Below are 72,089 nucleotides of genomic sequence, written 5' to 3'. Positions count from 1 at the left end.
CGGCCAGCGGTGTGTTTTGGGAGAATTTTTTGGGAACGGCAAACAGGGCACCTAGCCGGTTGGCTGGGCCTGGCCTAGGTCGGGTCCCGTGTGCCGAACCGCAACGATGAACTGGCAGTTTTTCCACGTTTCATCTTTACCCCCGCCGTGGCAGAAGGTGGGCAGAGGGACCGCGCTCTCTAAGAAGCTGTTGCTGCTGCGGCTGCTGCTAGGTTGATGCTCGTTTAGGCGGCATGATGGGAAGCAAAGATCCATCCTACCGTAAGGTTTGCGAGAAGAAGGCGCTGCCGCACCGTTCGCATTTCTATCCTAATTACGGGGCTTACGGAGTCGGAGCTTACGAGTCGTGACTACTCTTTTGCCCCGGTCCGGCGCTGGCGCTCGTTTCTTTTTCTTTCCCCCGTATGAAAGTTTTACCCCTCGCGCACCCTTCTTTTGGGTGTTTGTTTCGGGGCGGAGGGCAGCGATGGGTTGGAATTACTGTCGGCATACGGTGGCGGGGCAGTCTGTTTAAGTGCTGCTCCAGATCGCATCGTTTGGAGCATCTCCCTTGGGTTTGCTGCCTCCCCGCCAATAGTCGATCGCAATCGCACACTATCGATCGTTTGATCGGGATCCATTTGCTGGCGGTCGTGCACTTTGGGACCCACTTAAGCGCAGCCGCCACCAGCACCACACCGCCGGGCTACCGGGACTAGTCCCGGGCGGCCGACCATTCCCGGTGGCGGAACCATCCAACCCGGCTATCCATTAAACCCATATCGCGGTGCGGCACTCGGGACGGGGCCGGTTACTTTGGCCGGCCCGAAACTGGTAGCACCCGTTCTTCAACAATCGATCTATCGATATTTCATGCCGCGAAATGAAGCGCGATCAACGAAGCGATTTGCCTCTTAGTGCGGCGCCAACTGCTGTTGGATTAAGTATTTCCTCGCCCGCTGCTCAAATTGGTGATGAGCTGCAGTTGATAAGGCTCAAATGTTTCGCTTTGCCGCGCGGTAAAATGACTTACTTAATTTGGCTTATGCTGTTATGCTTTGTAAAGAGCACACTCTTATACACTAGTAAAGCGTACGTTGGGCATAACCTATCTCGAATAGCCAAAAACAGGTGGTCTCCAAAATAATCGTTAGCTAATAATATTCAAATTCGCAAATACGTGGACTATGCAATATTGAACGATGGAATTCGAAGCTTTCTAATTCAATATATTAACTTTGTTTTTGTTTATATTAATTATTCGCTCGTAGTTCTGAAATGGATTGCAAACTCATAGGATAAGTTATGTCGACTCTATAACTTTAAAGTATAAACTGTTATAATAGTATAGTATATCTCGAGGACTAATACTACTTTTTCTTCTTCGCGGTGTGATAACCTAATAGCTCATGCCATAGTTTTCACTTGTAATAAAAGGGTTTATAAGATGAAGGAATTGATGATAAATAAGAAGTCAGATGCCCGGCGCGTATACATGGCGTCCTGCTTCTGTATGACGTCTGCTGTCTACAGTACAGGTAGTCCGCGAGATACACTGCAATAAAAGATCCGCGAAATCCGGAAATCCGCGTTTTTCAGATATCAACCTGTCTCGAATTTGACAAATCGATTTTGATAGCATTTTCCAACTTTTTTATTATTTATTTGAATTTTGTGTCATACACCCAGGGATGGTGTAATTGGTAGCGGTGCTGATCTTCACACGACAGGCCCGGCCCAATCCCCCGTACGCAGAACGGGATTATCCAACTGCGGGAAAAATCAAGTCTAAATAAGCCAGAAATGGATATTATGCAGATAAAGAAGAAGAAGAAACTTAGACAGTTGACCAATTTTATAAAGTTACGTATATAACGTGTATCTCGGATCCTTTAAAGGGTTCCTTCATCAGTACATAGCCAAGGATGTCTAACGTCTAATCTATGATGTCCATGTCCAGGACAACATTGACTGTTATAAAACCCAAAGACCTATAAAAGACCTAGCTTTTTCTTCTTCTTTATCTTCACGACAACCACAAGAGATCTAGGGCCTGCCATTCGAGGCTTCCAGTGACTTCATTTACCCATAGCTGGATAGTCAGTCTTGCATACGGGGGATTGGTTCGGATGGGTTTTTGATCCGGTCCGTTCGTGTGCAGAACGCCTGATACCAGTTCTGTCGTGTGAAAAACATGGTGACGTGACGAGACACGACATGAACATGGTACCCACATACACCGAGCTCCTATCTGCGGACTAACTGTAGACCGAATTTAGACAATATTTCGTTAACACAAAGAAATAGAGTTTTACATCAATTAATTGTAAGCATTTTGAGTAACATTTTGAAAAAAACAAAAAATACAATCTTTTCCCGAGTCACGCGACAATCGAGTTACGCGAATTCGAGATACGCGAATCTCAAAATTTTGACATTTTGTGTAACTTTGTTTGTGGAACATTTTTTTTATTTGTCAAATTTCAAATTTTCCCAAAAATACGTCATATTTTAATATTAAAAACATTAATTTAGGTAAAAATTTACTCTAATTGTCGAAATAATCGTAAAAATATATATTGACAATGTGCTTCATAACGTGAAAAGAAGAAAACGATCACTGAACACTACATATAAACGATATTTTAAAGAGAATTCAAGTTACGCGAAAATTCGAATTTCTCCGGCACGCTCTTGATGTAACTTGGGAAATGATTGTACGATAACAATTACAAAATAATATGTGAAAGATAGGAATATAAATTTAATTTCCTTATTTTTCATAATATAAACCCGTCTGCAAAGCTTTTTTTAAACTAATTTTGCTTCAAAAGACACCGATTATCAAAGCTTTTTACCACCATTAACACACACTCTCTTTCATTAAACCCCGCTTAATCTGTATCAATAATTTTAACAGCGAAAATAAATCGAATTCGTTCTCCTCCACCCCCGATCCCCGGCGAGATTTGAACCGGCATTGACGGGCGTCTTTGCTGGTGGTTGTGTGTGCCAAAAACAGGTGCATTTACCAATCACCCTACGAGCCTGCCATGGCGAAGCTGACGTTAGCAAGCAAATAAGAACCGTGTACCTTATCAGCTATATCCACTCCAGTTAAGATAGATTAAAAGAAAATGCACTCAAACACACACACACACACAAGTGGTGAGAAGCAAGCAAAGGGGGGAAAAAAACTAACCACATTAAAAACACAATTATCCAAAACCTATTTCGTTACGGTTAGTAATAATAATATCGCATTTAAGCGATCGCTTCCCGCACGGTACGGCGTCCGCCAACCATGCGCCCCACACACAAACACACACACACGCACACCATGCACATTATAAAGGCATTGTTGTTAAATTAAAATTAAATTAATATTTCTTTTAAAATTAGTTCAACCGATCGTGGCTGAAACCCATAACAACCTGCTTACTAGTGTGGTGCATCAACACTTTTGTTGTTGTTGGCTGTCGTACACCATACACACGCAACCATGGATCTATGCACAATCTCTCCTGTTTATTGTATTTATTGCATTTTTTTTTTTTTGCTTTTTGTTTCCGTTCTTGGTTGCTGCTGCCGTTGTGCGCTTGCATTGCCTCTGCCCATATTCCGGTAACGCGCTTAGTCCTCTCCCCTTCCCCCCCTCCCCTCCCCTCCCCTCCCGGGATTTTTGCCTGCAACCACTTAATTTTTATCATCACTTTCATTTCGTCACTTCGGTCGAAATTGTAGCCTATTGAATGATGCGCGCGGCAGTGAAGATGTTGATTATTATACCCGGGCCCCGATCATGTTATTGATGATGATGATGATCACGCTGATGATAGTGATACTGACGGGATGATTGTTATGTTTTCCACAACATAAAGTAAAACAAAATAAACCATAAACGCCGTTTGTCGTGGTGACGAAGAGCGAGAGGGTGCGAGGTGGTAAAACCGAAGGCACACATTTCCAGTGCCGCATATGAATGAATCTCGCAACCAGGCACACTCGGAGGCGCACTTGCACTTGCACTTACGCCACGCTCTGCCAGGCGGTGTGTGTGTGTGTGTGCTGTGAGTTTTTTTTTATAAATTTATTTTATTTTACTTTCTTTCTTTCCCCCACACGTTCCCTACAATGTTTAGCGCTCATTATCGTTGGCATGGGGGGATGCCCGTGCCGAGAAGGTTTAATCAAGCCATCCATCTTCGGCTCAATCAACGCCTAGCATCACTTCAGAGTGTAATTGCTGTTAAAACTAATCGGTAACTAGTGTTGTGGGGTTTGTTTTTTTTTATTATTTTTATTTTTTGTTGTTCGTTTTTGTTCCGTTTTACCCTGCTTTTCGCCGTCTCCTCGCAGGGAATTAAGGGGTGCAGAAGAACGTCGATGTTTTAAAGGCTAGATTGATGCGTTGATAGGTAAACGCTTAACCGACCGAACGAGCACCAATCGAACGAGTTATCAATCGTGCGCAAATATCGAAAAACGTCAGATGCAATCGCTGCGGTACGCTAAGATAACCCCAAACAACTGTAGATCTTGACTGCATCTTTTGCCCCTCGCGTCATAATACAGTGCATCTTGGCACAGCATCCACCACAGATTACTAACCTGTATGACAGTGCTTTTACCGGTGATAACAATCTGTTTCTTTTTCCAATCATCAGCCCACTGCGGGGTTACCCTGCCCATCACACGATCAGCCATCGCCGTTTCTTTCTTTTATTTTCTGTTTGCCAGTAATTTTCACCAGACGCTGCACCCTGCGATGCCTGCTCGGCACCAAAAGAGACCCTTACCGATCCACGGGGCGCAAAGTGTACGCCGCAACGGACGTGAAGTAACGACACAACATCAGCAGCAGCAGCACAACAGCACGAACAGCAACAGCAAAAAACTGGGAGTGAATTTAATTTCATTCGGTACACGGGTATTTCATTTTTATGGATTTTTTATCTCCCCATTTTGCCGGTAGATGGTGCGGTGTGAAGTTTACGAGTCGCGGCAGCAAGGGAAGGGGTGGGTTCCCCCGGTTTTGCCACAGTGCGTTGAATCGTGGCATGGACGGACGCAACCAACAACCAAAAAAAAAACATACACAACCGAAACCAACCGCGGAGGGGGGAGGGGGGAGGGAAACAAAATAAAGCATCGCGCAATTTGAAACCTAAACGATGGGATGATGTCGTCTTTTGTGACTCGGATGTACGGTAGAAATTGGGAACGGTTCTTGCTGTTGTCGTGAAACCCGGGAGATCCGGGAGTTCAGCGCACGAGACCGCGCAAAAGATCGGCACCGACACGACTGTGTCCCACCAAACAAGGGGAGGATGAGGGAAGAGATGGAGGGCGGGGAGGGGAAGGGTGGTACAACTAATTTTCACTTGCTGCGTGTGCGCTTATTGCTTGCGCTGATTACAATTTGGTAGAGTGCACCGAGCACCAGAAATTGTCCATTTTTTTTTTCCTTGTAGTTCGAGCGTTACTCCGAGCTACATTGTGATGGGGATGATGAGATTTTTCATGACTCCCCCCCCATCCTTTCTTCGACATTTCGATGTAATCAAACCGGGTGTTTGGTGGATTGACACTTGCCGATGACACTTCAAAAAATGTGGGCCACACAGATGGGAGGAAGAATTAATCACATCACCCAAGAGAGAGAGAGAGTGGGACCACACCGGGGGCTGCCTCTTGGGGCACGTACAAAGCGACATCCGATCGTCTTCCAAACGCTTGGAGAGCTCGTTGGAGAGCACTGAACGACCTACTTCCGTTTCAAGTGGCCGGAAATGATACGTTTCCACCTTCACCAACCGTTTTGACGATCTTCGTGAAACGTTCTAAGGACCACCCGGAGTCAAGTGTTGTATCCAGTAGTGCCAAACAATTAGCGCGAACGAAGATCACGGGTGGGCGATCCGAATGCCACAAAGAACTCCAAGAACTCAGTGGCGTATGTTCATCAGCACTGTAGATCACCTTGCTTCTTTTCACGGTGTTTAATAACGGCGAATACTTTTTCAAAATCCGATTTCAAAAATCAAGATGTTTAATGTTAATAATTTAATATTAGCTCCAATGTCTGATTCTGGATGTTGACATTGTAAACTATGTTTATATAGAACGTTAACAACATCTTTAGAAAAATCCCCTACTTATTACTGCACAAGCTCGAACCAGACACAACCGGCACGTAGAAATTGCTTGGGAATTTCCTCCTAGATTTGAGTATTATTTGCTTGAACTGGTCTAAATCGATGTACTTGTATTTGTTGAGGGTGGATATCATAAAGAATCCACCAAAAATCGACAGGCTTCAAATCTGGGGAACTAGATGTCCACAAAGATTTGTCCAATATTAATACTAATGGGAAGTGTCCGTGCGTGGAGTTGCTTTCGCCAACTAAAAGAATGTTGGGTAAGTCTGATTTAGATCCTTGAATTTACATGAATCTTTGAACTGAATGAATGCTTCAAAGATTTATGAATCTTAGAAGATTGGGCCCAACTACCATGTCGCTTTAGGCCTCCAAGTGACATTCCTGATTAGAATAACTCGACTGGCTCGATTTCTGATTAGAATAACATCACACCAAAGATTCATGTGTTTGACTGTTCTCAAAACCTTCAAGAAGCACAGCACCAAGTTTTAGCATTCTTAAAGCTGTTACATGTTACCGATTCTTGAAATGTACAAGAATTCTAGCTTAGCGTACTTACCGTGAGCATGTCCTCATTGTAGTAGAAATGGCGTGGATCGTGTCGCTCCATCGCTGAGCACAAATTAAGCAGCTTTTCGCCGCTCCAACCCGGTATAAATAAGAATGACTCACACTTTGGACACTCCCAGTGCTAGCTCCACTTAAAACACAAACGTCACCACTATACAGAAAAAAAAAATCACTGGGACAAAGACACTTCACACGCCACTGTACGGCAATAATAGCCTAACGATAGTTCCAAGCCCCCAAACAGGCAGCTAATCGATGACAGTCGTGTAATATTCAAAAGCTTGGCAAGGATAACCTCCAGGACATCACGGTGGTCCGGCATTCCATTGTTATGCATCTTTGCGATGGAGAGGGGGGTGGGGACTCATGCACAAATCGCTGACATTTGCTCCCTGGATCGGGGACCTTTTGCTCCTTCGCCGGTCATATTACTATTCATGTGCACACAGTTGCACAGCCCTTTAGCTGCTCATAATTAAACAACCATCGGTGCACTGACAGCGGGCCCTTTCCCCCCAGCTGGCTGTGCGGGTGTGTGCCGTTGTTCCGAAAACTTTTGTACGTTGGTTTAGGCGCGTACCGGTCGCTTATTTAGCAGCATGAGTCTTCAAAAGTGCCACCAAAACTGAAGGACCCCTAGTCCCGGGGGGGGGAGCTTTGAGCTTTGATTTTGATGGACGTGAAGCAAGCAGAACGGTTGATGGACGATGAATTTTGTCTACAGGATCACACGAGGATCTAGCCGGGTCTTACTCCTGTTACCCACTGGAATCCCGTAAAGCGCGCGCACCTCCTCCACGGGGGGTTTTATTTGTAGTAGGCACTCGAAAAAAAAAAAGAACAGTAGCCTCGGATTCGTTTTTTGGGGGTACCCAGCAGCAAAACCAGGTTGCACATACACGCCCGATGGTTTTTGTATCCAAGCGCCAACTAATGGTGCTTTGTTTCGCCATTACCTAGGCCGACCCGAAAAAACCCGTAGACGCGTGAGCATCATCCATCTGCCTGATCGCGCCAGCTAGCAGGCTAGACCTTCATCCGCGTGTAGGCGTGGTAGAGAACACGTCCGCTCCCGAGCACCGATGCCTTCACACGCTTCTGGGGGGGTGATCCAGCGTAATCCGCGGTGGTATGACCTGCCCGGGGATTGGAGCGGCGTGTTGCAGCTTCGGATGGAGCAGCGGGCAGTGCGAGTGAGCGAACTAGTGCTGAGCTGCGTAACACAGAACAACCAAACGGCCAGCCCCAGACGGCCAAGTCAATATTTGGATATCGAGCCTCGGTCTTGCGAAGGTACCTTACCTGTTTGAGGGCACTCGTCCAGATGACCCCGCGGATGGGTGAAGGCACCGCTGCCACTAGATTCCTACCGTTCGAGCGTGCCCGACACGGCTACCGAGTTCGCGCCGCACGGCCCGTACGTGTTCGCTGCGAAACAAAAGTAAACAAATAAATATTTAATAAAGCCGTATCGCATCATATCGGTGTACTGTGCGCAAACTGCAGTTGACGTAAAAGAGTCTGTCGACCGATCATTTGAAATGGAAAATACCCCCGCGGGGACGCTTCGCCCACCCTGTATCTCTCCATCTCTACCGGGCTGAAATCACACGAACGATGAGACGTCCTGCATTCTGCAAGTTTGCATGAAAAATGTATCAACTCCAAATATCTCCCGCCCTCGCACACCTCGCGACGCCTCCAAAGCGACAGCAACCGAGCGCGTCATTCAATGCATTTATTCCGTGCCGATTTTACTGCTTTGCAGCATCACTCATGCAAATCGATTGTTATGTATCCGGTTTATTTTTAGAAAGAGAAATCACTTTGCTACAGCAGGGAAACAATATTAATCCTTATGCCAGAAACGTTTGATTGCGCGAGATAAGAGCAACACTCCATTCGCACTCATCTAAGCAAACAAAATTCACCACGAACTGTCACATTTGACAGCAACCCATTTCGGACAGATCACCGATCGGAACACTTCTACCGCGATCTCAATTCAGCAGGCGATTACTTATGTTTCAATGGATTTTGTGTAATTTATTTTAATTGAGAATATAATCATCGTAAAGTTATGGTTCGTTTCAACCGCTTTCTCGCTTACGTTTAGAAGGTTGGGAGGTTCCATAAATATATGTAAATGTATATATATATACTTCGTAATGATTCGTTCTTATCTAAATATAACGTTTTGTTTTGCTCTGTACATTATTCAATTTGTATTCATTTAACTGAACGGTGCCCGTTCGCCTTTTTGTTCTTGCCTTTAACGCCCGCTACTGTATTCGCATTTACGACCACGGTTGTGCGACTTCTCCGTCCATCGCTGTTTCTTTGGAAAAAAAAACACCAGAATATCTGAGCGTGTTTTTAACTATATATCCCGGTACGGTCACAAAGCTGCTTGTTTCACTATTTTATTATCTTTATTCGCAATATTATTCCTTACACGCTGAAAATTACACATTTGCAGACGGACCACCGTGGTGTTAGTTCAAAAAATTTGCACTGAGATTTTATCGCATTATATTTTTTTTAAACTTGCTATGGGTGGGTGGGTGTATTCACTTTGCCCATTCTTCGTTCCTTTCGTTGCTAAAATGTTACACCAACAGAGGTTTTTTTTTTTAATTTCATTTCTGTTTTGCTCTCCCGATAAACATTCGCTTTACTCTTAGCTTTTGCCGTATTAGTCGCACTGTACAATTTTTATCTACATTTACACAATTACACACTTGGACAGCATGTAGAATGGATTCCTTTTAGTCCAGGAAAGGGGACACACAGCTCGAAATAAAATAAAAACCTATCCTTGCTGCCTATTTGCTTATACGCACACTAATGGGAGAACAATTTTATTGAAGCTCGGCCAGCGACTTGTGCACTATTGTCTGTGCCACTTTCGAAATACGATGTTGGTGAATTTTCAATACCTCAATAAAGTTTTTCATGAAGGTGTACAACGTTGAGAAGGTGCAGTCATAAAGCGTTGTACTGTATTATTTTCATTATTGTGAATATGAGGCTGGCGGGGACTCGAAGCAACATTTAGCCAGTGTGTGTACATAAGTTACTCCCCATTGATTTACGGTATTTCACAAGATGATGCCTGAGTATGGATTATGCTCAGAGACCAACACTCAAAATCGATGTGCCTGAGGAGTTTTTGCGACAGTCTTGCAATATTCTGAACGAAGATAATACATCTAGCTGGAACTACAGCGGTCACTGAAGACTATTTCTGAAGGACATAATAACATGCGTCCGGATATTACTATTACATTATTAGCAATACTATAGCACATTTGAAGAACTATGGTAGCGGTCTCGTCAATATATGATGTACGCTAAAAATAAACACAGGACTCTTCCGTATCTCCTTGAACGTAAAAATGCTTTCAAAAGACTACATTAACTTGTTACAAATCTCAGCAGTTGTTGGGAGCTCACAAAGAGTCTCTCGGATCTCTAACTTGCTTCGAGAGGTTAATCGCAACGAATCGTTCGATAAGGGGTCACAACACTATCAATCTGGGGGATTTCACTGGCTTGAGTAGTACAGAGTAAACTGAAGGAAATAACACATACCCGGTCAGGCGCACTTTGACTTATTTGAACAGTGCGTTCGCGTTGGTCGCCGCCGCTCCGGTGTTCGGTTGCTGCGCTGTAAGGTTGAGCTGAAGTTGATGTTGAAGTTGCTGCTGATGTTGGTGGTGATGCTGTTGATTGAGAAGCTGTTGCTGCTGGTGTTGCTGCTGCTGCGGCTGGTGATGGTGGTGATGATGGTGATGCTGCTGCTGTTGCTGCTGCTGCTGATGTTGGTGATGCTGATGCAGTGAATAGTTGCTCATCATCATGTTGTAGGTGGAGGCGAGATGGGACGACGCTGAGTTGGTTACGCCCGCGGATGGATGTGCATGGTGCTGACCCGTTGCGGACTGTTCCTGCTCGTAGGGCGAGATGCTTCCATAGGAGGCGGTTGGCATACCACCGCCAGCTTTCATGGCCGCATACGGATGGTACGGATGGTGGGATGACGGTTCGCTGGCCAACGAGTGGTACAGCTGGGCACCGTGAGGTAGTACGTGGTTGTTGAGGGTGTTGGTGTTGCTGGAGCTGTTGTTGCCACTACTGCCACTCCCCGCTACCGCGGGCGCGGCTGTAGAAGGCCCGGTTGTGGAGCCACCTTCGACACGGCTACCACCGAGCCCATGGCCGTTGGCGTATTCTTCAAGCTTCACCAGACTGTTGCTGAGTTCGGCGATGGCACTGCTGCTGCTGCTGCTACTGCTGGTGTTTGTGGTACTACTGCTATTATTAGTGGCGGTGTTGCTGCTACTACTGCTACTATTGCCCGCATTACTTCCCGCGGTACGATGGGTAGCGGATGATTTCTCACAGCTCAGCGAGGTAGAAGACATACTAGATAGGGTGGCATTACTTACGCCCGCTAGCCGCAGGTTGTTCCCTCCATGACTGCCATGGCCACCGAAGTTACCGCTGCCGACGTCACAGTAGCTAGGGAAATGACTTTTCCCGGTCGATCCACCCGACCCAACGTCGGCACTCGCCTGGAAGAAGGGACTCTGGAAGTACGACGCATGGTGATGGGCCGCGACGTGATGATGGTGGTGGTGGTAGTTCTGGTAGGCGGCAGCAGCTGCTGCAGCAGCGGCTGCTGCGGCGGCCGCCGCTGCCGTCGCTGAGGTTGGCGAATTGCCCGTTGGCGGTGGCGTTAGGACGTTCAACGCACCAGCACCATACTCCGACTTGATCTCAGGTACGCGTATATTGGCGTTTATGTCCTCTAGCATGGTGGACGACTGGCTGCTGTGATGGTGATGTTGCGGCTGCTGCTGCGTTTGCTGCTCGAGGCTGCTGTCTGCTGATGTGTCTTCCTCCCGTCGAGAATCCTCCCTACCGGACATTTTCAGCCGCTTGGATGACGTCAGTTTGTTCAGAGAAGAACTGGCCGGAAGCTTCCTCGACACTACCGGTGTTGACGGTTCGAGTCCCTTCATTTTCGTTTCCTCCCGGCGCAGTTTCGCCTCTTCCAGCTTTTCCGAGCGTTTCGCTATCTTCTTCGCTTTGTTTTCGTGCGTCTTGACGTGCTTGGCGAGATGGTCACTGCGCATAAACTTCTTGCTGCAGATCGTACAGGTGAAGCGTTTTTCGCCCGTGTGCGTACGGAAGTGTCGCTGTAGCTCATCCGAACGCGTGAAACGTTTGCCGCAGAACAGCCACTTGCACTGGAACGGCCGTTCGCCGGTGTGCCAGCGTAGGTGCGCCTTCAGATGGCTCGTTTTGCCGTAGATCTTCTCGCACCCCGGTATGTGGCAGATGTGCTGCCGTTTTCCCTTCTCGTCCGGACCGACTACTGGTGGCAGCCCGGACAGCTCGTTGATGCAGTTCGGGCAGGTACAGCGAGCGCAACGACGCTGTGCCTGCGTCTGATGCGAGTACTCCTCCAGCTTCAGCCCGTACGCGTCCGCACCGTGCCAGCCGGCCGCCGTACCGTACATCGTTTCCTGCGCAAACCACGGACTGGTCGCCATGCTGACGTTATTGTAATAGCTGGCAGGGCTGTACGACGCATACGACGGATAATGCATCGCTTGAGGTCTATACAGAAACAGCACAGGAGATACAAAGAGGAGTTGCACAATCAAAAAATGGTTCGTTTACATTCGTAACATGGAGATGTATGTTAATGGCTATTGAGGATAGAGGATACTGAGGACATATTGGGAGAAGAGACATTACAAAACCAACTTACCTTGCGGTCATCTCAAGCGCACTGGACTGCTGCACCATACCGAACCCGTAGGAAGCGGCCGCACTGGAGGCGGCTGCTGCAGCTGCTGCGGCCGCCGTTACGTCCGGACTGGCAGTGTTTGAGCCTCCTCCTCCACCACCAACGGGACCACATCCAGCGGTTCCGAGGGCGACGGCCGACCCGTGGTTCCCGGGGCCACCGACGGTACTGAAACTACTGCTGTTGCTTGCGGCTCCGCTGGACGAAGCGATAGACTGGGTTGGCGATAGTCCTGCCGAGCCCACGGACGCCACCGACCCGAGACTACTCACCGACGGTGGCTGTGGTGGATACTGATATGGCAGGATATTCAATGCTGACAGCTGCAATTGGAAGTGGCGACAGTTGCGGAGCCCATTAGTACCGGAAGATTTCCAATTAAATCTATTCGAGTATAAATCATCCGAGGACTCCCAGGGAGTTCAGCCTTACCTGACTTTGCGTTGTACCGTTGTTCCACTGATGATTGTGATACTGCGTCATAAAACTTGGTGAAGCCATCATTTTGTGGCCGTGGGCATAAGTTTTTCCCGTGGGATATATCGTATCCCGTGGCCCAACACTTGCTACGTAGATCGGGCTAGGGGGCTTCCGCACAGCGAGTGTGAACTCTCAGAATCTTGGCCTTTCGGACACCAGAACCGCCACTTTGGCACTATTACGCGCATAGAATTGACACTGGTCGAACCACCTCCGCAAGACACATTGTTTCCATCAGTTCCAGTGATCAACACCCACACTGCCGATGGTGCACACGATGGATTTTTTTTTTATTGAGGAATCACCGTAGAATAGCCCGTGGGTGGTTGCAGAGTTTGATTGTGGATGGCGGGGTGTAATTAAATCCTTTTCGTTCACGACCCCGGTGACACTTTTCGGTACTATAAACACTTCAACGCCTGCAAAGGAGGTCTTTGCGGACTACGTCACAACTTCAGACCGTATTACACGTCGTTTTTTTTTATTGGGGACTTCCTTCAAAGGATGCGGAAGTTCACACGTACGCATATAACACACTCACAGGTACATCGATGCACAGAGTATACACGTACACACACACGCATATATATGTATATATACACACACGCACAAATTCCACAAGATCCAAACGGAACCGGAACTGGAGCACACGGACGGAAGAAGCAGTACGTAGGTAACGTGGCCCCCGCACACAAAAACTAGCAATAACAACAACAAAAGCGGGCAATCCCGAAGCGATCCGCCGTTCGATGGTCCAAACAAAACCGGCGGGCGAAATTTGCACGAAACTTCCGACGACACAAGGGACCACAAGGGTTTTCCAACGCTGCTGCCGTTTGGAGCTGGTGCGATATTTTGTGACCTGCCTCGCGGAGCGGTTGAAGCCGAAATTAACCACTTCTAAACACTATTATTAAGGCCTCACTGAACGGCGTTCATTAGTTGCTGCTGCCGGTACCCTTCTCGCTCGCTCGTTCGCTCTCTGTCACGCTGCGCACATCCTCCGCGTGATCTCTCGCTGCCCGCGCGCTCCCGACCAGCTACCAAAAACCCACAGGCTTTTTGCCCCTCTCACTTCCTCACACACATACACGCACGCACGCGGATCGGTTGGGCCGTTTTTTCTACCTGCTCGTTCCCTTCGCTCCAGCAGGCGGCTCTTTCTCGCGTACGCGTACCGTGGGCAACCTGGAGTTCGGCAACGCTTCGGTACCGCTTCGTGCGTGCAGCGCGTCCGTGTCTCGCGTGCGCACACACCCTAAATCCTGCCACCGTCCTGCTTCTATCTCTTTCCGACTGGCGAACACACACGCACACACCGTGAAGCGCACTGGTTGGGGATGCGTACCGGTGTGTATATCGCCACGCACACCTTTCTGGACACCCCGCTCGCGAGCCAATATATCTGCGCGGACGTGTGAAGGAGAAGACACAGATTTGCTGCGAGATTGGAGCGCGCTTTTGGACAGCGTTTGTTTTGTATGTGTGTGTGTGTGTTTTTTTTGTGTTATTTGAAGTTGCTTACAACAGAGCCCAAAACAAAAATCAACACCTCCTCCTTCTTATGGGGCCACCACCACGGCGAGGTGGAGATGTAGAGCACCTCTGCTAAGGTTGAGGCGGGCGTTGAAAAGGCGTTGCACACGCACTACTATTACTCCCGCTCTCGCTCGTCAACTCGGAATCTCGCTTTTACGCACACGGGCACACATACACACGAGGGGGTCCTTTTGGAGCTGCAATCACTGGGGACTTTTTTATTCGCCAACTCGCTTAGTTTGTTCGACAAGGCGACGAGTGTGTCGATCAACGCGCACTGATCTGGACGTAATACAGGTACGCATGCACAAGGATAACACGGCGCACCGTACCCGGTGAGTGACGTTTGATAGTTGATTTTGATACGTTTTGGTGATCGTTGTTTGCGGCTAACACTGCTCTGTTGCCGTACTGTACACTGTTGCTCACATTGGTTACCAGGAATGGTAAGACATGCGTTGAAGCATTCTCAGGAAAATAAACAAAAGTCCTTGGGTGAAATTCTGGACTTGGTGGATTTTAGCTCGCTGAATTTTTGTATAACGCCAAAAAGACTTTCGTTGGAATTGTACCGATAACATGCCTTATCTACAGTACACGCTCAGTATCCATAATCCCACTGTGGACATCCGTGGGTTTTTGCCGTATTCTTGAGCTCCTCTTTATCACTTTGTACTTGTTTTTTTTTTTTACTTCCACACTACTCCCGAACCATTCTCAGTAGTTGAACTCGGAGTATCTTTTCTTCGCTCTCGCTTCCTCCACCTTACTAGAAGCTCAACTCGTTTGGCACGGTGCACTCTTTCCTCCCCGGTGGACCCTGTGGAGTGCTTTTTTGCTGTTGTTGGATGAGGGGGGGGATCTCCTCTTCAAGGGAAGTGGTGCCAACACAGTAGAAGCTAAGCGTAGAGGAAGAACCACACCGCCCAAGCACAAGGACGGAGCGTTTGCCTGTGTATATGGAAACTGGGCAAGCGAAACCAACGACGGGCACGTTTCGACTAATTATAGGTTTGCTAGCGTAAAACGCTTTTCTCCATCCGGCTGACGAATTTCAACTGAGGAAGGTTCGGGATTTTGGATTTTTTTTTCTTGCCTCTTTTTTCCTTTTTTTTTTGTTTCGTTGCCAAATCCGAACTGCCGGAGCAAGGGGACAGATCGTTAGCCCGAGGGGCTGCGCACCGGTGGTGGAAGCGAGACAGCGCGTCCAGTGAGATATGTGTGTGCCCGGGAGTTGGCCCGGCGATGCCAGGGATATATCGTTTGATCCGGCTCGGGCGACCCGGGTGCGTTGGTGCGAGCGAGAGCGCGGCTGCGATGAGGCGGCTGTGATAAAGCGCACGAGAGAGAGAGAAAGGCGGGCGTGAGCAGTACCGTCGTGTTCATCTCTACTGCACGCGCTGCGTGGCCGCCGAGCCTGCAAGGGAAAAGGGGACGGCAATTATCGGCTTGTCTCGAAGCGTACGGATAAACTAGGTTAAAGAGGTGCCGCTTGCCCTCCGCGAGGCCGCGCGTGAGCGAGAAAGCGTGCTCGTCTAGCTGTTTTGCAAGGAGCGAGCTAATTTTTCTAAGTTTCGACCCGGGAAATGCAAGATCGTGCCGAAGGCTCGCTCTCGCTCTCCGCCTGGTCCGATCTTGCTTGCGCGTATGCGGGGCGTACACGCTAGCTGCACTCTTTCGTAGCCCGGCGCATTGTATTGTGCACAATATTCTACCGAAGGGATTCATGTCCAAGGATTACCACGAGCGCCCCGGTTTTGTCTACTAACACACACGTACAGCATCCCAAATCCACCAACTAGACCCCTAGAAAAGGGATCCAATTTTCCAATGTGGAGTGCATGAGAAGATGAAAGGACGGTGGAGTTGGGATTGGGGGTTTGAGGGGTAGTTTTCCACCAACCCCTCCGGTTTCACTTGGCAAGCGCGTAAAACAACGGACCGACCGGGGGCCGCGCGTTTGTGTATCTGATCCACTGTGCGTGCGCTAATACACGGGCCCAATCGCGCAAATCTCTGTATTTAAGAAGGCGGAGCCGACACCAAAACATCATATTACTACGCACACACCCATTAGTGCCGGTTGCGGTTGTAACCGCCAAAGGGCTCTCACACGCACCCCTCATGCACCAAGGGAGCCAAGGATAACGGGTCGCGTCACACAAACACACTGTTCGGTACAAAAGCAAATGCCACCCAACCACCACCCCAAAAGCGGAGTCCCTTTTTTTTCCTCCCTGAAAAGCGTGCGTGCGCGTTCGCGACTTTTACTTTTACAGTATCTCTTCAGTCGGGACGTTTTTTTTTACGATTTCACTCCCATAACATAGGGCTTCCTTGCCATCCTTATTGGTCAACAAGCTTCCTGTAGGCATGATAGGGAGGGTGAAACACCCAACGGAATTACAAACTATGTAGCGAATCACGCGAAACATGCGCCTATAAAAAAGTCACCCCGAGAAGAAGAAGAGCTCGCAAAACAAACAAAACAAAGGTCCTTTTGTCCTGACAAATGAGATGTCGTTAGGGGACGGACCGTGTGAGGTGAAAAAGGAGGCATGGAATCAAAGTAACACAAAGATACGCTACTCGGCGTATACGCATTGCAACAAAACTGGGCAAACGTTATGGAATGCGAAGCTCGTGCGATAATTACCGAACGGAAGCAAAGAACAATCGAGCATATTGTAAGGACTAGTATGTCCTGTTTTTGAGTTTTCATCCCGAAAGCTTTGCGTCAGCATCTTTCATCAATCAATATGTAAATAGAGCGAACGTGACTTGGTTTTAGTAATACTGGCGATGCGTTATCCTATATCAGTACGTGTTGATTTGTATTAAAAATAGATAATTTATATCTCTTTACAAGCAAAAAGCTTCCATTCTCCCCGCATGATACTTGTACCAGCAAATCACAATTTTCGACAAACGAAGCAGATGATAAGCGAAAATAGTTCTAGTGTTTTTACGACAATTTTTATGATAAAATACGCCTGTTGGCGATAATATTTAGATAGAACAATTTCTATTGGTTAACTTGTATTTTACCACTTTAGCTTTATCGCACAAACTCTCCTCATATGATACAACAAACGAACCACAGTTTTATACAAACGAAGCAGTTGATAAGCGAAAATTATAGTGCGATGCGTATGATGTCTTTTGTGATATAATGTGCGTTGGATGTGACATCAGCTGGTGGCGATACTAACAAGCATTAAAGGCAATTTCTTCGATTGAAATGCAGTATCGAATGAGATGTTTACTGTGATTGTGTATAAACAAATAAGAGCTAAAGTATAAAGTTAACGATTTGACTCGTTTTTTTTTCTCTTAAAACGTGACGCAAACCCACCAAACATCATACGCCAAACGTAAACCTTCTATCGACCGCTAGCTTAGGAGCGTCTAGAAACGAAACAGCGTCCCAAAGACCTCACTGCAAAGGGTCAACCGTGCGGAGCAGCATCAACAGCAGCGTAAGAAAGATAGCAAAAAAAGGGTTAAATGGGGCGTACGGGGTTGGTACATCGTCGCCTCCTTTTTTCCCTTTTAGTGTGTGTGTGTGTATTTTCTTTACCCTCCCCAATGCTATGTGCCCCGGCGCAAATACGGCACGAACATGGTATTATGACAACTTCATCAGCGATCCGTTATGCCCACCGGGTGACACCTCCACAATAAAGGACGCGCTTGGCCCCGTGCTTGAAGTTTTTTTTTTTTTGGACGATCTAGGCCGTTCAAGGTCGCGTTCTAACAGCATGGCGAATGTGTGTGTGTGTGCGACTACTTACTTGTGTGTACTGTTAGTGCAGATTTTGTTGTTTGTTGCTACCTCGCGTGCAACGACACGGTCTTTTAATAATTTTCGGGTTCAGGCAACGGTGTGCATTAGGGTAGTTACGGGTGGAGGGCACAAAAAAAGAGGTGGTAACTTGGTTCTACCCATAATGACCTCCTGTATTTCTGTTACGCCTGGTGTGGTGCTTCTAGAAAAAAAAAAACAGATATGTTTACGGGGCACGATGGGAGGGAGGAGAGGATGGAGCATAATTAGATCATAACGCCTCAATAACACTTTGTTTGCTGTTTTAGAGCAGGCAGGGGAATTCAATAAGCAACGAATAATGTGGAGAAGTTTTCTTAATGAAATGGAACGAACTTTCCTACTGGTAAAGAACTGACGAACTTCTGTTTTGGGGTAGTTAGCAGTAAACATAGTTTTTTTTTTCTCTCCTTCCTCACCTGCACCTTTCAACGCAGACAGTGAAGGTACAAAGCAGGATGCATACGGAGGTAGGAATAATAGTGTCGAACTCAAGAAAAAACTTTCCAAACAAAAATAGACATTAGCTTTGTCAGAGTGGCTTGCCTACCCTCGACTAGTTACTTCAGGTGTTCTTGATATCGGTGTTGCATATCGTTCAACTTCTTCACCGATACCTGGAGAATACGTGGTTTTTTAAGGTAAATTCTCATAACACCATAACGAACCCTGCAGATTTTTGGGCCCTTCAGAATACACCCAAAACTAGCAAAAAACAAGGTCGTCCAAACAGGTCCTCAAGATATTTCGTGTGTTTGTAGTAAATTGTTCTAATTACCTACTCAGACACTAGGTGTAAGTATAGACTTTTCATAACCCTGCATATGTATTAGGCAAACTGCTTTGGTTTGCAGTGTTCCACCGCCAACAACGATTAGACATTGCGGAGTTCCTCAAAACTTGACCTCTGGAACCTTATCATTAGCGAGTTGCAGTTCTACCTTACGCCGACCGGGAGAGTCAAGGGCTAGTTAAAAAGGTAGCAGCTCCGGTCCCACAGTCTTGTCACCACGTCCAATAAACTAATCAACTCTAGGTACGGCAGTAAAATGACTAGCTATAAACCTGCCATAAAGTGATGAGTGAGGTATGCGGCCACCGAATTCTGGCTTCACCGTTGGGTGTTGGAGTGTCGTTTTAGCTTAAAGTCGCGTGTCGTGCGTTGGGTACACGTTGCGCACCTCAAGACATGACGACATGACGGCATCCTAGAAATCTTGCCCTGTGTTGATTTTTGGTACGGTACGCTTTTCGCAACACTGCTTCTCTCTCGGTCTCCCGCAAAACCAACCAGATGTGGAGGTAATCGTCCGCACAACGAGAACTTACCCGGGATCTGTTGGGTGGAAATTCTCCCAGCGCACTGCACTGCTATAGCCGGCCTGTCGTCAAGTGCATTCAGCAATCGTACACCATTTGCAAGAGGGCTTCTCTAATGTCTTGCCTTTTTCTTGCTTCGGTACCTCGAACATGATCCTCCGCTCCGGATTCACGGAAAATTTGACCTCTCGGACCGGAGAACCGAACGCTCGGCACGTCAGCCCTTTTCTTCTGTTGTGTTGCACTGGTCGGTTGTGCCCGGGACCCTATTTGCGGGAAACAACGTTTCGTGGAAGGTTGTGCAGTCGCACCGATCGCTAACTACGCTTACGCAATTGATGGCTGGCGACCGCCCGCTGGGTGCCGACAAACAGGAAAGTCGATACAAAGCCGTGTACCGGCCGATATGTCCCTTTGCGATTTACGGCATCTTCTGCGGGGCCGGGTTTTGTTCTTGCATTGGGTTGTCTTTTGTTTTTTCTCGTCTTTTTTTTTGCGCTCCCAATGTACGGCAAGGCGACGATGTACCGCTTTCTGCCAGGGAAAGAAAAACTGTATCACGTATCCTGTGCACGTGTAGCATCCTTACACTTGTTTCGTGTTCCCATGTCCCAAGGAAAACAGAGTTGCTTCAGGAGAGGATAATCCACCAAAATGGTCTTTGCCCGAGTGGATTTGGTGTAATTCTTTATACCAAAGTTTTGCCGATAGTCAAATTCGTTGACTTTTCTTTCCATTCACATCAAACGATGTCCATCCTCGTCGGGACAAGACTCTTCTACTGGAAGACGTGGGTGTGTGTTGATGCCTAATGGATGATTGTTTTATATTCTAAGGATGCCATCGGGCCATCAAGAAACCCCTACCGTTGTAGAAATAGCGCAGTAGCGAACCTCTACATAAATCCTTGAGAAATGGAGTGGAATTAACCGCAATTCCACATCTTCGGAGCTTGACTTTAAAGGAAAACCCCGGCGCTAGAGGTATTCCTTTGACCGTTTGTGTGCTTCATAACCTGTGCACCCTAGGAACGGGACCGAGTATCATAAATCGCAGCCACAATAAATTAATACCCACCAAAATCCGCCCCCTTAACAAACCGTTTCTTGGGAAAGGGAAACACGCAGGCAACGTTACGCAACGCCAGCGCTAAGCGTTCCACACAACCCTGGCGCATCCCCGGCGTGCGGAACGGAATGGCGGACGACGGGGACGGGGTACGCTTTCGCCCGGTTTAAAGGACGCCGCTATCAGATCTGTCGACGCTCCGGAATAACTACTTTGACTCCTTTGCGTTCTGATTAGTGCGCAACCGACGGGGCAGTGCGATCGTGCGTGAGAACTTGCTCTGCGGCCCAGTGGTCCGGGGTGTGTGGGTGCGCGAAAACAACAGTTGTCACACACGGTGCGACAAAGATCACAGGAAAAAGGGTCGGCCGAACCGAAACGGACCATTGCACCAGATCGGAACCACTGATTTCGCAGGTACACTGCCGTGGTAGACCGTGCTGTTTGCACCTGCACGGTAGAATCCGGACGATGCGGGTCCCTGGCCATCGATACAAATCTGTTATTGCCGGTGAGTCCAACGGGTCCATAAAGTAGGAAATGGAGAGTAAATAAAAGGAAAAAAAACCTTTACCACGCTCTCGCCGAATGCCTTCCACGTCCAGGGCAGGGAAGGCGTGACGAACGCTAGTTAACGATAGTAACGGTATAGTTGTAATGTTCTCTGTCACTTGCAGAATGCGTGAGAGAGTGTTCGTAAAAGTTGGTTTCGACTTCAGATTGCGGCAGGTTTCTGAACGCTTTTAATATTTATGCTTCGACGTAACCATAATACGACTGTTGGACGTGCTTGGAACGTGGGTTGAAGTAGGTCTTGTCTACAGTACTGTATCTTATCAGGTGAGCGTGGGTTAACACTAATCCCGGAATGTTCCTCAATTATCCGATCAATATATTTACCCGGAACTAATTACATAGGTGTACAAAGCAATCCGTTTTTATAGCAAGTTTTCTTGAGAGATGTCATATGCTATAATTAATTAAACCAAATCACATTTTCTTTTAAAATAAAGTTATTTTAACACACTCTGAAGACCTGAGAATAGGGTTATTTTCAAAAGCACTCCCATAATTATAGCGGTGTGATAAAAAAAAAACATTTATGTTTATAGAGACATTGAACAGCGTGTTTTTTTTTTAATCTTTTTTTGGTGTCTCGAACATTAGTCAACGAGTCGGACATTATAAGGCACACCTTGTTAAGGTCCTTACAATATCTTTATTTTTTATATCATTTTCAATTCATTTCCCGCCATCGTTCGTAGAATTGGTAGATTTTGTTGATTACTGATACATATATAGCGTTTTTGAAACCAAAAATGTTGATGTTTGTGCTTAAGAATGGAAATAAAACTTACATCTAAAAGCTATTTAGATGAGGTGGTCCGGTGGCGTGATGGTAGTTGTGTCGGTCTTCACACGAACTGACCGGACCAAAATCCCATCCGGACCAACCTCTCGTAGCAAGGACGGACTGTCCTTCTTCGTGGTAAAATAATAAGTTGATAGGGCCAGAGACCGTTCTAATAAAAAAATTATATCTATTATTTATTAATATTAATATTTATGTTTATTTATTTAATACAATTATAACTGCTCTTAGCCGTATTATCAGTCATATATTGACTGTGGAGATTACAAATTCCTCTAGGCAATTCCATCTTGTCTATATTGCCTTATCCCGGGCCTACTCGGTTAGCTATATCTATTACATAAGGTAAAAAAAACGGTTAAGTTTGATGACAGTAAAATAAAAATAGAATACAATTTTAGCTAAAATCAGTTAAGCGGTTTCTAAGTTATCCTATCTAGCAACTCTGAAATCATAAAATTGTTTGTTTTGAGTCCTCGCTTAGAGTGGTAAGACTCTGCTCCACTTTTCAGCTTGTACCTTTTTAACGAAGTATCTCTTAAACCACAGGTAAAGTTTAGAATAAAGTAGACATCCTATAGATTTTTTTCTTAGCAAACCACATTTTTTTAATCATTCAGAGACTGACTACCCTTTGAAACTTCCTTAATGCTACCCTTTAGAATCTTGCTATTTATCCCAAGATGCTTCCAATATTCATGCCAAACGTTCATTTAATGTACCTACTCTATAATTCTTCTTAAACTTGTAAACCAAGATCCAAGAAATACAAATCGTTATGCGGTGTCTCACTGACTTCACGCACCATGGGGAGTACCACCGGACCGCACGCTGATTTATTGACAAACAATCACATCGGCATCGATCGACGGTGGCCAGCAGGATGCTCCAGCAGCGGCAACCCTCTAATGGACGTCACAAATTACAGCGTGGCAGGCAGACTGAACACACTTCCGCTTTGCGAATACCGGCTGGTTCCCGTACGTGGTACGCGTGGCTGCGCTCGTTTCGTATTCGGGGGGCTAGTGATGAATTCCTTCACCGAACAAACCCCGACAAGCTGGCCGACTTTAACGGTCGCATTGTTACGTCAATCCTTTACGCTGCTGGTGGTATCTGCTGTTTTGGGTTTGGTTTTTTTTTTGTTTGCTCCTCGCTTGCTATCACTTCCGATTTTGGCATCAGGCGAATATCAGTAGGTGTCCAGAAGCCGACCACAAACAGAAGGTTTTGGATTGTTATGCCGAACCGGTGAGATGATTTGTTGTTTTTAATTGCCGCTGGGCCGTGATACAAACGTCAATTTGCGTTCCGCACGCGTGTGGTGTGCGGTTAGAATGCGTACCAACCTCACCGATTTGTTTATTTAGGAAGATAAGGCTATTCTTTACACGCTATTTTTTAAATGTCTGTCGACAAACTTGGCAGAACAATCGCTTCAGCCGTACTAACGGATGAACTACACGCAATCAAACCCAAAATCCAAACAATCGCTTGCCCACAAACGGTAAGGTCCTTTAGAATTGTGAAGGGAAGCGGCACAGCGTGTCTTTTATTTTACAGCGTAAGGAATTGCATTGAAAACGTTTTATTTGAATGGGCAAGAAATATCCAATATGGAGATGTGTAGCACTCCTTGCGTCCTCAATCACCATCAGGCTAAGGCAAATATTCTGACATCAGATTCATCACCTACACCCATGTTCCCCGGGCTCACCGGCAGACCTGGAATACCAGCTTCCGGTAGTATGATCACCTTTTATCACACCCCCTTCCGTTCGGAGTTTGATATCTTAATCTAGACGGCACCAAGTGCCTAAGTGTGATGGCAACGGCGAGGGCAGCCCGTGAGCGAGTTGCCTCCGATAAAGCTGGTGAGAAAAATTAGCGTAATCTGATACGGTTTCGGAAGCGACCGAACGCGCAAGGTCCTTTTTTTTCTTTGGGTGCTGAACCTGAAAGGATCACCCGGTCCCGGTGCCTTCTATTGTCGGTTTTGTTCCAGCCAGGTTCCCACAAAATTGTGTCTAGTTGAGCAAAAAACAACCAAGACAAGAACAAACACAAGATATACGACGCTCCCAAGCATCCGGGTCCTGCAGTGCTGGAGTTTCCGATTTCGCGTACGATGCACGAAGGTGGATTATCGTAGGTGCTATTCCTACGACCTGTCAAATTCGGCCTCGGTTCTGCTACTAAAGAAAGGAAACCGGAGAGCAGTGTTTGCTTTAGATATTGTGTGAGCGCATTATTCCCCGGACGCTACCGAACGGACCTGATGGGGAAAAAGACAACGCATCTCCGTTTTCCTGAAGGTCAGATTTCCGCCATCCAGGTTGGGCGCGTTATAAAAGGATACATTTTACCGTCCACGCACCCGACTCCTTTGATGTGCGGGCTTTACAGGTGGGAATTGGTGCGCACTTGGACGAAAGGGAGAAGTAAATTGAGACGTGCGCTATTGTTTGTGGCGTGCAAGGGCTCTCAAACTTTTGCTGAGCGTATTCTCATGTATTTAGTAATACTAGTAATAACAGGTTGATTCGAGGCGAATTTTTAGCCGAGCCGTCATAAGGACGAGATGACAACTCAACTCCTATTTATGTACGATATTTCACACGACATGCCTGCGGCTACGGTTACATTCAGTGTTGGGTGAAACTGACTCAGATTCATGAATCAGAATGAATCTTAAAACACTAAATAAACGTGTCTGAAACTCTATTAAAAAGAGTCAGGAATCTTTTATACTCATGAATCATCCCAGATTCATAAATCCTCAAAGATTCATGAATCATAAAAAATCGTTGATTCCCCCAAGATTCAGAAATCTTAAAAGAATTAGAAAAGATTTATGACCTCCATAACCACCCCCCCCCCCCCCCCCCCCCCCCTTCTCCCCAACCCTTCTCCTACGGTCTTCATATCTTTAAAATGGGTCCAACTGCAATTTCGCTTAAGGACTCCAGGGATTAGCTCTGCAACTGCTCCGAGGTTTTATGGATCTTTGGAGAGTTGATTACTTATTAATGATTTAATCCTGAATGACTCTCCTCAAAAGATTCATTGAGCACAACGCCAATAATATTGCTCTCATCGCAACATGCAGATGATTGGAATAAGTTGATTTTAAAAGCTCCAAAAGAACGCTAATCGAACATTGATTTTTCTCGTTGGAACTCGTCTTTTTTCCTCTATTTTCCTGTATTGTCCAGCATCTTAAAGTGTAATATTTCATGTTAAGCTTTCTGAACAACAGCGAAAAAAAAAATGTTAGCTACTCCACGATGAACACCCATTCCAGAGCGGTTAGCGTCGATGACTTTTCTTCCGAAACGGGTTAGAATTGTAAATGCATCCAAGGGGTAGGAATTCCAGATCGGGTTGAAGATCCGATCCGTAAAAGATTCCCGGATAAGCAGCGAGTAAAATCTGCTAATCCAATTATCCTCTCCCGTAAAACCAACAAACCGTATCGAAAGGCCGGGAATATCCCAGGTACAGGATGGCGACGTACGGTTCCCGGTCGGAGGGAAGACGTTGTGTTCCACTACCCTTGATCTGTTTTTGCTTTTTAGGGCCATTGCCCAATCGTTTTCAATTTCGCGTTTTGTGCCATTTTGGTGGAGCGCAGTTGTCCGCAATCAATCTTGGTATGGTTACAATGAAGGTATATTAAAATCGTTGGTGAACCACTAGATCGTTGGGAAATGTGGAAATTAATAAAGCATTTGAATTAAGAATACTGTCACACCAACTCACACCATCAACCAGACAAGTTGCCCGAAACGCAAGGGTCACACACTGGATTAATGGTTTCGGCAGGCCCGTTGAAAAGGCGCAACATAAGCCGTTGTAAATTATGGACTTTCGACCTGAGCGAAGATAACTGACACCGGTGTCTACACCGGACGGTGCAGAGCATGGTACGGTTCGCCATACCGGCCTGCTTAGAGGTGGCAAACCCGTCATGGGTTGGGAAAGGTAGGAAAATCCGCGCGGTCCGGCACAAGACAAACAATGGCGAAAAGTCACAATAAGCTACTAATCCAATTGCCTTAAGACTTTATCCTTTCCCCGTTGTATCGCAGAAATGATCTCCAGTCGATGGCATCATTTTTGAGGTGTTCTTTTCAATCTTTTTTTTTATTTTGCTGTGTAGTTGCCGTTGACATGTGAAAGTGTTGAAAGGACTCAAGAAGATGGTTGAGATAATGTGTTTGCGTACGGCATAGTTCAAGTGCGCCCGACTATTTATCGTGAGCTCTTATTGATTTTGTACATTTTTATACCAAGGTTTGTCCGGAGTGTTTACTGTGAATCATCAATCAACAAAAAAACAGATATCTCGGATGATCAAACATCTTGCAAAAGATATCTTGTTGTTGTGACAACTGTAAAAATGTTTTTTATCAATAAATTGTTTCGATTTTGGTAGCTAAATACAGAGTTAATGCTTTATCTGGTAATCTATATAGACGAAGTTCATTTGTCCTACCGAATCATGCTATCAAACGCGCTTACACCAAAAAACCGTTTTTATTCCCAAACGCGCGAGCGCCATCTAGCGGGCGCTAGTATAAACTTGCTACGTTCGAGCGGTTTGCTCACAATTTCTACCGTCGAGCAAAATTGCTTCTCACTCGAGCAGATCGTTCTCTCACTGTTCGAGCATGCGAGAACATCACTTGCAAATAAGGGAATGTACATTGTTTGTGTTCAAATAAATTCCATTTGATTAAAAAAATGGAATGAAAAAAAAAAACAAGCTTTGTTAAAATAATCAACTCGAAGCAAAATACCAAGCGAAAGCCATCTACAAACTACTTGTTGAGAAAAATGTTTTTTTAAGAACTATATTTAAAACCTAATAAAAATGCTTACACGTAATAAACAGTTCTACCATTTTCTGCTTGTATTTCTCATTTACTTACATCTACATGCGATAGTATACCACCGACCCAAATCACGTTTGGAGCATAAAAAGATGTTCGTTTTTAACACCCCGATGGTAGACAGCTGACCATTCGACATTGTGAGATGCATTATGAATTAATATATACTTTAGTTTGAATGTTTAATTTCAGCTTCATTCCATTATATGCTCCCATCAATCGCTTCATAAAGATGTCGCATTCAGCACACGGCAGCTTTGCGAAGTAATTGACGGAGGAAAATTCATTAAACTACTGTCATTAAATTCACTCGGTGTTGTTTTAAATGTTGCGTTCTTTTCGGTGTATATTGTATCATGGTGATTTTCATTTGATCAGCTCATTACAGCGACCTGGTTACAGCTTACCATCGGTGTGATAAAGACCATGCCATTTAGCTCACAATGTTTGTGTTGTTTCCTTCGAACAAAAGCCTGCATGGCTGGAGTACATGTTACACAGTGTGATGTTTTCTGTTTCTACTAGGTTCGGTACACTTTTACATCCTGTATTGCTCTTTAAACTACCCTGGCTGTAACGTGCGGGTCTGTAACTATATATTTTCCAGTTTTATTTTTGTTTCACAATGTATATACGTTGAAAATACTATTGTTCAATGCAGAAAAAAAATCCTGTAGTTTTACCTTTAAATAGAATTGTTTCACACCTGTACATGAGTGCTATTATTATGGTTTTATTCCTTTTGTAGCTATTCTTCGGTAACACGCATACACGCTTATTTTGTTGCTGTTAATGTTTTGTAAGTTCAATCTTTCCTTAAGACACTTATATGTTTCTGCACTACTGGGTATGCATAGTGATTTTGTATATGAAAGCTGCGTTCATAGATGGGTCGTTTGAAATGGCTTATGGGTGTTTCCGGTTTATTCCTGTCTGATTATTAACCGACTTAAATTATTTGCCAACGTGAAGGAATTTCAGTTATGATATTGAAAATGTTTGTGTTTTTTTACCTACACTCGAAACAATTTCGTTCCTAATCACTTGTAAATATTTTTGCTTACCGAAACGAGTAAAATAGAGAAACAACTAAATTTTCTTTTATAAAACAACATATTCCAATTTCAAATTTCAAATCACCCATAATCACATTGACACCTTCGGCCGCCTTACACCACCTACCGCTATATCATGCATACGTTGTGTTAAAATGCTTCCACTACTAACTAAAACCGTCTCACACTCTCGATTGGCTACGGTGGTAAGATGTTGTATTGTTGATTGTGTTTCCTTTATGTGTTAGGGATTGTAATGCTTTGCGCTGCTCTAAAGTCTCCAAGTTGTTACGCTAAGGCCCAATTTGATTTGTAAAAAGGTAGGTGAAAAAGCCCGTTCACATTGATTACTTCTCTGTTTTGCTTTACTTCCCGCTACTGCTGTACCGCACACTACTGTCGGTCGCGCACTAGAGAGTTCGTGCAGATATTCCAATGAAACGCAGTTAGGCTACCTTAGGCTCGATTACCGGTGCCTTGTTAACTTCCCCTTCCATTCTGTACTGAGCTCATCAATTACAATTTTGTATGGTTTTCTATCACAACTGGAATTATCGTAATGCTTAGCTGTTTATTCCTAAACCTACTGCCATATACTTTTGCCATTACAAACCAGCAGTTTTGTCGGAAAACATGTTTGCTTACTGTTTCGCTTCAACTCCACCCCTGTGCCCAAACGCAACGACGGCGTTTGTTTTGGTGAGCAAATGGTTTCTCGCGACGGTACTAAGGAGGAAAAATCACGCAGCAAAATTTAGACCTCCAAATATTCCTGTAAGTGTTCCGCCTTAATAGCCTGATCTGTTCTATACTGTCATGGAGTATCGGTGCTGATAGTGACCACCTTTTCCGCACCGCTTGCAATCGTGCACGTCCGCTTGAGCAATAACTCTTCAACGCTATCATTCAAAACGTTCCGATGGCATGTTTGTTATTGTTATTGAGTTCATTTGGTACATTTGCACACGAACAACGAGTAACTTGATACACAATTTGAGAAGAAATGCTTTATAACTGCTAGAATGTGATTGGTTCTATACTGTAAAAATGCTTAAGTGGATATCATTAGGTGAATGCAACAATTCGAGATTTATCTTTGAGCTCGCTTGCTTGATCCGTATCAGCCTTGTTTTTAGAATTACGCATAAAATGCTGCTTGAATATCATCTTCCTTCTTTTGTTTTTGGTATGTACGTTTCTTCCTTGCGTTTCTTTTCGTATCCTTTCTCTCGCCTATATGTGTTGTTTTGTTTCTAACCACAATTTAGTACCCAAGAGGGAAATATTTCTAAAGTTTCGCACGAGTTGCTTTTGGCTTGTTGGATGTGTTCTGGGTGCATTTGCATAATCTATACCATCTGATTTCATTATCTACGTTTCGAAAAAAAAAACAATCATCTACGGTCGATTGTATAAATAAAACTCTCAATCGTGCCTACCAATGTCGCTACTCGAATATCGGGGTGGGGTAGAAATATCTTATCTGGTTTCGTTTTTGGAAGATCTATCGGTGTCTATTGTTTGTAATCATTCATTCGTTTCAGCTCGTTTTCCTCATCGCCCTGTTTCTTCTTAACAGTATCACTATCAGTACGTATTAGCAGACACACATGCACACACAAAAATATGCCTCCTTCATTTAGATTACAGTCCGCATCGATCTAAAATCAGTGTGTATAAGGTGTTTCCCTTTTTCCAAAACAAAACAAAAAAACAACCGGCAAGCTTCGTTTTTAAAAATGTGCTTCGCTTCTAATTCGCACAAAGAAGAAAGTGATACGACGGAAGGACAAGTAAAGAGAGTGTGGGAAGTTTTAAAACACACTATTATTGCAGCCAACAGAGCATTATTTACTAATCCTATTTAAAGCCTATGGTTGCTTGCATTCGCATCCTTTTGCACTCATTTCACGCACACATGCTTCGCTTATCACTGGTGGGTAAAAAAACTGACACAGACACAAACACACTTTCGATCTACCCATTCACACTTCGTTTCAGTAAAATGGCACGCTTTACAGGGCACGGCTGTACGATAACAGCCAGCACCCTTCCAAAGCCAAACGGTTCCATTCTGCTGAAATCGTATCGCACACAAACTACTTGCAAACACCAACTTCGAACCTAATTTCTATGGCTGCTACTGCTGTTGCTGCTGCTGATGTTGCTATACGGTTTACGAAGAAGTGCGTAGAGTAACGTTGAATATTAAAAAAAGTTCTTAACGTAAAGCTTAAAAACGATTCAATTACAACATCCGGCACGACCATCGGCACACCATCCGGTCTCTTTCTCTCTTTCGCGGTGCGAAGAAACACTAAACGGGACCGATAACCAAGACGGGTTGTAATTTTGTAGGAAGAAACCAGGAAGTACAGCATCATGGAGGCGCCCGATGCGTCCTCATTTCGTATCGACCGTGGCCCGCAGCTTGGCGCGTGCATTTAAATACTCCGGATTGATGGAACCACCGGTCGGATCGGTCGGACCCGTCCCGCTCCCACCCTTCTGTTGCTCCAACCGTTGGGCTCGCTGCATAATAACGCGCCCTAGCTCGCTCGCAATCGTTTGCTCCGTTTGTTTGGCGAGATTCTGGGCTGCCAGCACTTGGCGCTCCTTTTGCTTCTCGAGCGCTCGCTGCAGTTCCGACTTCTGGTTCAGTACGCTCTTCCCGCTAAAAGTAAACAAGGGAGGAAGATTAAGAATAGTGCGCCCGGGGGATTTGGTGCGTTTACTTACATCTTCTGATTGAACATCATCTCGCGGTGCAGATTTTGCCGATCGATCGACTCGAGTACCGGGTTGACCAGCTTCTTTGGTACGATCAGTCCCTGTGCGTCCGTCATGACGCTTTGGTTTGAGCTTATCGGGCGCATCATTCCCGCACCTGGTCCAGAACTGTTGGCTGAGGTGAGCGGATCAACCGACGATGCACGACGTTGCTGATGAATTTGACTCGCGTGTATACTGTTGCCGGTTGGGACGATCCTATCGTCTAGGTTTGTTTCATCTGTTGAAAGAAAAGCAAAAAACCAAAATTATTACAAAAAGAATTGAGATATCTGGATACTACAGAGCACGTATTAGCCAGCTAATTGTAACGAAATACGATTAAGAAGTAGCAATTTACGAGAGCGAGCCAGAATTTACCGACAACAACACAATCGTTGTCACAAAGCAATTGTCAAACCTTGCTCGAAGATTCGCATTTTCTCGCGGATGGTTCTGGTTGGTATAAAATGTGGACGATACATTGCAGCAGTATGTACTCCGTAGTTGCTCGGTGTTAGGATTGAGCGTTTCTACTGCTTTGGTGGATAAAATTAAGATAAGATTTTATCAATTTCAGTTGCGTTATTAATTAGAGTAGTTCGAAGCATTATGTCCCATTTGGAAGAAATTGGAGTCCAGGATGTCTTGGCATTTTATACGTTGGATATCTAGCTAATATACCCATGTTGAGGTGCCTTTCCACTGTTAGGAGAAGAAAATATCTTCAAACTAATGTGAATTGTACCAATTTGTACCTAGCTGACTAGCGAATACAGAGTTCGAAGACCTGATACCTCCAGATACCGTAGGTGCTATTTCCAGGAAACCAAACAAAGAACATTTGCTTGTCTGACGAGACAGAGAGACTGAACGCGCGTGGCACGTCAGCTTTACTATTGAAAAACAATCAATCACAGAAGACAATAACCAAAACAAGGTGAAGATAAGAGGGAATTTACCTTCTGCCAGAGATTCTCACCTGACCAAATAAACATCGTCTTGCGGGAGTAGAAGAATGATAATCCTTACCAGCGAATTGTGAGAACATTGGCCTTCCAGTAGATACTTCAACTACTTCTTCGCATAATAATACCAGAAGATACTTCAACTACTTCTTTGCATGATAATCAGATATTCATCATAATGTTTGATTCTCAGCGTGATGAATTCTTCAACAAATTCGCAACTCCTAACTCCTATCTTCAAGGTTTTCAATCAGGCTAAAAATAGACGTTAGAAATACAAACATCTCGCGTCAAAAGTGATGTATAGTGTAATAACTGCACACAACAAAAAAAAGCCAACAAATATATCACTAGATGCTTCGTTTCATTCCATTGGCCAGAACATCGTCGCTCATCTTTGTGGTGTTGTTATGTTCGATGCGATTCCAATTACCGGTGCCTCCAGGCAACGTAAACTAAGTCAACCAGTGTGCGCATTGAGCTGCGTACCGGTTCCACTTCCGAGGCAGTGCTCGTTAAACCTCCCGCTTGGATGCGGTATCGAGGCGGTGGTACTGTTACATAATCTGATCAATTTCCCCCATTTTTGCCACCCCAACGCCCGTTTCCCCTTTCCACACTGTCCGCCGTACCTGTCACGCGTATCAACCGCATATATCCGAGGTGCGTATATGCATGTTTTGCGTTTTCTATTTGCTTCTGTCGCCCTGATGCTGTAACATGGCGGGTGTGCGGTGATGATTTCCAACGCACAACACCGATGTCTGGTCACTAAACCTACTGACGGTGGATGAGCCTGGGCGTTTGGGTTTTGGGGCGTGTGGTAGAGCATGAAACTCGTTCTAGATTTACACTCCCCTATCCAGGGCCCGCGTATAGACTCCCGCAATCGTTTGCCCTTCAGCCAACTCGTAGATGTTGCACCCCAACCGCTTGCTTATCAATCCAGTCTGGTGCGGTCATATTTTGTAGCAGATTACTGCAAACAGCACGTACCGGGCGGCGTGTACGTGGACAAGTGTTACAAACGTCACTTTGCGCCATCAGAACGATTCATTGCACAACCCAGTTGCCGGGTTTGGAGATAGTTTTTTTCCCCTTCCGCTTCTGCAATAAGTGGGATCAAGAAACCCACACGAGAACCAGGCGACCTGGAGAAGGTGCAGCTAGTAATTAGCATGCAGCACATTCGCAAACCATTCGCCGGGCGTCCTGCATGGAATTGATAAGTTGCATAATTTGGAATCGTTCAATCACGGCCTTAACGCCAACATCTCCTCCACAAACTTATTTAAATTACGTTGCACGGTCCTCTCGTTCGGTGCAGAATGTAAATCCGGTGCACGAGGAGGGTGCAAGATTTGTGGGCTTTGCCGGTTACAAAACGTTACTGATAAAATATCTCATGAAAAGTTGTTTGCATGCGCATGGCTGGCAAAACAAGTGCACCAATCTGGTCTGGCATTTGCATAAGCGCGCGTGTGCCCAGGTTTATTGCTAAAAAAACGAGTTCTTTATTGCTAAATAAAAAAATCGTCTTTTACTCAAAAAGTAGATCAGTGGGACTACAGAAGAAGATACATTAACACCTTAACTGTCCAATGCAATTTTATCAAGAGTGCTCTTTAGACCTTGTAAATCCAAGATTATCCATTGGGTTGGTTACCCAACACCAGTTTAGGAAATAAAAATATATCAACAATGTCCATGCGTAGTTTTGTATTTACTACCAGCAGTGTATAGCTGGACGCATTAAAGTGAAATTACCTGTTTGATTAGTGGTTACACCTGCGACAGCTGGGCGTAATGCGAGACGTGTGCCGGTGTGCGTTCGACTATTGACGACAAATGATATGCACCATCAGTTCTATTAGGTCGTGCCAGTTAGAACCAATGTCACCGTCGTGCCGCTACTATTGTAAGCCCAGACGTGACCTTGATGGTTCAACTTGGCTGCGACTGTGTTTGACCGAGCTTCGCCCGCACACACCGTACATAAAAGCATCTTTCCATATTTCGTGTTCAACCCCGTTTTCCCTTGACATCCCAAACCCTATTCTCCGTACAAAGCGTACCGCTTGAGAAGCACTGTCTACACTTTCACCTTTCTCCCATACAAATGCACACATACACAGGCACGGCCCATTGCATTGGAAAAGGTTCGTACGCGTCTGTCATAATAGACACGGTCTGACACTGGAAGCCATACCAGCAATAGTGAAATGCGTGGGCGACAACACACCTGTGCACGTGATGAAAAGCTGCTTAAGTGACGCAGTTGAACCGTTGGAGCGTTATTGTACTCCTCACCGGTACGCCTAAAAAAAAAACTGTGCCAAAAAAACACTTCCGCAGTACGTTTGTTCCCGGGGAGCAATTGTTCGCCCTACGGTGCGCGGGTAACCTCGAAACCTTCGTTAACTGCCCTCCCCGCGCCCGTCCCACCTTAATGTACACCCGGAAACGGATGGCCCACTTGCATAAATTTTGTTGTGCAGATAAGTGACAGGAAAGAAGAACAACGAAATACACCCCACCCCAAGCGGACCTGGCATGCGCTTTGCGTTCTGGGGTCGTATGTGGGGGACTGGATTTCTCAATTGGCTCATTAAGCGTCCTAATCGTTTGATGGGAAAGTGACAGATTTGGATTAGTGTGCATTTTCGTTTTTAATGAAGTGTCACATTGCGCGATTTTTCGTCTGGGGAGAACCACAGATTAGGTTGACATCAATCAACATATCAAAACGGTCAAGCTGGACCAGTTGTCGCACTTACCTTCCCGTTCCCGTAGATTCGCAGAACGTGGATCCGTAGCGGTTGATGTTGGGTGTTTGGTAGCGTGATTCCAGCTTTCACTTCTAGGCGAGGCGCCCTCTCTGCGAATGGAAACGATACGTTAAAAAGCTGATTGGAATTTGAAGCACTGAGAACGCTGCAATCTGACTGCCGCCAGCGTGAATCAAGACCGTGTCCCAGCTGGTACACCGGCTGCAATTTGACTGAAGAATGACATCATGGAAGGTTTTTGGTCTACGAAACATGTCAGAACATGTGTTTCCAGTTTATGACTCCGTTCCGAACGCTGTTCAATGAACAAACACGCGCGTTTGATTTTCTTTGCGATGCGGCCCTAATTTGCCCGACCCCCGTGCCCACCCGCCAACTGTAAGTACTGTGTGTTGAGTACGGTTTATGTTGTTTTTCCTTCCTTTAATACGCATGCAACCGAAATGCAGTAAACAGATCCGAATTCATACGGACGAGGCAACCGATCGGGGAAAGTTTTCTTCAATCGCCACCATCGTACAGACAGGCTGCACCATTCTCAACCGAACCCAGATGTGTAGAGCGTTGCAGATCGTTTCAAGGGGGTGAGAGGGCAGTGCCGAGACCCTGCGGGACTCAGGGCCTGAAAAGCAGGCAAAGCCGTTCTGTTTAGCCGTTATTTCATCGCAAAGCCTCTTCCAGCCGTGCGAGTACCCACAGCTGCATCTCCAGATCCCACACGATGCATTTTAAAAAGAAACAGGTTATTATTATCGTCTCGGAGAAAGGAAATGAGCTAGACGACGCTTCTAGCTACGCGGTGCTGACGCAAAGAAAGACGCAAGAAACCATTAGATCCGGGATGGATGGTATGTGATTGCATTGGTGAGGTTGGTTTTGCTGCATGCGCGTGTATGCTCGAAACACATAAAATGAACCACAATTCCAATGCTAAATAGAATGAAATCCAATGAAGAAGCTAGATGGTCGCAGACAAAGAAAGCAAAACACAACGGGTTGATTGTTCTAGCATTCGCCAGTTGACGCAGCTGAAAAGTCACAACTTAGGAAATTATTACATCACGATTTACGATTATGCGCCAGAGTTTGGTCTTCGGTAAAATAGAGGGCAGAACTTTAACACCACTTAGCCAAGTTTTGGTGATAAGCTGAAAGCTAATGTCAGCAGAACTTCATCCAGATGCAGATAGTTCACTTTATAACGAAAAAAAAACTTCTCCACAAAGATCTAAACAAGGGAAACAAAAACAAAATCTACATGCTACGGCTTGGGAGTTATTTTCACCAACAACAATACATACATCTAGCAACGCTTACTGATAAACCTTGGGCTAGTAAGAATATGGAATGTTGCACTAACGATACAATAAATATCCAGATCCGAGGTGTACGGAAGTCTGTGAAACACGTTCTGTATAGGAAGACTAATATGATCTTCCACTGAATTGAGATCTAAGAGACCTAACAGATGATTCGAAAGATTAATTTCAAACCTTTACTCGAACCTTACTCATGTAGTGTAGGTCAGTAAGAACATCAAAGAGCACTCTAAACATACAATAAATATGCAGATCCGGGATGCATTGTAGTCTGCGAAACACACGACACTCAAAAACATTCTGTGCAGGAAAACTAATATGATCTTCCGGTAAATTAAGATCTAAGAGATCTAACAGATGATTCGAAAGATTAACTTCAAACCTTTACTCGAACCTTACTGATGTAGTGTAGGTCAGTAAGAACATCAAAGAGCTCTCTAAAGATACAATAAATATGCAGATCCGGGATGCATTGTAGTCTGCGAAACACAAGACACTCAAAAACATTCTGTGCAGGAAAACTAATATGATCTTCCGGTAAATTAAGATCTAAGAGATCTAACAGATGATTCGAAAGATTAACTTCAAACCTTTACTCGAACCTTACTGATGTAGTGTAGGTCAGTAAGAACATCAAAGAGCTCTCTAAAGATACAATAAATATGCAGATCCGGGATGCATTGTAGTCTGCGAAACACAAGACAATCAAAAACATTCTGTGCAGGAAAACTAATACGATCTTCCGGGAAATTAAGATCTAAGAGATCTAACAGATGATTCGAAAGATTAACTTCAAACCTTTACTCGAACCTTACTGATGTAGTGTAGGTCAGTAAGAACATCACAGAGCTCTCTAAAGATACAATAAATATGCAGAACCGGGATGCATTGTAGTCTGCGAAACACAAGACAATCAAAAACATTCTGGGCAGGAAAACTAATATGATCTTCCGCTAAATTAAGATCTAAGAGATCTAACAGATGATTCGAAAGATTAACTTCAAACCTTTACTCGAACCTTACTGATGTAGTGTAGGTCAGTAAGAACATCAAAGAGCTCTCTAAAGATACAATAAATATGCAGATCCGGGATGCATTGTAGTCTGCGAAACACAAGACAATCAAAAACATTCTGTGCAGGAAAACTAATACGATCTTCCGGGAAATTAAGATCTAAGAGATCTAACAGATGATTCGAAAGATTAACTTCAAACCTTTACTCGAACCTTACTGATGTAGTGTAGGTCAGTAAGAACATCAAAGAGCTCTCTAAAGATACAATAAATATGCAGATCCGGGATGCATTGTAGTCTGCGAAACACAAGACAATCAAAAACATTCTTTGCAGGAAAACTAATACGATCTTCCGGGAAATTAAGATCTAAGAGATCTAACAGATGATTCGAAAGATTAACTTCAAACCTTTACTCGAACCTTACAGATGTACCGTAGGTCAGTAAAAACATCAAAGAGCTCTCTAAAGATACAATAAATATGCAGAACCGGGATGCATTGTAGTCTGCGAAACACAAGACAATCAAAAACATTCTGGGCAGGAAAACTAATATGATCTTCCGGGAAATTAAGATCTAAGAGATCTAACAGATGATTCGAAAGATTAACTTCAAACCTTTACTCGAACCTTACTGATGTAGTGTAGGTCAGTAAGAACATCAAAGAGCTCTCTAAAGATACAATAAATATGCAGATCCGGGATGCATTGTAGTCTGCGAAACACAAGACAATCAAAAACATTCTGTGCAGGAAAACTAATACGATCTTCCGGGAAATTAAGATCTAAGAGATCTAACAGATGATTCGAAAGATTAACTTCAAACCTTTACTCGAACCTTACTGATGTAGTGTAGGTCAGTAAGAACATCAAAGAGCTCTCTAAAGATACAATAAATATGCAGATCCGGGATGCATTGTAGTCTGCGAAACACAAGACAATCAAAAACATTCTGTGCCGGAAAACTAATACGATCTTCCGGGAAATTAAGATCTAAGAGAACTAACAGATGATTCGAAAGATTAACTTCAAACCTTTACTCGAACCTTACTGATGTAGTGTAGGTCAGTAAGAACATCAAAGAGCTCTCTAAAGATACAATAAATATGCAGATCCGGGATGCAATGTAGTCTGCGAAACACAAGACAATCAAAAACATTCTGTGCAGGAAAACTAATATGATCTTCCGGGAAATTAAGATCTAAGAGATCTAACAGATGTTTCGAAAGATTAACTTCAAACCTTTACTCGAACCTTACTGATGTAGTGTAGGTCAGTAAGAACATCAAAGAGTTCTCTAAAGATACAATACATATGCAGATCCGGGATGCATTGTAGTCTGCGAAACACAAGACAATCAAAAACATTCTGTGCAGGAAAACTAATATGATCTTCCGGGAAATTAAGATCTAAGAGATCTAACAGATGATTCGAAAGATTAACTTCAAACCTTTACTCGAACCTTACTGATGTAGTGTAGGTCAGTAAGAACGTCAAAGAGCTCTCTAAAGATACAATAAATATGCAGATCCGGGATGCATTGTAGTCTGCGAAACACAAGACAATAAAAAACATTCTGTGTCGGAAAACTAATATGATCTTCCGGGAAATTAAGATCTAAGAGATCTAACAGATGATGCGAAAGATTAACTTCAAACCTTTACTCGAACCTTACTGATGTAGTGTAGGTCAGTAAGAACATCAAAGAGTTCTCTAAAGATACAATACATATGCAGATCCAGGATGCATTGTAGTCTGCGAAACACAAGACAATCAAAAACATTCTGTGCAGGAAAACTAATACGATCTTCCGGGAAATTAAGATCTAAGACATCTAACAGATGATTCGAAAGATTAACTTCAAACCTTTACTCGAACCTTACTGATGTAGTGTAGGTCAGTAAGAACATCAAAGAGCTCTCTAAAGATACAATAAATATGCAGATCCGGGATGTACGGAATTGTGCGTATCTTTAAAACACAGGACATGCAATAATATTCTGCACAGGAAGAGATTGATTCATGATTCTAGAGAGGCCGCTAAACTCTTGAGTGTATGCAATGTAACAATTGATAAGGTTCTCGAAATAATTCTCGACCAGCATCCATAACAAAACAAGTATTCCCATCTTTAAATCCGAGGAGTACAAATGTGGTGGAATCATTCAAGACTTGATAACTTCAGAACTATAGATCAAAGGTGTGACAAAGACAGGATTTGGTCCAAGTGTACAATTCTTGATCTTGTTCCCTTTTTACAGTTCACATACATCGGAAAAAACATCTTCTTGCATCTTTCTCCTGTCGTCACGTTCTTCCGTCTCAGGTTTACTAGACCTATTTTTACCACGTAGTTAGATAATTAATCTTTGCTACGGCGGAACTGTCCGAATAAGATTTGGTGCCAGGTTTGTCGTATGTAATTCGGCACCGCAAACACCTTCACCTGCAGCCTACCCCACAGTACGTTGTATCGCAAATCACCACAGTCGCAACCGCCTATCGTTAGCTTCCAACAAATGCATATGTAACACACGGGCGCAGTTGAGCGTGGATTACTCAACCATATGATAGAAATATTCCGCATCGAACCAATTAGATACGATATCGATAGGTGCTGCTCATTCGTTGCTACCTTCGGCCAGCATCACACGCCTGGTTTGCATATTCGGTTTCGGGCTTACGGCGCACCCTTGCCGAAACGGTTCCGTTGAATTCGTGGCCGCCGACCTGGCCTGGTGGGACCAGCGAGTTTCAGGCCCGGCGCGTTTTCGTTTCGCACCTGGATTGTGAAAATCAAGGAAGTGAGTGCACGCCACTCTACACCGTGCTCCTCCTCCTGTCCCTCCCCCGCCTGCGGGAGATCTTCCACTGTTTGAAGATTTTTGGAGTAACAGACAACCAGGCAGCCTTCACGCTTTGCTCGCCCAAAACAATCGCCCACTTCGCTTCGGCGCTTATGTCCGGCAACTGGGAAAAACGTTCGTCTACTAACGGGCCCCCACCTCCCCCCAAGAGTACGAAAGTGGAGGTGTTCCGAAAAAAAAAATTTGCTTAAATCAAGAAAATCTCCACCGCGCAATGGTACAGGGAGGAAAAAGGGCAGGAAAAACAACATACTAAACGTACTGAGCGCGAAGCTGAGACGGTACACACATCGCGAAACTATCTCGAATTGAAAAAAAAAATACAACATGCTAGATTACAGTCAGCACCGGTATCGCCAACAAACGAACGAGCTCACACACCGGTCCGCGTAACGATTTTCATTGTGCGCATGTGTTTTTCTTTTTGTTTTGAAGATTAAGAAAAACATCTCCACAGCATTCGGACATACCTCCCCCCCGGGTACCGGGGGCAACAGCAGGAAAAACGGCAATATTTTAATAAAAACAAATTCAACCACAAAACCACGCAGCAATGGAAATAAAAAAGCCGCGGCCAGCTGGTGGCCGTTAGGTGGCGTCCAGAATCAAGAGGCACCCGAACCCAGAATGGGTACTCCAGCAAAAAAAAAAAAAAGGCACAATAGAAAGCGACGCACAATAGACAGGCGGATTGTGGTGTGGTGTTATCGTTACTTTCGAGTGCTAAATAAAGCTTCCCGAGTGAAGGAGCAAAAACCTGTCAGATGGTTTGCGTCATTCGTCTCGGGGTGGATATTCTGCAGGAGTAATATCCATACGCCAGCTGTATAGCGCTTTTCTTCGCTTGTTTTCGGTGGTAGATGTCTCAAACGTACACCTCCACACCTTCGCCAGCGCAAATAAAATTCCGGGCGAATTGACAGCAAAACGAGCAGGAATGTGCCAACTCCAGCATCTAGGCCGTGGCGACGGGACGCGACAGGTCGCGAAAGTCTGAGATGACCTAGACACACACACATACTCCTGGGAGCTGGGTCTGTGATGGCCGGGGTAGAAAGAATGGGATGTTGCCAATCCGTTGCCGTTGCGCGGTGAGAAAGTGCTGGCAGACACAATGTACACCGCCGCGTGAAGCCGAAGCCGAACCACCCTAACGTGGAGGGAATGTTGAATAGGGCGCAACGGTTCTCACGAACTGGCCTCCATTCGCCCGACAGCTCGGTACGCGGTGACGTTGACAGCTGGATCACATCGTCAACGTGCAGGCAACCAAGTTGATAAGCCACAGAGCAACAGATTTGATTAAGCTGAGTGTTGCTGTACGTTTTTACTGCCAGCTACGGTTTGCGACCGTGACGCCAAGGATGCTGAAGCTGACGTGGTTTTTGGTCGAACGCAAAGGCATGGTTACTAGTGCGAAAGTTTCGAGGTTAACAATTTTGTGTCCATCGTCATTTCGGCGGGTGCGGGTTTCGATCGGTGCGGAAAGAAATCCGACGCCACCGGACGGCCACCCGCTGGAAAAACGATTTGGAAACTCGGCACAGGATGTGCGGTGGACAAAGGGGCATGAAGGTGAAACCAAAATCCGCCAAACACACACCCGCCCCAAAAATAGCCAATCAATGAAGTGCGGCGGTTTTGTTGGGGTGCTGCCACTTGAATGAAATGCTGTCGCCGTCCAACGATCGGAAAAGCGAATCGGCCTCCAAATAATTATGCGTGTGTGGGTTGGTGTGTGTTTTTTTCCTTCTCTCTCTATCTCTCTCTCGCCATTTTCGCCTGCTTGTGGCGAATTGTTTTATAAGCTTCGCCGCCAACTCCTAGCCGCCCTTTCACGCCATCTCCCTATTTGTCGTTGATTTATTTTCTACCGCTTTCGCTGCGCGAGTTCTGTTTCAATTGGTGCGTCTCTATGATTGTTTCGACATCTCTTAGCAAAAAACAGAAAAAAAACAACCGGCGAAGGGATCCGGTGTACTGGTGCGGTTGGGTAAGGCTGCATTGATGCGCGATGGCCTTCGCAGTGTTACGGCAGATCTACCCAGGGGGGGAGTTGAGGAGGGAAGGATTTCAGCCCGAGACGGACCACTCTTACTTGAAGTCAAGGAATGAAGCGAAGAGCGTGAGTGCAACATACAACCACACCGACGAACAAAAAAAAAACAGACATTGGCCAAAATGGTGTACGAAATTGGTCAGTGGTGTTGCTACGGTGTATCGCTGTACCTGATCCGCACCAGGTGGGAGGGAGTTCGGAAAAAAATGGGACAGAGCACCAAGTGGAAACCAAACCGAAAGAAGAACCACACACACACACAAAACGAAAAGCTCATGAAAATAGCAATAACGAAAGACACACGAGAAAACACGGGTGAAACAAACGGAATTGGGTTTAATTTGGAACGGGTGCGCGAAGCGGACGAGTTTAGTCATTTTCAAGGCCCCCTATTTCGGCACGGTGTCTGTGTATGGTGCACCTACCATAACAGGGAAGGGCAGGGTGAGCGCGCGCGATACTTTCTCTTCCGATCGGCAAAACCGCACCGATCAATCGAATCGGAAGTGTGAAAAATGTGTGCGGCGTTTCTCGTTGCATTGCCACGGCGTAACGATGTACTAACCGCGGGAGAATCATGCTACCTGCTGGCGGCCCCAACAGTCTCACGCATTGGTGTGCCGTTTTGTCGACCCGCAGCAACTTGGACACGGCAACGCATGGAACCACGGTCGACCGAAGGTCTAATCGTAGCAATTGATGCAATTAGCAGCAGAAGTAGCCGGAATGGTTCTCTGCCCGCGCGCGTCCACAGCGCAAGCAGGTGGACCTCCTTCACGTTGCGTGAAGTGCAGCAAGTGCAGAACGAAGGTTTTTCGCCTTTATTGTATTAAGGGGAGACCATTGTGTAAGCCGGAACCATAAATAAGATTGGTGGTGGTATATGGGGCGCAACAACCGCATATCGATTCTAGCATCTTCCAGTGAAGCTACCGTTCTACACAGTTGGATCTGGAGCTGGACAGTACCCGGATGCGAATAGTGCATTTGATGAGCGGAAAGCGGCACACTAAGCTCTCCCATTAGCTTTACGCGATTACTACCGCCACCAACAACTCGGTCCAACTGTGACAGTTCCAAAACGTTTAAATAGTCAAAATTAAAATGAGATATGGTCTGACACTCAGGGGCGCCATTTTGGGGATTTGCCTTTATCATTGCCAGCTAAGGTACGCTGATTAGCCGCAAACGAACGAGCGGCTGGTTTGGCACGGTAGGCTTAGCACTCAAAAGAGATTATCGGGCTCGCTTTCGACGCGTTCGGAGCTGGTGATTGCGAACGAGCACATACAGCACATCCAGTCACGTCCCGACCACTGCCCGACCATATTGGATAACATGTTTACGCTAGACGGGTAGTATAGACCCAATCGTTATCGCTCATTGCAAGGCATTAAGAACGTTGTACAGACAGCACTGCGTAGCGAAAGCTGAGGATGTCGAAGTACTACGATTCTTCTACGAAGAAGCCTCAGGAGGGAGCAACGAATAAAAAAAACCCATCCAATATCTCATGTAACGAGGCGTTTGTAAATAACGAACGCGAGCGAAGGAATCTTACTCCCAGCATCGATTATAGCGCTGTACCAAAAATAAATTAATAAAGCTGTCGGTTGGTGCCATAGCCGCCAGTATCCACAAAGTATGTCAACCTGGCGCGCTGTGGGAAATGGGAACCAATCTACCAACGGCGGAATCTGCTAGCGAGATTAGAAATTGCATTACGGACCAATCTCGGCACAAACCGCGTTTGCCGTGCGGTGGGCAAACGAAATCGAGAGTACCGCCTGTGGCGGGCGGGCGATGTGCGGGAAACTATGTAAGGGATCCAAAATTGGTTGTACGTAACGGTTTGTGGCGGTGGCCAGGCGCCGCACGGTTGCGAGTAAATTGCGGTTTCTATGCACGAGCCTACTTCCCTTTTACTGCCCGTCGTTTAGGGGTGGCTTACCATCACGTATATATATCTATATATATACACCGCGCATTATGCTAAAGGCAGATCTTGCAGACTTCCCATCCGGTTACGGTAACGCTGGAGGGAAAAACTGGAATTCCTCTTGGCCGATCCACAATTCCTTTTTTAGGTGCGACAAACCATTACTTAGTACACAAATATGTTGTGTTACTCTAGCGTCTTTTTTTCGTTACTTGCAGGTATGTGGTCTTAATCTCCCTCGCTCTGTTTCTCTCTTTCTCTTTCTTTCTCTTTCGATTTCTCGGTGTGACGAGGTTTAGATATGTGTGTTCTCTGAACGAGAAGATATGGAGAGGATGATCTCTCTTCTAGTGCCTTCAACTTTTGGCTTTAAAATGTATTGGCACGATCACACAGGTTAAGAGAGATAAGTTTTTCTCTCACGGTGCTGTTGCTATTTTGATACCGGGCAGGTGTCATGCGAAGCAGACCGCTTACCAGCAACGGTATCCGTCACGTTATCAAGGAGGTAGTATATTCTCGATATGTCTCGATTACAGCGATGTACTTATTACGCAGCTCTGTAAAGGGGTAGGATCTGAAGCCCCTCGAAGGTTCCACAGGCTCTCCTACTCAACTCCTATTCCGTCACGACCTCGTCGTAACAAGTGTCATCACATATCCAAGCTAGGGTACACGGGCTAGTCCAAGCCTCTGGGCTACCTTAACGTCGGACGCCTCAAACTAGACGCTGGACTAAACTGTCACGAGGGCTTCCAGAGTTACTTGGGGGCTTGGGCGCAGAGCCAGTCACCCTGCCTCAAGTACCTAGACAGACTACGGGAAGTTACAGAAAATAAACTTCTCCACTCAAAACACCTATCGCGACGAACGAAGCTGGAACTATACAGAACTTAAATGGTTCCAGTACTCACATACGCCTCTGAGACATTGACTTTGTCTAAAAGTGACGAAACTCTCTTAGCAGCTTGCGAGAGGAAGATGCTCAGAAGGACTTTTGGCCCCGTATGTGTGGAAGGACAATGGAGGAATCGCATTAATGACTAGCTCTATGAGATGTTCGGCGAACTTACTGTCGTACAGCGGATTAGACTCGTCAGGCTCCGGTGGGCTGGTCACGTCATGAAAATGACACCGGAAGATCCAGCCCGCAAAGTCCTTTTAGGTCGACCACATGGACAATGGAGGGGTGGTAGGCCCAAATAAAGATGAAGTGATGGTTCATGCGTCCGCCAGAAAGGCCGGGATAATGGCCTGCAGCAGGCCAAAACCGTGCAGTGGTTGTACCGCCGGATAAGTAAGTAACTTATTAGACGAAGGAAATTCCTGTCTACCGATTCTAGTACACCGGTACCGAGCACTGTCCATTTTAAATCAATTGTTATCTGATCTTAAATCGTTGGATAATTGTGATGATAAGACGGTAAAAATGTTGTTCTCGAGGTTTTAACATGTAACATAGCGCTTCAATCTGATCACGTCAACCACGTCGTAAACCCTCCGTAACTTCTTCATCTCACCCATCATCATTGTAACGGCCTCCACACAGTTAGTAACAACTATTTTACAACAACAACAACAACAAAAACCCTCTATCGTCCACTAGCCTTACGGATAAATTATAGCCATCTAGTTTGATAATGCGTACTTAACAATAGCCAATAGCCACCAACGGACCGCTGACCAACAAGGGAAAATTGGAGGGAAAACATGCCGGACGGCAACTATCTCACAGCTGCCCAGCGTGTACAGAAGAGGGCACACAACACATCTTCCAGCGTCGTGTCGGTTGCGTTCGGCACCGTTGGCAGCGCTGTGTCACGAAAACAATTGGGAAGACTGTGATTCCGTAAGCGGTAATGTAAAGCAGAGAACCATGGCTACGGGTTAAAAAAAAAGAAAAAAATAAAGCAAAAATCTCCCCATGGCGGGCCTGAGGTTTTGCTAGGAAAAGCGCTCAGTCCATACCGAAACATGCTGCAATGCCATAAGGCATCTCCGGGCACGGTGCATACCAACCCGCTTATGTCATCCGACCGCCAGTGCTCCGCTTATGTTACTTTCGCGACGAGTGAAACGCATAGAAAATGGTACGGTTTGAAAAGGGGTGGAAAACACACCGGGGGAGGATGTGCAGCGATTGCTAGCGTCCAAAATGTGCGTACACATGTTTGCCGCATGCATATACGGCGACACACAACGTCCCCAACTAGTGGTGTGTTCCAGTTTTTAACACATTAAAATGTCAATCAAACAGCGAGATTATGTACTTCAAATACTTAATTTCTCTTTTGTTGCTTGATATTGTGTAGCATTTTGTTTCCTTCCACTGCACCGTTTAACCGTTTATTCCGTCCGTAAAAAAAATTATATATATTTAGAAGCATAATACAAAAATAATGGTCGCTCGTAAAGCTGGCAAACGAACCCCCTCCTGTAAAACTATAGACGCATTTCGCAGAAGAAAACAATATCCAAATTATGCATCCCCCAGGGCAGCTCATAGTGCTGCGGTTTACAGATGCAAGAAATAAAGGGAAAATAGAGTGAGATCGGCACAACGCACAAAAATCATCTTCACCGTCAGCACCACCTAGTGGGACGTTACCGTGTTACATTGTGTTAACACAGAAATTGTGTTGGGTGTGTGTTGTTGTGTTTTTCATTTCTCTCCTCCATATTTTGCAGCGATTCGCTTGCACAATCGGCTTACAATTGAAATAATTGTAGGATGCCATAATCGTCACAACCGGGCAGCATTATTTTCGGGCGGCCTGTTTCTAGTGAGTGAATAATTATTTTTTTCCGTACGTCACTCGAGCACAAACACGGCGGTTACACCGTACGAAACATGGGACACCTTTTGCTGTTGGGTAAATCGGATACGAGATCTATCTGTGCGAGATCTCATGGATGGGATGAAATACTAGTGCTGGATGAGTACTAATGTCAGAGGTATGAATACTCTACAAATCTTTAAACCGATTTAATGGATTTGCATCCTGCGGGGTCGCAACTATTACTATTAATTTTCAAGAAATTCTAAAGTTTCTCGAAACTCCTAACACTCCTAACCTCCCATGAATCTGCAAAGCTCAGTAAATATTTAAAATTTCCATACTCCTTGAAAGGTTAGCTCTTATGAGACGCAATTTAATACCCCATTATGAATCTTCAAGAATTTAGAAAGTTTGTCGAATCTCCCAACTCTATGAATCTACAAATATCAGTGAATATCTAAAATATTCATATTCTTTGGCAGATTAGCTAGTATTAGTCGCAATTTGAATCCCCATTATGAATCTTCAAGAATTTCGAAAGTTTCTCGAACCTCCTAACACCATGAATCTGCAAAGCTCAGTGAATCTCTAAAATATTCATATTCCTTGGAAGATTTGTTCGTATGAGTCGCAATTTGAATCCCCATTATAAATCTTCAATATTTTTTGAATTTCGAACCTCCTAACTCCATGAATCTTCAAATATCAGTGAATCTCTAAATATGGATGAATATCTGAAGGATTCCAAGTTTCCAAACAACAGAATTTAGCTCAACAACAAAATTTTGTAAGAAGCAAGAATCTGCCATGTTTTCTCTGCATTCCAAAATAATCAAAAACCTTGGAAGATCTTGATATCATCTGCTGTGGACAAACGGGCTCGTAAATGCGTTGGGTGTTAGTGGATCTCTTTGGAGTAGACTAAGCATTCGAATGACTTTCCTCAAAAACCTATATTCAACGGTTAATCTCAAAAGATTCATATTGAATGACTCATATTCAATTACTCATACTCCTCTAAGAAGATCCATTAAAGGAAGACATACGCAGTAACTCCATAAAAGATAATTTTTGGGATTATTTAAGAAAAAATTTTTAATCTTTGCCTTAAGAAAATGCAACCGTTTTTGCAGATTTTTAATTAATTAATCACAAACACCAAAACGACTTGAAAACCTGATCGGAAGCGATCAACGTTGAAGAATTTCAATATTGCCCTTCTTTAAAAAATTTAACATGTACTACATTTAATGAAAATTAACATCGTAATTTGTTAACTGGGAGTGTTCGCGTTGCACAATCTACTACAATATACTTCCCATTTCATTCGCAGTTCACCACCGATACCTTGCCCTGTGTGGAAGGGACCCCGCTTCCCATGCAGTCATTCGTTCCATGGAAAACCCGTGCCGAATGGAATCAATTGTACAGTGTACCCTTCAAAAGGAAGATCCAACCGCGGGCAGCGAACGGTTGAGTTTGGCACGGAAGAACCGGATTGTTACAAACCGTTCCAAATCTGTAAACTATCCTATGCATAATGAACAAGCGCATAGGACAATCGCTTTCATACGGATACTGGAGCAACCGAGCGCCCTTTGGAAACATTTCAATTAAATTAATTTGTTTCTCTTATTATTATTACTATCGTCATCATCATCATCACCATCTTCATCCCGCGAGTAATATATCTTTCGTCGACCGCGAACAGGAATATACGTAGTTAGATATGGATAGAGACAGAGAGAGAGAGAGAGAGAGAGAGGGAGATACACAGACGACCTAACAGTGAAGTCAGCTTCCTTGCGAAGAGCTCGAGCGCATCCCGAGGTGAAAATGCAATTTTCAATTATAACCAGAACGGAAATTAGTTTGCTCACCGGCGCCGACTGTTGCGGGTGTACAATGGCGGGGACGGACTTGAACGGACGGACGGAAGATCCAATCCTCGCACCTCGATCCGACAAAAAAAAACCCAATTTTGCCAACGTCTTCTACGTGCCAGTATATATATATACACACACACACATACTTTTATCATGCCCATCCATTCCCCCATCAACCCACCCTGCCTGGGTGGAAAGTGCACTCGATTTTTATACCGCTTCAAAATCGATTCCCCGATCGGTAGCTACTTTCGGTTGCGTTGTTTTTTTTTTATTTTCCATTGCTGATGCTATTGCTTCCAGTGTGTGTTTATGGTACCAAGAGAGCACACAATTCGACCAGCAGCAAGAAAATGTACTGCCAACAAACGTCGCAAGCAATCAGATACTGCTCTGGGACGATCACTGCGCGGAGAATTCGGAAGAATCGGTAAACGGTTATATCGTGTCGAATGACCTTGCTTGTACAACGAAAGATTGCTTTACAATTGCATGAATAATGGCGATGGATAATTGTATCCATCAAACGTCGGACAGGTTTTATCAATAAAGGTTAATTAGTTTATACCTGTATTATGGGAACAGGTGTACTGTGTTGCAATATTCTTCACGCTGAATTTCAATTAAACTCCTTTAATTAACTCATTTTAACAAAGCTTAGCAACTAAGCTTAGCCCAAACAATTGTGCAAACTCCTTTAATTAACTCATTTAAACAAAGCTTAGCAATAAAGCTTATAAAGCCCAAACAACTGTGCAAATGTATCGGAAGCCAATTTAAAGTACCTTGCGAATATTATCTAGAGGTTAAGCAAAGAACTTCCCCATACAAATACCTTTAAAACATGTAAGAAATTAGATTTCAATTAAGACAACCTTCATAGCATTATCTAGATGTAATGTGAATAATTTCTATAGATGGTAGCCATTAAAACTTCAGGAAACTTTAATAGCAGATTAAACCCTCTTTATGTTAATGTCCAGAACTTCTGTGAATAGTTTCCACCTGATATTTCCTTTAAAACTTCAATGAACCTCAGTACTAATTTACAGTACTTCGATGATATTTTCCAGAAGTTATGTGAATACTGTATATACAATATTTCCATTGAAAATTAAGCGAACTTCAGTACCAATTTAAGATATTTCCGTCCTATAATCCAATCATTATTATTATCAATATTTATTAAATTATACGAATAGTTTTTATAATTACTTTGCAACTTCAATACCAGCGTTGTGTCTAATGCCTAATGACTAATTGAGCAGAGTCATTTATATGAATATTTAGTACGGATTTATCAAAATCAGTAATTGACTCTAAAAAGATTCATGAATCCTTAGAGCAGTGGCCCAATTTTGTCAACTGATGACCGGAGGAGGGTGCATGACGGATGAGTTCTTAGGTGGAGGTCATAAATCTTAGAAAACTCATCAATCTATGTTTGAATTAGAGATTCAGATTAAATCATTCAATTCGAAGATTCGTTCACGTTCATGTATCTTAACCAGATTCATTACCAAATTTATAGTAAATTCATAATATCGTCCAGAAGTTATGTGAATAGTTGCTATACAATAAATTCTTTTAAGCCTCATGGAACTATAGTAACAAATTTCACTATTTTCATGTTATTGCCCATCAGTGTGTCAAACGTTTTCATATAATACTTTAAAAAAATAAGGGAACTGCAGTTCAAATACATTTATAATAACGTCCAGAAATTAAGTGATTAGTTTACACACAGTATTTTATAAAAAAACTTTAAGATACTACAGTACCAATTTACAGTATCTGTAGGATATTTTCCAGAAGTTGTACATGTAAATGTAATAGTTTGGAATGGAAATGCAATGGAATGTGTAAAGTTGTTGTACAATTAATCTTTTAAAGTTTCAGGGAATTTTAGTTTCTACTCACAGTACTTTCATGACATTGTCGAGAAGTAATTGCGAATACTCTCTAAACAATAATTCTTTAAAAAGCTTCAGAGAACAGTATCTATTCACAGTATCTTCATGATATTCGTTATAAAATTTCCTTTTAAACTTCAGGGAATTTATTGGATTCAACAAACTTTTGGATCACTACTTTAGCACGTGCCACACGTAACATACGAACGGGACAGCGTTTTAGAAGTCACATCACAACCCAGAATAATCGATTATGACCTTTATTGGGCAATCGAAACCCCGATGGTACCGAAAGCCAACATTTGAACCCATGACCTTAGACCTTGAAGGACGAGCTTCTCCACCAAGGCGAAGGCAATGTCCGCGGTCACGTCCTCGCATGCGACAAGGTGGCAATCTGGTTGCACATAAAAACGACCAACCACTACCACACACAGCGAAATTTGCCCATATTACAACCGAATCGATTAAAATTGCTTCCCCGAGCATCCTTCCTGGTTCGATTGAATTAACTCTACCGCAAGATGGTTGTACATGTGTGTGGGCACACCATCGCGTATGCGGGGGAAAATCGTGTGGAAAACTATACCCGTATCGCATCATTAATAAAAACAGCAACAACAAAAAAATAGAAAACATTCCAAATATACAACCGAAAACAGCAGCCTCGTTAGCGGTTTTAAGTAGCAGATACACACACTCACTTACAAAAGGAAAAAAAAACAATCACGCTAATCTTATCTGCCTGATGGTTCGTAGTTATGTGCGTGTGTGTGTGTGTGCTTTTTGTTTTCTTTTTCTCCAAACAAAAAAAACACACACGCACGCATCTCGCGAGATGAGCTGTACAATTTTAGTGCCATTGCCTGTGTATGGGTGTGCATCGTTGTGTATGAAAGATAATTTGATGCTACGTGATGCTGCGCTCGGACCGGTTCTACCACCGGACGCGTATCGAATGTTCGCCTTATAAAATCACACAGACATCCATGTCTGGAGGCACGAATTTAAGTTCAAAGTACTTGAATAAGGTACCGGAACGGAAAAAAAGCCTACCGCAGCTTTATATGGCTGGCTGTGTGAAGCACGGTTAAAATAAAGCCAAAAGCGGGAAGAGGAACAAAGCGCAAAAAGGATATTCTCTCGCTACATGTTCGATGACAGAAGAATGTCTGTATCCTTTTTCGAAGCGCTTTTGCTGCATCTTCTGAAGCTTAAACGGTTCTCCAGCATCCGTGGGGCACACAAACACACGCACACACACATGCATACACATTCGGTGTATCCGTACGCGTGCGTACAAGTGGATCGCTTCCGGGCCCCATTGCACTAGCGTCCGAGAAACACAAACAAACACTTGGTCGGGAAGTCGCTGAACCTTGCCCAAGTGGCAGGTTTGGGCTACGCAGTGCTTCAAGCTGCACAGTTTTTTTTTTATTGTTGTTCATTCTTGGCCCTCGGCATGCGCAAGGACAACACAAAAACCGGAACAGCGAAACGAAAACAAAGAAACGAAAAGAGGGAAAGAGTGCAAAACAGGAACGCCAACAAAAACGATGGGTCCAGATTTTGAATATGTTCTTGAAGGTTCGGTTATTTAAAGTGGAAGTTTTGAAATGAAATTATGAACGAAATACACGAAAGTTGAGAAGAAAGGGAGAACTATATTAAGACGAATGCATCGCAAATAGATTATTGCTTTGTATGCATTTCTTGAGTTTAGTTTTTGTTTTTGGAAATCCCTGCAGGAGATGTTTACGTTAGCTTTCTTCCGTGCTATTCCGGTTTCTTCACGCTGTCTGGTATTAGAGTATCAACTTCTAACTTGCGTACATACAGCACATTCCAGCAATGTTACTGGCGCCATCGAAAAAAAACGTGCTGCACGAACTTTGATTAGGTTGACGTCGGTTGATAGTAAGAGCGATGAACTTACGGCACGACCAAACTTTTACCAAAAATGAGTTAAACAGTACAGCAACAACAGAAAACGGCTAGTGCGCAAATTGCTGCATCGATAAAATCAAGGACACTTTCGAAAGAAAACACTAAACACAACAAAACTGCCACCCGGCTTATAGCACGAACCTGAGTAAAAACACACGTTTTTATTCCGCAACGCACGAATGAATGAAACGTAACTTCCCCGTCGTTTTACGCTGCTGTATCGAAACGTCCGACCGCTTTGAATGCCGCTTTCGAACAAGTGGCGTGTTTGACGTTAGCGCGATCACAACAGATGTGTTTTCCTACACTGTCGAACGAACGGGGTTGGTTGAATGAATAAGGAAGGAAAGAGACGGAAGCACACGCAAGAGGATGAAAAAACTCAACGAATGCAGCGCGCTCGTGTGTGCGTTGGTTAAACGGGAAATACAGCGAGAGGGAGAGACCAATAAAGCCTTTTTGTTTGCGTTTATACTGCAGTGTTCGAATCACAGAACTCCACATTTGTAAAGCTGTGTTTATACTAACGCGCGTGAACACTGCCTAATTTCGCGCTGCGGTTCTGAAATGTAGGAAAATTTAAAATGCGAGAATGTATCGTCAACACTTGGATAAATACAACTTGAAAATTGTTAAACGTTATAGGGGATTACAGTAAAATATTATAGTGAAAGTTGGAGGAAGTTTAAAATATAAAAATCTTTGCAGTTTGTGCGTTAACTATCAGTGGTTTCTGCTTGTTTCGTGGAGGTCAGGAGATCTCGGCCTGCCATTTCTAGCTTTCTTCGAGTTTATTTATATGAAGCTCGATAGCCATTCCTGCGTATGGTGAATTGGTACGGATGGGTCAACCTACTCCTCAATTCGTTCTAACGTCCCGCCACTAAATACATCACAGGACCGCCGTCGTTCAACCGCTTGGAAGCTATTTAATTTTCAGTAAAGCTACATTTGTTAAGACAAATGCAAAAACTTCTGTGAATATTTATTTTGAACGATATGAATACAAATTTTCAATGTATTACGAAGATGTGGCGACTAAACCGCCCTCTGTAAAAAATTACACCTTAGTCAAGACATAAAACTTGCGTCAACTAGAGAGATTAGTGCGATTATGAGTTCCTTGTTTGTAGGTAGAAAGTAAGAGACTTGAAAAAAAAACTGTAACAGAAGGACAGAAACGATTCACGGAATGACTATTTCGCGATAAAAAAGAACACACATACCAACAAATAAGAAGCAACAGTTGGTCCAAAAAACTATATAAGTACGGCACCATGTCCGTGTCCGGTTGGAACCCCTAAAAACACTATAATATGCAACTGCATTTAAATTTTCAACAATCCCATCTCATGAGAGAGTGCGTTGTCATGAGCAGTTTACAATCAATACACAGTAACTTTCCAAATATGTTGATATTAGATAGACAATCTCATTACGATGCATTCAAGTAGAAAATTATTCCTGCGTTGCGTTAACGTATGCTTGAACGTACGTTGAATCCCATACATTTTCCCATAACAAGTACCTTCTAAATCTTACTGTAATCGTTATGCCTCGCAAATCGCATCAATCACAGTTCTGCATCCTCGTTTGTACCAAATGCTTTTATATGGCATTTAACGGTGGTGACGAATTTTCTGCTACGAATTTGCCGTACGGTAATATCTTTCAAATTCCTTGTGAAGTTTGATGCGTTGTACGACGAAGACGCGTGTGGTAGACTTGTTGCATTTTTGACTATTCTTTCAAATACAATACTATCACAGTAAGGTCATTATTGAATTATAGCTGAACCAAGCGCGATGGATGAGAATTCGCATGATGCGGCAATGAACGAATTGAACGGGGTGAACCAATTGAAACCCTACGAATTGTTATAATTTCATGTGTTATTTAGTAACAATATCATTACAATTTTTCGGTGTTGCACCAGATGCGATCAAATGATGCAAATAGATGACCACTGCGACAAATCGCAATTGCAAATTTTTTTTTTTGTATATTTTCAACATCATGTATAGTGTAGACATGCCTTATTGTGCAGAAATGGTCGAGTTCTTAACTAGACCGTTAAAACCGAATTGATTGTAGACAGTGCCCGTCCATTCGAATAACCCGTGTCAAAGCCGGATAAGCGGAGTTCTTCTTCTTAACCTGTTATCAACGAGCAAACATGCGGGAAAGAATAATTTTATGAATTTACGGAACTCAGTTGAAACAAGTGCATAAATGCATCCTGTACAGTTGTGTTCTCATTAGAGGGAATCGGAAAATCACACCGTCGTTAACGATACTGCTGCGCGCCCAGGATGGAAAACACCGACGCACAACAATTAACCGACGCCGATCAAGCTATGCAGTATTATGAGCAATGCTACCGCTGGATGCTGCAGTTAGATCACGCGAATGATTTCTCCGACGTAGCAACCGTGTGTCAGGTAAGTGCATCAAAATTTACAGGTCGGTTTGTTAACGAATTAGCTTAACAAATGTTTTACCCCTACAGGATATTTGCAACTATGCCGGTCGAGCTGCTGCCGGGAATGTGGAGCGCAAGCTGAAATGCACTATTGATGGGGACGCTCAAACGCCGGAACTATTGAGCACCTTTGGGCCACATTTGCCTAGCAGTATATTGATCAAGACGCTGTTGGTTAATCTGAACGATGCAAGTAAAACGCACAGCCAGCGCAAAATCATTTCCAAGTCCTATTATAATCTAAGCCATAGGAATGTGCTAGATGGTGAGTCACTGCATACGGTGTACGGTGTGCAGGATTTGGGCAAGTGCGATGAGAGTAGCATCGCCATATACGGCATGTTGAATTCTCGCTTTCTCAGCCTGATGCAAAATGTGCCCGGACTTTCAATCCTACCGGCACGTAATCTGACACTGTTTCTGTCGCCGGAAGCTGGTTACAATCGATCGTTTAATACCGTGACGGAGAATGTGCTGACCATCGAGCGGTTGGGTTTGTTTCGTGACATTCATAACAGCGAGCAACGGAAACATATGTGGCACACCGTGCTGATGAACCTGGAATCACCGTATCATGGGGCGCGTGAAAACATGCTGGCTCTGCTAAAATATCTAATTCGGGATGAGAGGTTTATGCGGCAAACCGTACTGCCGACGATGCGGCAATGGTCCTGGTTGAATCGTAACAAATATCATCTGCTCGTCATACTGTTGGGTCAGTACCCGTTACCAATGTTGCTAAAACCGCTAGATCTCAATATGGAGCAGCTAGGCAATGCGCTTAAACTATCGCTGAGATACAAACATCTTTACACCGGCGGGCAAGCACTGATCCGGTTGCTTCACAAGGAACAGCGATTATCCAGCTTCGTTTACGAACTTGTAGCTACGGTCGTAGTGCAAGAGGAGATGGATATAGTGCAGGTGATGGCGAAGTATTGGTTTAGCGTGTTCACACCGAAGGACTATCGCACCGTTTACCGTGCCCATCTAAACTTGGATGCTCTCATTACCAACTACTTCGAGCCTATTTTGGTCGAATACCCGTTGCCAGCGTACTGCGTAAACAACAAGCACGAAAAACTGTTCCTTCTTTCGTACCTCTTTCGAGTCGAACTGCAAAAACACACCTATTTACGGCCGCTTCTGGTACTCCTTTGCGAATTAGCCGAAACACAGAAACCACTGCCACCGGCCACGCTAGGGTTGCTGATCGAATCTCTCGGATATTACATTGTCGCTTGCGGTGCGACGAACAGGATCAATACGCACCGGCTCACGACCCATCTAACGCATTACGCGCTGGAAGTAATGGAAACGCCCGGCTATCTTGCTGTGTGCAATACACTAGTGACGGTATGTCAAAAACTGCTGAAACACATCGTCTACACGCAGCAACGATCTTCACCCGCTAAGAAATTTGATCGGGACGCGCAAGCATTGTTGGCGAAGTTCATGTCGTACGATATGTACGATCGCTACCTCTTCCCGGCCAGTACGAAACGTCTCAACTATCAACCGACCGTTACCGCGTTGCGCCTGTTTGCTGCATTCGTGGAGCAGGTGTTGGAATTTACTCCCTCGAGTCGGTACGTGCTGCAGATGCGATCCGCTAGCAGCGTGGAATGGATCGCAAAGTTGCTTCCCGATTCATTACCACTGGAGGAACTCGGTTCGTCGTTTCGCTCGATGGTGTACGGGTTGCAACATCTGCTGCGCAGCGACTACGACGACGTACGGACGTTCGCGCTCAAGATGCTTTACAACCGTACCGTCGCGTATCACTTCGATCCCAAACTACAGGATCAGCTGGCGATCGTGTTTTCCCGCGACGACACCGATTCGTTGCGCTCCACTGTTCACCAGCTGCTGGACGATTCGATCGGGAAAGTAAAGGCGGCATTACATCACCACCAGCGTGACTTCTACGCAGCCGTACTAATGGAGGAAGACCAGCCTAACGGGCAGCTGCACCGACTGGTGGACCATTGTACCGAGATCTGTTTCGGATTTCCGACCGGTTTGGCAGTACTAAGCAATGCCGAGCTGTTTCGTGTACATGATTGTGTGTTCGACGTGTGGCACTTTACCAACTATGCTCTAACATGTGCAAAAACAAACCAAGAACCACGCTATGGAATGAGTTTCGAGCTGATGGATCATTGTTTGCAGCGTTTGCTTGAACAATCGGACGAGTGGAAAACTAACCATGCCTCCAGTAGTATAGACTCCGTAAAGATTGCCCTCGCAAAGCGTAGAATGCAGGGCGCACTATGGAAAACAATACGTGTAAGTATTGCATGCGTGACGATTTTATTGCGGTTGTGCAAAAACAAAACAAATGAAAACTTAAAAATGAATCTTTCGATCATCATAATCGACCCATCGCTAGAAAGGTGTGCTATTTAAACATAAATGTTACAGTTTTCGTCACTTTTTACAATATAGTTTCAAATTTTTGGACTGTCTTTCCTAGGGTTAACGAGACATACTCGTGTATGTCATTTTTTCTAGACATATTGTTACCACGTGGCCGGATAGTTATTTGGCACTGGTAATATCGTATGAAAATCTGAGCCTTGCTAACTCTACTGATCACTTTAAAAATTAGTTTTGAAAATGAAACTTTCCTTATCCATTATTAAATGAAAACGATTGCTTTTCACTCATATTGTCAACCTTCATTGCAGGCTGTGTCCATCTTTATTGAAAACGCTGCGCTATGGATAGTGGAGCACAATAGACACGTGGAAAATAGCCAAGCGTTTGATATATTTCAGAAATATCTGCATACGCTTACTACAATAATGATTTCCTGCTGTCACCGGGGTGCGATTGAAGCGGCCGGAAATTGCCTTAGCCGTGTCGTGCGCCATCTTATGCAATTAAAGCAAAACGTACTAGCGGGAGAAACGGCCCTAGGTGAGGGTAGCGATCGGTTCGGGCCGCTGAAACGGTACACCGCGGAGGTGAAGCGTATGTGGCAGACGTGGCTTCAATATCCGCGCGTGCACCTGGAAGATTTTCGTCGCCATCGGGGGTATATTTGGATGCTGCACAGTTATATGCGCCACGATACGGCAGACATTACGCACGATTCGTTACTGCATATGTATCTGGGGGAGTACACGCAGCTAGCCAAGTGTGCCGCGAATCATGAGCGTGAAGCGCCCGCTTCGGTGCCAGTACCGAGTGTGACGGTGTTGTGGTTGCATCAGCTAAATCTGCTTGCCCGGGAAACGTCACTGAACGAGTCGATACTGCCGCATATTGATGAGCTGATGATAGTGGCGCTAGCGCACATCCGGTCACCCCAATGGCCGACTCGTAATGCGGCGCTTCAGCTGTACTCGTCCTGCACTACGAAGCTAACCGGTCAGCGACAGCTGTACAAGGATCATGACTCCGATTGGGCACCGGTGTATACATCGTTCGAAGAGGTAACATACAAGGCGAACCGTACGATGCAGTTCATGTTGCGGAAGCTGAAAACGCTAATACCGCCCGCAGAAAGTGTTACAACACATCGCATGGCGGAGGAACAACTGCTCGATGAGGAGCGTGATCCTGTCACACCGTTCCTGTTGTTGGTGCTAGAATTTCTCTCCAAGCTGGAGTACCGTGCTTACCATCGGCATCTGAACGATGCCACACCGGATGATTCAACCTGCAGTATGGTTCATAGATATCGTGCTATTCTGTGGGTACTGTTTCGGCACGAGCACGACCAAGTGCGCAAGCTGGCCGCCCGATGCTTCGCCCAGTTGCACGATTTCCACACCGAAATACCGAACCTGCTCGAGCATCTAATATACGTGCTGTTCACCTCGAAGGAAACAAACTTCAGGCAGGGCCTGTGCCAGGCGATCATGGCCTGCGTGCAGAAGTACGTTACGCACGGACGTTACTTGGGAGGAAGCTATGGCTGTGATATCGGCGCGGAACAATCGAGGAATGCCATTTTACAACGCGTTCGCGACCTGGTCGGAAAACACTACATGCTCGACCGGAAGGAAAACTTTGTCGCGCCGTTCAGGTACCGGTGCGAGCTGCACAAGTTGTTGCTGTATCTCGGCTTCCACCGTGACAGTGAGGTGGTGCTGGAGCTGATCATAAATCGAATCGCACCGAACATGCACGGGCTGGATGTGTTTGCGATGCAGTTGAACCAGGTGTACAACAGGGGTTTATGCACGGTACCGGATACTGGCATGCCGCCGGTGTGTGCGGTCGCATCCCTACCGCAACATTCCATGCCCTACGAACTGTTCTTGGAATTGGGCCATGAACTGCACAAGGAAGAAGTGTAATTTTCGGGGTTTTTTGACAAAGTGTGTATGCACTTGACTACGCAAAACGGTTGTTTCTGCTAGGTGAATGACCAGCAATTTGAACGAATTTCGTTTCGAATGGGTGATGAAACTTTATCAAACCCTTTAACCTATTAGACCGACGGTTAAAATATTAGAGGGCGGCAAAGCGGAGTAAAAAATATAGCAGTCTGAACGTGGGAGTAGTAAGGTTAGCATACACAAAATGTAAGTTTTCTTGAGATGAGATTTTGTTTTGTTTTGAAGAACACACGCTTGTGAAGCGATATTTGATATTTGAAGTTATATACAAAATTTAATACACTATTCTCGCAATGAAAGCCATGTAACTATTTACAATGGGGCAGAACTATCAGTGGTGACAGGGGTTAGTAAGCAAACAGTATAATCTGACCCGTTTTATGTTTGTTTGTTGTATAACTTTAACATAAATAGACATTATTTCTGAATTTACTCTAAGTGTAGGGATAGGGAGTATAGGATCGGGAAAGGAACACCTATAAACGCGCTTACCATTTGTGAACTTGAACAAAATGGATGTATACCGCGCAAATGCAACAGCACGGCAATTGGTTGTTACTACACATTCGGTAGTAGGTAAAATTTTCGGGCTACAGTTCAGCGTGAACAATTGAACTGGGGCAGTTTGTTACGGAAATTTTTCCGCATTGTTTCGCTCGTTTGCTTGTTTTGTTTTTTGTTTTCCTTCCCCTGTTAAGTATTCGATTCATTTCGGAAAACAAAATCGAATATGGTGATATTATACGCCCTGGAACTGTATGTTAGACACGTTGATATGGACGCGTAATTACCATTTACCTACACACATACACGTACATTCATCCTCCCCCCGCCAAAACGCAAGCACACAGCGCAGTGGATCATATAGTTAATAATGCATATATGATGTAAAACTGTACACAACTGACATTGGAATATATCACATGTAAATAGAAAAATAGGCAATAAAGTTAAAAAAAAATCATTTGCAGAAAAAGAAACTGAAATGTTACTGAAAACTGTAAGATAAAACTACTATTTAAACACAAATGTAAAACAAAATAAGTACAATAACTTTTACGTTTCGTTTCTTCTTCAGCATTATTAATTTATTTATCTATATTGTTTCTTTTTTTACCATTCAATTACCGTTTTCTAATATCTTGTTTGTGAGTGGGATTTTCGTTTTTGATTTTTGTTTTCGTAAAAACACATGAACCCGATCGAACTTAGGCGGTAAAATAAGTTGTACACCTTTAAAAAAAAAACAAAACAACCGTGTACATTTATACATATATATCAGTCTTCCACTCCCAGGCACCGATGGTTTTGCACGCATGGTGCAGTTGAAGCCACTGTATTGCTGTGTTGTGGGATTTAACACGGTGTGTTAGGTACAACTAACGACTAACGATTTTCACCGTTGTACTTTCTTGGAATCTCCCCACCCCCGTTCCCTCCACTTCTCCCACTCCTAGCTAAAAATGATAAAGAAAATGGGAAAATTGTTCAGATGGGTATGGGTTGAATAGTGTTTTTCTTCCTGTTAGTAAATACTGTTTCTATTGCATTTGATTGCTTTTTTGTTTTGAGCTGCTCAATAAAAGGGGTTTTGTTAGCCCAGTACGTGATGTGCGTGTGTGCGCGCGTGTAGCGATTTCCCTTTAGCGATTAATAATGGTAAAATATGCAAAAAACCATAACAACGCAGGCAGGGATCAAAACAACATAACAATCAAAACAAACTGATGATGAGCTATCGTGGTGGATTTTTTTTCTTATCGCTTATCACAACATGAGGGGAGGGTGGTGGCCATGAAACAACAACATACAGCATTAGCTTGATGCACATTTTGCGCATGTCATCGGTGTGGGTAAAGGCGGTTTCAGCGTGGAAAGAGATAAAACAAATGGAACGGTATTGTTTGGCTGTGTCCCTCTGTACCCTGTATATGTGTGCGGATGAAAAGCGGAAAAGTGTATACAATATATTAGCTGTATGTTAAGATTAACTTAAATTTGATAGGAACCAAATGTTGACAACATATGTATTTGTGTATGTGTAAATTTGTCACCTCTGTGTTTTTTTTCCATGTTTTTCCTCTGTGTAAGTGACCGACTGCTCGACGTGATAAATTATGTTGCGTATATTTCATAAAATTTTGATTATCTTTTGCCTGGGTAAAGGACATCAAATCAAGGCACAGCGCGCGTCTGAAGATTGCTTAGTTGGATGATAGTAATAAATAGTATCCCATTGCGTCAGTTTAAGCAATTTGCTTCCCCCTTTTGTTCGTTGCACGTGGACGCACGTTTCTCACTTGTATCATCGCACCAGTCATTTGTTTTGATAAGCGCACATTCCGCTCGTTCTGCTCTTTGCATATGCTTCTCGTCTCACTCTGTTTTTAAGTTGTTTTCTGCATTTTATCTACTTTTAAAATGCGCTTTCGCATTTGTAATCCAATAAATATGTGTCTTTTATTCCCACCCCTCTCCATTCCCCTTTTAATCTTCTCCTTCCCGCACTTGCTATTTTCCCCCCTTCATTACCCCCCGCAATCAGTGCCATTTTTGATCCGAAACGGTTTTTTTACATTATTATCAGCTGCACTCGTTCATATGTTTATTCACTTTACAAGGCTGTCGCGTACCGAAAGGATTTTTTTTCGCGAAGAGTTTCCACCGTCTGAATAAATTGTTTTATAATTTTGTTTCTTCTTGCTTGCTTTATTTGCATGTTACAAAAAAAAAATCAGTTCTGTTGTCGTTATCGGAAGCATGATGTTGTTTTCATTTCTTATACCCTTTTTCTCGTTCTTCCTCTCACGAACGAAATTCATAAAAAAGAATTTGCGATTTTGACGCTTTTTATAATAGAAAAACGTTTAGTTTAAACAACTCACCTCCCTTCCCTTCGGTGCGCAACTTAATCATGGTTTAAAGTAGTTCGTTACAGGACAGATTAATAATGCCAGTATATAATAATAATATAATATAACTATTTTTTTTCGTCTCGTTATCTCACACGCTTTCGCTTTACTTCTAACGATTTTGCTGTAGGTGCGCGGTGGAGGTATAAAAAATATACAAAACAACAACAAATAAAGAAACAACCCAAAAAAAAGAATTATATGGAAATATCGCATTATGGCATTTGATATACCTAAAAAGGCCGCATTCCTTTATGTGTTGCATTTGGTAGCCGGTTTCATTAATTTCAAAAATGCGTTTCATTAATGAGTTTTCTTTTTAGCTATTTTATTACTTTTTCCCTTTTTGTCGCTATCTCTCTATCTTTCTTCATGTGTTTTTTTTGCTGCTTCCTGTCAAAAGAATAATTGTAAAGAATGATGTTAAAAAAAGTGGATTTGATTCAAAAACAAAAAATAAACCACACCAGTTTTATTTTGTCGTTGAAGTCGATTTGGTGCAGTTATGAAATATGCTCTCTTTTGTTTTGCTTTATCTGCGTGTTCACCGGACAACACCCCACGCCCGTGTCATCCATTTATCCTTAGTGCGTGCTGTTTTTGTGTTGTTTTGTTATTGTATACGCTTCGATCGTGTCTACGCTTCACGTTATTTTATATAAGTGTGTTGTTGAATAATACTGATGCTTGGAACATACACCGTTCTCCTTTCACGTGATGTAAATTCTCATTCGATTCCTCACCCCCGCCATTTCGCTTTCGACTTTCTACACACTTTCTTCTACGACATGTGAGTTTTGGGTATGGAAAACATTAAAATGGGAAGTGTTTAAATTTGGCGCTTCATTTTTGTTTTAAGGCAGTTGTTTCTACTGTTTTTCCCTTTCCTTTCCTTTAATACTGGACCCATTACATGTTAAGGTTCGTCGTCCTGATTAGTGCCTTAGCGTTTAATAATAAAAAACAAAAAAACAAAAATAATTTCTGTCCAGCATCAAAACATGCAGCCTGGAATGATTTGGTGAGTAAAAATAATACGACTGGATTGTACGTAAAAAGCAAAAATTGTCAATGTTGAGCTTCTGGTGTTACCGCTTGGATTTCGATAAAAAAAAATCAAAGAAACAAAACATTTCATTCGAAATCCTACGAATCGTTCCTCAAATGTGCAAATAAGGAATCAACACGTTTTGCTTTTTTGTATGTTTTCAATGAAAAGCGGGTTGACGACTGTTGGGCTGTTGCCCTAGAGAGCACACACACTAGGCAAGTACTAAAACGTACTCTAAATATGGAAACATAATATCCGGCTACAAGGTATGTACAATGTATCCGGGTGATTTGTTAAGTGCACTTTCACCCCCCCCCCCCCCCCCCTCCTCCTTCCTCCCTCAAAAACTTTCCACTTCCCTCATATGCCCAGTTTTTCTACAATACTATTTCGTTAACGATTTCGAGACCGACCGACCACAGTATAACAGATATAATGTCGTTATAAAACTAAATCGTATTAATTGCAACCATTTGTAGGGAAAGAAATAGGAGCTGGAACTATCTATTCGCACACGAAGGCATGATATAGCACCTGTTTCCCTGTGTGTAGTATGTTGGAATCATTTTTTAATAGCATTATTTTCTTCAAATTACAAATAATTTCGCTCGTTCGTTTACTTTGTCGCTATTGTGTTGTTTCCTTTTATTCCGCTGAAGCACAGCCGTATCGTATTTCTATGCATTGTGCTGATGAAAATAAAAAAAAAGGTATATTGATCGAATACTAATAGCTCGTACGACAAAATGTGTTTTGCTTTAATGGCTGCACTGTTAAAACCGTTGCGTAGGCACTCGTCATGGTAGCTGTGCAAGAGTGTGTTGGTGGAATGCCCATATATGCCCAGGCGAGTCGACTGTATTTTAAACGCAGGGCGACGCTTTATAAATATTCTCGTATTTCTACTACATGGCCAGCCGAAGGGGCATGGGGCATTTACATGTATTCTACAGAACTGATCAATTACGCCTTTCTATCTCAAAACATGTTCCCACTTTTCGTTAATAGATGTGCGATTTTGCGCTATTCTTTTTTACAGTGCAGCGTTTTTTTTTGGTTTTGTAGGAAACTTAACACAAAATTCCCACGAACGTGTAACATTTTCGTGTGCTTCCAGTTTAATCTTCCATTATTACGTTGTTATTGTTTCATTAAACATTGGTCACTTTGAAAACATTAATTTTAGTATTCATTGTGCGTACATATAAAGGCAGAATGTACAAACAAAAGTTTAAGTGTAAAATTACGCACCGAAAAAAAAAGGACACCAACACACAACCTGCGATTTTGTTCTTATTCCATACGCAGAAATTCTAGTCGTCAGTCAATTTGTTCAGAATCAGGTTGTATTTTCGTGTCGAAACGAGTACTATTTTGTACACCTTTTTTAGTACGAAGAAACAATTTTTTTGCATTATTACAATCCTCTCTTTCCCTGTATGAGTGATGTGTGATTCAGATTCGTCAACGGTGTTTACAACTGTACCTTATAGAGAAAAAGGGAGAAACTGTCATTCGTTTGTTGCGCACTCATCCACTTACAACGTATTCGTATTTTACAACTCGCATTCTACCTTTCCTCCCCCCTCCAAAATACTACGGGACATGCGTTATTTACACTAAACTTAAACATAAAAAGTATTGTATGTATAGTGGCATTAACCCTAAATCAGATCCTGTTTTTATGCGCCTTTCGCTCTGTGTTACATGTCGGTTTCACTCTCACCAACTGTCTGTAAGAGACAGGATCCTTTGTTTGCTTAACCTTATGAACGGAATTCACTTCCTTTTTTCACAGCAGGCCGCGCGTTTTGTGTATACGCTGTTTAGGTAGAAAACGAACTACTTGTAGAATTACCGGTGAGTTGAATACGAAGTTGAGTGCGCATATACGTGCACATAACACCCTGGCGTTTGAGAACGCATGTTCGTTTCGGCGCGCATTGTTTTTTTTACGATGGCGCTCTTGGCTCTTCGTATATATATATATATATATATAGTTTTTAAAATACCAACTTAAGTGTTCGAATAATGAGAATTCGAACTGTTATGCTGTGTTTCGAACGTGCAGGGGAACAACAACACCCCCGAAAATAAAGACACGGATTAACGACCGATAAAGGGTTACGGTGTGGGCCCACCTGCACGATCTAGCTATCAGACACGAAACTCTACCGGCCAGTACACCGGTAGTTGTCTGACGTCTCATCTAATGTGAACGTATCTAATGTTGGGTAGGATGGGACATACCAATTACGAGGTTAGGCTTCACTATTGGCGCTTGTCGGAACCATCGCGGGCGTCGGGGATCTGATGTTCAGATACCGAACCCGACGCCGTCCGATCGTTGTTCGCTAGCGACAATGGTTGAGCCAGTGCAGATAGTAGAACACAGCCAGCACTACCATCATGGCAAGAAATGCCCCGTAATACATGCTCGCCGTTTCGATGTGGATCTTCGGCTTGCGCATGCTTAGGTAGGTCCCATCCAGGTACTTTGACTCACATCGTTCACCCATGAAGCCGTCCGCACATTCGCACGTCGGCATGGTCGAGTTCGCGATCGTGAAGTTGTAACACTTCCCACCGTTCAGGCAGTAGTTTTCCTCGAACAGTTGCGAACATTTGCCCATCCGCATCAGCAGCTGATCCTTTTCGTTGCCGCGCCTGCTCGCTGTTTCCTCCCTGACCGGCGGGCGACCGTTCGTGCCCTCTATCGTTGCACCGTTCCGTTGCGTCTGCTGCTGGTCGATTGATTTGCTCGCTGGGTTGCCGGTGTTGGTGCTGATACCACGGCCGAGACCGCCAGTGTCCGTGCCACCACTGCCCGTGAGACGCGAGTCCATCCCCGTCGAAACTGTGTCGGGTGGATCCCGGTTCGACGACGAGGTCGCATCCGGCCGGATCACCGTAAAGGTGGTAGTGGCGGACGTCATCACACCACGGAAGTGTGACACTGGCCGAGGTCTTGATTTTGGCATCGATCTGCTAGAACAGCAGTCTACAAAGAAAGACGGGGAGGAAAAGTTATTTAAAGTACGAGAATGTAGCGGAGTTGAAAAAAATAAGCTTTTAACACTAAACTGAAGACTCTTTCAAGAATTTCAAAAGGCAATTCTTTCTTGAAGTACACTTAAAAAACCGATCTCTTTTAATATTCTGTTAATACCACCCACTCGACTGTTAACTCAAAACTCCAGCATGCAATAGTTTAATCGAGTGGACAAACGTAAAATTCTAAAAGATGCACCGCACAACGTTCCAATACACTGACACAATATCCGGCACAAAACGCCCAGACACAATCCCAATGGGTTAGCAGTGTTCCCACGATTTCTTTCGCACCGTTTATGCAGTTTGTCGTCGAAAAGCAGGGAAGATTGAAAACTCCCACCACAAACCCCTTGAGTCACTGCACACACCGGTGTGTGATAAAGTGAACAGTGAAGGTGCAGCACACCATCCACCAAATGGTGCGGTGGGGCTAATTATGTTGATTGCAGTCTGCCAATTGGTTGGTCAACCACGAAATCTTCATGATTCTGTTTTGTTTCATCTTCTTATTTTGGCGACTTCTTGAATCTCCCTGCTGACAATTTCTTCTTTTACTTCCAAAAAAGAAAAAAAATACACAGCTCGCGCAACCCAATCTTCCAGAAGAAATCTTAAAACAATTGCTCGCAGATGACGAGCGGGATAATTAGTCTTCCACTCCCACCTCCCATTACTAGACCAAAATGAAACGCCAACACCGTTGACAAACAATTTGGTTGTGAACAAAACCATTGTTCACAGAGGAAGAAAAAAAGCACCCCTGAAACCGGAATTGAGAAAAGAAACAGCACCGAAAAAAAACCGCGTACCGATTTCTTCCAATTAAAATCTTGCTTCATCGTTTCAATCGCGGGATAAAGAGCCGAAATATAGGTGTATATATATAATATTGGGGAAGGGGGGGAATTCGTACGGGATTCACGCGCAACGCCAGTGACATTATGCTGCATTCCGTGTTTCTCCTCCTGCACACCCTTCGCACCGTTAAGACATTCGATCCAAGCATTTCCCACTTGTTTCACCAGACCGACATCGGCAAACATAAATGCAGCTTCCTATTCTTCCCGTACTTTCTATCGTTAATTAATCTGCAATGATCAATGGCAAACACGGAAACGGACGGGAATAAAAATGCCAAACCCGTGGTTGTGGGTTTCGGTGCAGCCAACCGTTACAAGCGCTGCTCATTGAATGGCTGGGCCACAGTGAAATAAGCTAGTTTCACTCCCGTCCTCGGGTGTAGAAAAAAAACCCTCCATTTCGACCGATCTTTTGATTTATAGGTTTTGCCTTTAATAAGCAAAAATTCCTTAATTAGCAACCGCATCATTTGAAGACCAACTGCTTTTGGCTCGGTGGTGGCGTGCAATGTTTGGAAGGTGCAACGCGATCGATCGGGGTGTGGAATCCTCGGCTTACCTGTGTGAACCACAACTGATGACAGCATTATTAGTAGTATAGCACAAAATTTTACTGCACTTGATTTCATTGCTCCCAAGTGTGTTGGTGCCGCGGATGTATCATGCACGGGGAACCGTCCCTTTCGTACGCTTGTTTTCTTTTCTTCGCTTCCTTTCACCGTCGGAGTGGCCGCTAGCTGAGCTTCCGTTGCTTGGAGATTCAAATGCGATACCTAGAAGCAAGAAAAAAAAACGGTGGTTAGAAGAGTTGAACGTGAGTTTATTTTGCATTTGTAAAAGACGGGTCTATTGTGCATGGGACTGAGGGAGGGGGGAGAGAAATGAATATTCGCTCCAGACGGTACGGTTTAATGCATGATAAATTTCAACAAACAGCGCAAAGTCTTTAATTGGAGCTTTTGTACAAAAAAAAACTAACTAATCCGTCTTTTGTCGATTTCTCGAAGAACGATGCGGACGATTTGCCAAGATGCCGATCTTTATAGCTCCTGATGCACAACCATCCGTTCCGTCTTTTATCGATTTCTTGGAGAACGGAGTGGACACATTGCCTGGATGAAGACCTTTTTAGCTTCTGATGCACAAATATCCGACCCGCCTTTTGTTAATTACTTGAAGAACGATATGCACGTTTTGCTAAGATACTAATCTTAAGACGCTTATAAACTCCACAAAAACGATGTGCAAAAAATATTAAAACATCCCACCCAATCTGAAATAAATTTTAAGCATCGCGAGGGTTTAAGTCGTTAAAGTCCAAACAATGCAGGCTTTTCCCGTTACCTAATGGAAGTGCCAGCAATGCAACTATAAAGTATGTCATAAATATGTCCATCAAGAAAGGAAGAGCAAGGATTAAGCATTAAATATTCATGGAAAGAACTTAAAGGCGGCGGTGAGCAAAAATAATTTCCATGATGCACGGTTTAAAGTTAGGGTCAAGCAGTCGACGCTGCATCGTAAAAGACCCCAATAGCGCTAAAGACAGATCCGTCAGGGTAGTTGTTGCTGTTTGTACTTTTATAGAGGTGTTGGGTCTTAGTCGGGTCAGTTATTCTTTTACATCGATCGTAAATCAGCTATTATTCCATGCACGATGGAATCTGTTTTATTTTATTTTTGTGTTGGTTAATCCCACCCCCCTTCGCTTCACGAACGGTTCGATTTGTAATTATGCGGTTTTATGAATGCTGAATGTTTAACGATTTCCAATCAACGATGGACGATTAGTTTCCGAAGCACGCTCAAATAAAATCATGCGCTTGTGAGGTCATACATTAAGTCCGCATCGCTCTGGCAAGCCGACAACGCTCCGCTACGGGGGCGAAATGGAAAATTTTGTTTAATTCTTATTAAAAGCAATATTATATTAATGCTTAGCACAAGCGAAAAACAATATTTTCGGGCTTAGAAAAATTCAATTTTTTAAACTTTAATCGATTATTCTCAAATTGTAATTCCGCGAAAATGATCCCTGGTGTCATGCTTTATGTCAAAATGCTATGTCCTTTACGAATCTGTACAGCAAGAGACAACCTGGTACCTGGGTTAATTGGACAGATACAGACTAAAAACTTAAGCTTTCGAATTTTTTGTATGATCTGCCCCAAAAACTGAAAAACAATTCCATTCAAACGATAACTATTACAGGGTTTTCTACTACAAAAAGTCGGGATCATTTCTGAAATGGGCGAATTGGAGAAGATGTCTAGAGGTAGATGTGGAATCTTACAACCATTCTCTGCAAGCTTCTGATATCGGTTTTATACAAAATATTCTCAACTCATCATACAACCGTAATACTCTGCTGGTAATGGTGGAGAAGGAATTTGAGAATTCTTTGTATAGAAATTTTACTCCTTGGGAGATGAGAGACACCTTGCAAAGTGTCCGAACAAATGGTTTCACCTTTCGCACATGAACTCAAATACCATGTAACGATAGTAATGTTTCCTGGGATGTTTTGAAGTTGATGTATGTCTTCACATTCCCAGGGTATTTCGAGTTTAAATTGCAAAGTTATAGACATTATAATATTATTATAACCATTCAAGTTGATATTGTTGTTGGAACTTTAAAGCTTTTGTAAAGCTGACATCAGCAATAGAATATCGTATCTTCCAGATATATTTCAACATATTTCGAAATGATAGAGTTTAAATTAGAAGACTAATACTTTAGAACGGCGTCCTATCAAACTATCAAGTACATACTGAGCTATAACTTGAATCATGGTCTGCAGCTACCAAGATATGCAGCAAATTTGTTTGATTCCACAAGATTTTTTTGATTACCGGGGTTTAATATTTGGAATAACTTAATACAAATAACGACAAAAGGCAAGAACATAATCCCTACTGGTACGTTCACATTTTGGGTGTTTATTTTTGGAAAATAAGGGCCACATTACACGATAAATTTCGATATCAATGAACATTCTTGCATTATTAAATAGCGAATATGATGAATGAAAATAGATTTGTCTATGTCAGGATTGTGATGCAATGTGGGAAAAAAATAATCATTTTGAACGTTTTTTAGACACTGTCTCTAAATATGATGATCTTCATGATGACTTTTTCTGGGAAAATTTTGGACTAAACGTCAAATCCTTTTTGTCCACAGATTAATTGACCGCTTTCTATCTGTAGACGATTTAAGGCTATATTCGATCCACAAATAACAGCAGCCGGACATATGAGGCAAGTCAGGCAATTTTAACATCTTATAAGCAAGCAAATGGGACATCTTATAAGCAAAGCACGTCAAATTAGGGAATTTTAGCATTGTTGTCTATTCCAATGCACCAAATATGCCAAATTGGTTTTCTACTAGCGGTCTTTCTCACATACTATTTCTCACAATAAATAAAAAATGTGTCACTGTAAGCGTTTCTGTATTCTTCCATTCGCCTTGCCTTGCCATATGACTCATGTAGAGCAGGTGATTAAGCCTCCCAAGCGTAAAAAAGCATACAAAAACAAATAGAGCGAGATAAGCTAAAAATACCTTCGAATTTTACCAACAGAACTAACCAACCCTGTAATTTAATAGCCCACAAACGGAGAAGAATTTTGCGCTAATTCTGAATGATTCTTCTTGCGCGCTTCATTAAACCGTAACCGCACGGCTTCACCTTATCTTCGTGTTTGCAGGGGAATTGATTACCTAGTGTTATGCGTTATTTAGTTTGGTTTTGTGAGAAACATTTACACCCCCATGCATCAGAGTCTTAGACGAGGAAGGAGAATTTTTGGGTGAGAATTCTTGAAACTCATCTTACCTCCAAGAATATGACGATTGTTGATGGGTATTCTGACTTATTCTTCCGGAGGGTGCTCTTGTGAGCTTCTCCTCCTGAATTCTCTTAATAGGACCTCAGTACGGTGGTGTAAACACTCACCTCACAGAGAGGAGGGGGTACTGAAGCAGTCAAGGCACAAAGACCACACGCACCTGTTGATCGATGAAAGCGCTGAGTTCTGGCCGAATTGTTATATTGGTGTTGGTTGATCGAGCAGGGGAGGGAGATCAAGAACAAGCGCCACCGCAGCACGGTGCTGTTACAGTGTGCAGCACCGTGTTCCGGGTTAACGTTCCACGCTTCTCCTTCTCTCCGGTGGTTTGGTGTTCTTTTTTTCTCTGCGCTACGTGTATATCCTTGCAAATGGTGAAGAGAATGCGAAAGGCAAACAGCAGGCTAGAATTAGGGTAAGGCACACGATTGCTGCTGCTGCTGCTGTATTTGATTGGGAGATGGTTGAATTGATGCAACAAGCACCTGGTGGCAGAAATTGCGGCGTACACACGGTAACAGGGACAGCACGCAACAGAGAGCACACGGGCACGTTTAACGCGAGAGGCCAATGGGGAATGTTGTCTTGTGTGTCGTATTACCGTCACACCACCTGGCGCACCAAAAACCCTCTCAAACACAAACGCACCGGGGGTTGCTTCTTCCGCTGTGGTACGAGCAGCAAACCGCGCTTTGCGCGCGCGCGTGCACGCGTAGCACTGCCGAGGACACAAAAACGGCGAACGTTCACTTGTACACCGTCGGTTACTCAAGCGCGAATTGGATTCCCGAAATTATTTCACAAAACTAACGACTTTAAGGAAAACAACTGTCTGCTTCCTCACTATTGCCGGTGTCGCATAAGCGCAACAATGCACAAACACACAGATACGCGCACACACACTCACAAGAGTCGTTTTTCTCCGGTTTTGTAACTTAAAAAGCTTAACTACAACACGGCGGGGACATTAAACACACCGGACAGCAACAATACACGCACAATAGAATTATTCACACACATACACAATACATATACGTACGATGTACCGGCAGTTCCCGGGTCCGAACCCGGTCTGCTGCTGCTGCTGCTGCTTCTGCTTGTGCTGCTTTCCTTTTCACACTTATTAAAATGCGCGTTTTGTTTCGCTCTCTCTTTATGGATGCGTCGTTTTGCAATCGGCAGCT

At 43.9% G+C, this 72,089-nt stretch overlaps 4 protein-coding genes across 4 annotated transcripts; 1 reads left to right on the top strand and 3 right to left on the bottom strand.

Annotated features, from left to right (window-relative positions):
• Positions 1 to 10,327: 10,327 nt before the first annotated feature.
• On the bottom strand, positions 10,328 to 13,038 carry LOC128713394 (transcription factor btd). Its single transcript, XM_053808256.1, has 3 exons — positions 12,967 to 13,038; positions 12,496 to 12,857; positions 10,328 to 12,341 (listed from the first exon to the last, which is right to left on the bottom strand). Exons 1-3 carry the CDS (start codon positions 13,036 to 13,038, stop codon positions 10,328 to 10,330), a joined length of 2,448 nt encoding a protein of 815 aa, XP_053664231.1.
• A 17,454-nt stretch (positions 13,039 to 30,492) lies between these two features.
• LOC128706738 (protein FAM107B) lies at positions 30,493 to 36,129 on the bottom strand. The gene is given in 5 exon segments (XM_053801684.1): positions 30,493 to 30,763; positions 30,829 to 31,099; positions 34,604 to 34,649; positions 34,652 to 34,704; positions 36,126 to 36,129. Coding segments are annotated over 5 exon segments (645 nt in total).
• Positions 36,130 to 54,649: 18,520 nt separating this feature from the next.
• On the top strand, positions 54,650 to 59,129 carry LOC128710222 (uncharacterized). The gene is made up of 3 exons (XM_053805272.1): positions 54,650 to 54,778; positions 54,847 to 57,108; positions 57,510 to 59,129. Exons 1-3 carry the CDS (start codon positions 54,650 to 54,652, stop codon positions 59,127 to 59,129), a joined length of 4,011 nt encoding a protein of 1,336 aa, XP_053661247.1.
• A 6,359-nt stretch (positions 59,130 to 65,488) lies between these two features.
• On the bottom strand, positions 65,489 to 67,701 carry LOC128711526 (protein gurken-like). The gene is made up of 2 exons (XM_053806410.1): positions 67,608 to 67,701; positions 65,489 to 66,135 (listed from the first exon to the last, which is right to left on the bottom strand). The coding sequence occupies exons 1-2, from the start codon at positions 67,675 to 67,677 to the stop codon at positions 65,489 to 65,491; spliced, it is 717 nt and encodes a 238-aa protein (XP_053662385.1). The 5' UTR covers positions 67,678 to 67,701.
• Positions 67,702 to 72,089: the final 4,388 nt, after the last annotated feature.

Source organism: Anopheles marshallii, chromosome X (genome assembly GCF_943734725.1).
Source record: "Anopheles marshallii chromosome X, idAnoMarsDA_429_01, whole genome shotgun sequence".
Lineage (NCBI taxonomy): Eukaryota > Metazoa > Arthropoda > Insecta > Diptera > Culicidae > Anopheles > Anopheles marshallii.
This window is presented reverse-complemented; position numbering and strand designations above follow the sequence as displayed.

What these genes read in the sequence shown, in the direction of transcription:
- LOC128713394 (XM_053808256.1), bottom strand. Translation starts at nt 13,038, where the DNA reads ATGATGGCTTCACCAAGTTTTATGACGCAGTATCACAATCATCAGTGG. An exon ending in ACGGTACAACGCAAAGTCAG is followed by an intron (nt 12,858 to 12,966) that starts GTAAGGCTGAAC and finishes TTCCAATTGCAG; the next exon opens with CTGTCAGCATTGAATATCCT. An exon ending in GCGCTTGAGATGACCGCAAG is followed by an intron (nt 12,342 to 12,495) that starts GTAAGTTGGTTT and finishes GTTTCTGTATAG; the next exon opens with ACCTCAAGCGATGCATTATC.
- LOC128710222 (XM_053805272.1), top strand. Translation starts at nt 54,650, where the DNA reads ATGGAAAACACCGACGCACAACAATTAACCGACGCCGATCAAGCTATG. An exon ending in ACGTAGCAACCGTGTGTCAG is followed by an intron (nt 54,779 to 54,846) that starts GTAAGTGCATCA and finishes TTACCCCTACAG; the next exon opens with GATATTTGCAACTATGCCGG. An exon ending in CACTATGGAAAACAATACGT is followed by an intron (nt 57,109 to 57,509) that starts GTAAGTATTGCA and finishes CCTTCATTGCAG; the next exon opens with GCTGTGTCCATCTTTATTGA.
- LOC128711526 (XM_053806410.1), bottom strand. Translation starts at nt 67,677, where the DNA reads ATGAAATCAAGTGCAGTAAAATTTTGTGCTATACTACTAATAATGCTG. An exon ending in ATCAGTTGTGGTTCACACAG is followed by an intron (nt 66,136 to 67,607) that starts GTAAGCCGAGGA and finishes CTTTCTTTGTAG; the next exon opens with ACTGCTGTTCTAGCAGATCG.